Raw genomic sequence first — 72,089 nt, 5'->3', positions numbered from 1 at the left:
AGTGAGGCGTAAAGAAGAAAAAAAAAAAAAACTTTCATTCACTGATGCACAGGAGGCGTGGGGAAAGCTACAGTGCTTTCCCCACGCGTTTTAGAGTTCTATAATAGTTACATGACTCGCGCGATGTTAGTAGTTAATTCTTTTTTACATAAAAAATATTAAAAAAACAAAAAAAAATCTGAATTAACTGAGTTAACCCTTTAAACCAGGTTAACCTATTAAACCTTGGATTTGTGTCGTAAAAGTTTGATAACTAAATAGAAAAAAAAAATTAACAAGTTAACCCAGAATTAACTGGGCTAACCCGTCAAACTAGGTTACTCATCAAACCTAAAATCCGTGTCATAAGAGATTGATAGCTAAATAGAAAAAAAATGAACATTACAAGCTAAATTAAACAAAAACAATTAATTAAAAAGAAAAAAACAAAAAAAAGACATCAACCTTTTACTAATGAGGAAAAAGAAAAAAAAATATGAATCAACTAGGTTAACCCGTCAAATTTGAGATTTGTGTCATGGAAGTGTGATAACTAAATAGAAAAAAGATTTCATATTAATGAACTAAATTAAAAAAAAAAGATTAATTAAAAAGGAAAAAAAAAGAGAAAAAAACCTAGAGGAAGAAAAAAACTAATGAAGAAAAAGGAAAAAAAATCTGAATCAACTGGGTTAACTCGTCAAATCAGGTTAACCTGTCAAACTCGGAATCCATGTCATGAAAGTCTAATAATTAAACAAAAAAAAAATTAATATTAAGAAATTATAGAAAACAAAAACTAAAGGCATCAGCTTTTTTACTGTGAACTGCATGGTGCAGTCCATAATAAAAGGCTTAAAAAGGAAAAAAAAAAAAACAAAGGCATATGCCACAGGTTAATTTTTTTTTTCTTGCATAAAAATATAAAAAACAGCTAAGATCTAAGAGCATCCGGTTTTTTTTGTAAAGATATACTCAAGAGCTTTGGGTCTAGCTCCAACGCTTGATCCAAGAGTAATAGTTATAATATTAATAATAATATTAAATTTACATGACTCAAGTTTAAGTGAGTCTGGCTGCAACACCAAGCTCAAGAGCCTTGGATGTGGGTCTGGCAACAAAGTCGTGTCATAAAAATATGATAATTAAATAAATTAATTAAAAAAAACAAAGAAAAAAAACCAATAGGAAGAAAAAAACTAATGAAGACAAAAAAAAATATATGAATTAACTGGGTTAACCCGTCAATCTTGAGATATGTGTCATGAAAGTCTGATAATTAAATAAAAAAAAAATTTAACATTAATGAACTAAACTAAACAAAAAAAATTAATTAAAAAGAAAAAAAGAAAAAAAATCCGGATTAACTCGTCAAATCAGGTTAATCCGTCAAATCCGAGATCCGTATTATGAAAATCTGATAACTAAATAAAAAAAAAGTTCACATTAACAAATTAAATTAAACAAACAAAATCATTAAAATAAAAAAAACACAAAGAAAAAGGCAAAAAAATAATAATTCATAAAGGCATAAAAAAAATAAAGATATATATAAAAAAAAAGGATAGCTAAGAGTTTCACTATGCAGTGCACAATGAAACACTGATACATAAAAGGCATTGAAAAAGCTACAATATTTCTCCATACTTTTTAGAATATTGTTAATTAATAATGGTAGAGTTAACCTTGTTCAACTGGGATATTTAATAAAATAAAGTTTCTAAACGTTCTTGACCCAACAGTTCAGATCTCAATAAGAAACTAACATATTATTAAGGAAAAAAAAAAAAAAAACAGAGTTGATTTTATATAATAAACCTATAAACTTATTGTTCTGTATGCTTGTTGATTGTTGGATTTCTTTTGCGAGTCATTAACTCAAGTTACTCAACTATTAAGCATATTTTGAAATTAGGGTTTATTTGGGATGGTAAAGCTGTTGGAGTTTAAAATAATTTTTATTTAAAACTAAATTAAAATGATATATTTTTTTTATTTTTTTTAAATTATTTTTGAGATCAACATATCAAAACTATCTGAATATATATATATATATATATATATATATATATATATATATATATATTGAGTAAAAAAAATTGAATTTGGAGTGAAATCGTGTTCTCAAATACAGCTTTAATAAATAGAAAATTAAATGCCATGTTTCTAATTAATATATATTGTCAAAATTTTAATATTTGTATTTTTGAACCTCCTTAATTAATTAATATTTTTGATTATTTTTTGAGCACTCTAACTTTCTATTATTTTTTTAATTTTTTCCGGTTATATATTAATATATTTAATTTTATTATTTTTATGTATTTATTTATTTATTTTGTATGGGAGCCTAAAAATAGATTACAACAGCCCCTAAACGTTACTGTAAAACCCCTCCCCTGAAGGTTTTTTTATGATATTGTCTCTGATAATGTCTCTGTTCCTCGTTTTGTTCTTTCAACATTGTTTTTGGAAATTAAAATGGATTTAATAGGTGAATTAATATTTCTTATACTTTGTTAAATTATCCTTTTTTATGTGCCATAAAGTATAAACCAAAAAAAAAAAAACTAACATTCTCCACCTGCGCTCACCACACTGAAACTCCGCAAAAACCATCAAAACAAACCACCATCTCGAACAAATAACAACTTATTTTCAAATAATAATTAGTACTCATCCCAAACCACCATTTTAACACTCACATTAACACACAGAACAAATTACCTCTCCTAAATGAAATTCATCACTAGATCCACCCCCACCTGGTGCAAGAAGTTAACAAAGCAAAAAACAAAAGGAGGGAATTCTTCCGTACCAAAACTCTTACCCATCAGATCTACCAGAGAAATCAGATCTGTCAAGCAAGAGCAAGGATCGCATCACCCCTACAGGCGAAGGAGATGGAGAGGAGGGGAGGGAAGTCACCTCCCAGAAGGAAGAAGAGTGAGAAAATAAAAATAAAAAGAAAAAAAATAGCAGCTCTGGGTTTTTGTGGTTGTTTACCTCTAAGAATTTTGATCCGAGATTGAAGTGTTAGAAGCTAATGTTTTAGGTGTTTTAATATTTTGAAAAAAGTATGTTCTTTCTTCAATGATACGTCCTCTTCCATTTTTAACTCCTCATAGTTTTAAAACTAGCCAAGGTGGGCGAATCGATCTAAAACCTGGCTAGTCTGGAATTGAAACCAGGTTGAACTTATGAAAGAATAAGAGAAGTCAAAACTTAGACGAACTGGTAAATTGACTTGGTGACTCGGCAAGATCTAGTTAAAAATTTGATTATAATTTATTAATTATTTTTTAAAATTAAAACGATATTATTTTGATTTATATATAAAAAAAATTAGAATTGACATAGATAACATAGGTCGACCCATGACCTGGCCTACCCGGGCTTGAGGCCGGGCTGGGTCTAAGTAAAAAACAGCTAGGGATTTGGCCCGGTGAAACCCGACTAACCCGGCAAGTCAACCCAGAACCCGGCTGACCCGGGTAAACCCTTCTGAAACCCAGCCTTTTTTTTTTTTTTTTTTTACAACTGTCTTGCTCTTCATCTCTCCTTCAAGCAAGCAAGTGGCACTAAAAGCAGGATGAAAGCAAGCAAGGAGTATAAGCCACTTGCCCGATAGGGTAAGGAGAGGGAGCTGGGAATGAGCTTGATTAGTTGGGACCAAGAAGGGATGGAATTGAAAGAGAGGATTTGAAGCAGCTCGTCTGTAGTCCAGAGGTGGGTCTCGACTGACTTTCCTTTAAGAAGGTGCAAGAAATTACTATGAGCTAGAATGATTGTGTGGCTGTAAAAGAAAAAAAAAAGGGAAAAACAAGTGAAATTTAAGGGCTAATGTCAGCAATAACAGCTTTTTTTTTTTCTTTTTTTAATCAAATTTTGTTTCTTTTGCTGATAGCCCTTTTAGTTTCTCTCCTTTCTCTTCTTCAAACCCTTCTCCTTCCCCTCAATCTTCTTTGCCTTCTTCTTCTGTACAATCTCAGTCATCCACTTTGCCTCAATCAACGCCGTTGAGTAATCTAGAGCTCCTAGGAATGGCATTTATTGGGTTTGATCCTGCGGCTTTAGAGAGAGGTGCTAAGGTTTTAAGAGAGTAATCCTCTTCCTCTCATGCTAAAAAGGTTGAAACTTTTCAAGGTGTCCACATGTTTTGTGTTTTTGGTGGTGGGATTCATGGAAAAATTATGGAAATGGGTCTTCGTTGTTTTTACTGGGTTTTTGAAATTGGAATTGGATTTTCTTCATTTAGTTTTTTTGTTGGGTTTTTAATTGAGGCATTTTTGAGGAGTTGGTGAAATGTTTTTATTTTTTTCTGTGACTCAATCATTAGACCGTGTCAACTACCGGGTCGGGTTTAAAAACTATGCCTCCTTGTTGAGGTATGTATTCTTTTGCTTTCTTCTTTTTTCTTCTCATTTTTTTTAATTAATATACTTTATGAAATTTTTTTTTTTTTTTTATCTTCTTAGCTTCACTTGCAACCACTTTAAGGTAAGATTTTTTTTTTCTTCTTCTTTTTTTATGTGTTTTTTTTTCACTATATTTGTTTTTTTTTAATTTTTTTTGTTCTTAATAATTGTATGAATATTGTTGTAGGATTATTTTTTTTCATATGATATTCTTCTTTTTTTTTTTTTTTGCAAATGTTTTGAGTATAATAAAGTGTTGATTTATATTAATTTAATAGTTTTATAGTTTTGTAAAATGAATTACATACAATATTTTTCCGAGAAAAATACTGATGGAATGAAGTTGATATTTTTTTTTGCGTACCTTTTCTGTCAGTAAATCCATCAGTAATAATATTTTTTTTATTATCAATGAAAGAAAATTACCGATGAAAGATTCACCAATAAAACATTTATATCATTGATTTCATTGGTAAAATAATTACTAATGAAATGATAGTATAAATACCGACAAAAAATTCCGTCAATAAATCTAAAGATTATGACAGTGATAAACTATCGCCACAATAACATATTGATGGCACCCTAGAAATGTTCATGTATATCAGTTGGACTAGAAATTTTGATGGTTTACTTGCAAAATTAATGAAAGAAGAGGATAAAGTGCTTTCATACATTTCAATTTTTCCGCTGTATAATATCTGTCATTTCCTATCATGTTTTCCGGTGGGTATGCTACCTTGAGTTTTCGAGGAAAATCCCAGTTCCTACTGGAAGTTGTTTCCAATGCTGCCTGCTGATCAGCCGTATCAGAGGCCTGAACCATATGCGGGAGGGGATAGCATTACTAGTCCGTGAAGTGAAATGAACACTATCAAGTTTGAAATTTTGTTCATTTGGGAATTGATTTGGAGATTAAAACCTACTCTTCGGACTTATTTATGCAATCTTGGTGCGTGAATCAATAATTTATCTATTAATATGAGCCTAAATACTTGAATTAAACCATTCTTGGTAGTTGAATGGCTGCAAAAATTCAACATTGCAGCTGACACAGAGCAGGAAGTTTCCTGGAAATAATGGCTGAATTTTAGCTCCTCCAGCTTTCCAATTTTCAACTTTGATGTTACTCTTTTTTTTTTTCTTTTTTTTTTTTTTTCCATATATTACAGTCTCTTTCGTCTTTCCACAAATAGCTAGGGAGTTCACTGCCATTAAATAGCATGGAAACCAGAACCGGTCTTCCTTTTCTCTTATAAGAGGACGGCCACAAATCTAAACGTGGAGCACAAGTATTATACATCTGAATACAAAGCTCATTGCTCTGCGAGGATAACTTTTGACCTAGCTATTTCTTCTAGTGGTCGCATTTTGAATCATCACCTGTATCCCGATATTCTGGCTGCAAAGCTTATAGCAATATTATAATATATATTTCTTCCCCGAAATATATATTTTGTTATTGACAATATTATAATTATTTGTCCCGATTTCAATACTAGAAACAAAAATATATATACCAATTCATGTTTGATCCCTTCTGGATTTATATTTTTTTATTTATTTTTAGTATCAAAAATAATTTTTAAAAAATAAAAAAATAAATTTAATATATTTTCAAATAAAAAATAACTTATATCACCGTTTTTAAATTCCCAATATTCAAGTCTAGGCAAACGTTTCTACCAACTTTTGTCTTGTGTAGCCAAAACAAAGTTGAAGCTACTAAATTAACCTTTTACAAACATCAACCCTAAAATGGACAGAGATTATTGCGTATCGTCTTCTCTTGATGAGATTTCTTTGTTTTAGCATGGTTATTTTCTCTAAGGATTAACATTTGAATTTTGTAACATAATCTGTTTGATAATAACCCTCTGTACAGTTGGCCTGGTGGTGCAAACGAATCACTTGTGTAAGTTCGATCTAGATTTTAATCAGTGAATGTGTATCTGTTTCTTCGGTACTCACTCTTGTAAAACATAAATAGTTTTTTTTTCTTGTTTGAGTATCGCTATTACTACCTTAAAAAGAACAAGAAATTGAAACGTGTAATAAAAGGAAAGAGGCATTTGCTTATGATAAATTATTCAAGATATATAGGATAGCAAGGAAATTAAACAGCTGAGAATTAATACAGAAACGAAACATTAGGAGATCAACCCTAGATGAGAACTAGAAATCACAAGAACACCTCTAAGAAAATAGAGGAAAGACGATTTAGATCGATCTTATTATATGGCTCCAGGTGGTTGTCCACGTCTTGATGGTGGTACGAGTTGACCGATCCGTCTGTTGGGACGAGGAGGAGGTACCCAAAACGCGGGAGTTGTCCTCTTCTCAAACGCACGCAATCCCATTCTTGAATGCTCCATTTTATTGACATGTCGGACGGCATAGCAAGTTCTTGCACCGGGTCCAAAAGCTCCGAAAAGCAGCATAATTGCTAACAACATGCAAGAAAGAACCTGCATTGTTATGTGGCGATAGATGGGTAGAGAGTGTAGGCTGTGAAGAAACCCAGTTGTGTTTGTCTGCTATTTATACAAGGCAGATAGAAGACTTTGAAGGTGTAACATATCCGGTTCCTTTAGTCGACCAACGGCATGCAGATGATGGAAGAAGACTTTGAAAAAAAAGAGAAGAAAAACTACTGTGCCCCGTCCAGTGAAGGGTTAGCTTGATTAAATTCGTTGTAGAAGAATTACTTAGACGAAAAGCATATAACGACCAACGGCATTCCTTTTAATTTGTTGGTGAGAAGTTAATTTCCACATTCAGATTGATACATCACATGTGGTACAACAAACACAAATAATACATACACAATTCTATTTACTTTACAGTTTTATTATCAAATATTTAAAAAACAAAACTAAAAAATCCGAAAATAAAGAAAAAACTATAAAAAACCTAGAAAAGAAGGAAAATAGCAAAACTAACTTCAACAAAATTCTTCTAAACTTAATATGGAGATCTTTCATATCATATCATAGTTAGTTACAACAAGCTAATAATCTGTTTACAGAACCGTTCTGATAAAATATTCTTATAAAATTTAATCATAATTTTGTAAAAGAATTATTTAAATCCAAAAGCTTAAGTTATTAGGTGAGGTCTCATGATATGATTTATATTATTTTCTAACATACATTCTCAAGTGAAAGTCCATCGGACTTGAAACTTGCATATATTTATTTTACATTATGCTTAATTTTTATCAAATAAATGAGAATGATGAAATTCAAACTCGTGACTATTTGATCATCAAGGTTCTGACACCATGTCAAAGAACCATCTCAACCCAAAAAATTAAGCTATTAGGTAAAGTTATATGATATGTTTATATTATTCTCTAACAAATTTAATATTCAAATAAAAAATTATAAGAGGATTAGCTTATTGTAACTAACTATGATTCAAAAAATCTCTAAATTAAGTTTACACGAGTATGTTATTTGAAAATTTAATTAACTTTTCTTTTTTAAGAGGACAAAGCTCCATATTGTGAGTTATATGCGTTAAACACAAGATATTAAATCTTTTACATAAGCTAAAATTTAGTCTATATCTATAATCGACATGTCAGTTGGAATTAAGGTTTTGAAAAACACACACACATAGAAACTGACTTCTTTTGGTCTTTCAAAGACGTGTTATTTAGTTAGGCAAATTTTCAATGGATTCCAAAAGCGTTTGCTGGAATTAATGCTGAAATATTATCTCAAGTTTTTCCAAGATACCATTTTTATTTTGGATTCAAATTAGATTAAGATGGTAATCAAGGGAAGTGAATTCGTTTACAAGTCGATCCTCTACCTTTAAAGTTACAGATAGATTGCATCTTAGTATTAGAATTCATTTTAATGCGTTAATCTCAAAAATAATTTTTAAATAATAAAAAAATATTATTTTAATATATTTTGACATAAAAATTACTTTGAAAATTAAGCAACTATAACTATACTTAAACAGATATTAGAATTCTAAATTATGGGTTTGAAAGCATTTTTTTGAATTTGAATATTAAGACTTTGAATTGATTTTATCCCAATTTTCGAGACTTTGAATTGATTTTATCACAGTTTTTATAAATTAAATATTAAGGTTTACACGAGAAGCAAAAAGAGTAAGCTGAACGCGTTATTTCCTCAGGTGAGGTCCGTGGAGGGCAAGAAATTATTATTGTAAGAAAAAAACGTTGGCTGGAATTAATGCTGAAATATCCTTTTAAGTCATCCCTTCAACGGCAAGTACAAACTATTGGATTGCCTAGCAAACTGCTCTTTGTACTGGTTTGCCAATTTCTTTGTTGATATGTTTGTAGAAATGAATTTAATTACCTAAAAATTAAGTAAATGTAACTGAACACTACAAGAAAATCAATAAATTTCAAATAAAAATATCGAGAGAATATTTTAAATTATCAATGGATTTTACCGAAAGACATATTCCATCGGTATTTACCGAGAAAATTACAGTAAGAAAAAAATAATTAAAACAAAGAAAAAAAACGACTATGTGCCATTTTTAAATTAAATATTACAGACGGAATCACTGACAGATTGAAAAGTCGTCGGTGATATTTGACGCTTTCTGAATATTTTTTATTAAATTAAAAATTTAAATTAAATATTATAGATGAAATCACTGATAAAATTATTAAAAATATTAATATTTAATTATTTGTCTGTAATACACCCTAACAAAAAGCCTACAACCCCTAATTTCACAAGAGACTGGGCTCCTTTCTTCTTCTTCTACCTTATATGTAAAAAACATCAATATCCATTTTTTTTTTCTTCTCTCCTCAACTCCTTCTCTTCTCCTCCATGCTCGGGTATGTATTCTTCTCCTTTCTTCTTTCTTCTTCTCGGTATTTTTAATTAATATACTTTACGAATGTATTTTTTGTCTTCTTAGTTTCACTTGCAACCACATTAATGTAAGATTTTTTTTTTCATTTTTTTCATGTTTTTTTCACTATATTTTTTTTTAATTGTTTGTGTTCTTAATAATTGTATGAATATTGTTGTAGGATTTTTTTTCATATGATTTTCTTCTTCTTTTTTTCAAGAGTTTTGAGTTTTATAGAGTGTTGATTTATGTTGATTTAATTAATTTATAGTTTTGTAAAATGGATTTTTTTAAAATATTTTTAAATAATTATTGATAGAATTACATACGGTATTTTTCCGATAGAAATACCGACAGAATGAAGCGGATAATTTTTTTGCGTGCCTTTTCTGTCAGTAAATTCATCTGTAATAATATTTTTTAATTACCAACGAACAAAAAATTACCTACAAAAAATTCATCGACAAAAATGCCCCATCGGTGATTTTGTTGGTAAAGTAATTACCAATGGAATGATAATACAAATATTGACAGAAAATACAGTTGGTAAATCTAAATATTGTGGTAATGGAATAAATATTTAATTTTATTAAAATACATGATTGAATATAATTTTTCGGCTCACCCCTTACTGAAGGAGACAGACATTTCTCGATTGTCTCGTGATCCATTATATTGTACCGGAACATGCTGTAAGAACTGCCCCTCCCCTTGAGGTTTTATCCGGAGAAGTTCCTACTGAAGTTGTTTCCAATGCTGCCCGCTGATCAGCCGTATCAGAGGCCTGAACCATGTGCATGGCACTAGTGGGAGGGGATAGCATTACTAGTCCGTGAAGTGACATGAACACTATCAAGTTTGAAATTTTGTTCATTTGGGAATTGATTTGGAGATTAAAACCTACTCTTTGGACTTATTTATGCAATCTTGGTGCGTGAATCAATAATTTATCTATTAATATGAGCCTAAATACTTGAATTAAACCATTCTTGGTAGTTGAATGGCTGCAAAAATTCAACATTGCAGCCGACACAGAGCAGGAAGTTTCCTGGAAATGATGGTTGAATTTTCGCTCCTCCAGCTTTCCAATTTTCAACTTTAATGTTACTCTGTTTTTCCAAATATTACAGTTTCTTTTGTCCTTCCACAAGTAGCTAGGGAGTTCACTGCCATTACATATATAGCTTGGAAACCAGAATCGTTCTTCCTTTTCCTGTAGTAGACAAAACAAAATTGAAGCTACTAAATTAACCTTTTACAAACATCACCTAAATAATACATAAGAACCCCTCTAAGAAACGAAACATTAGGAGATCAAACCTAGCTGAGAACTAGAAATCACAAGAACCCCTCTAAGAAAACGGAGAAAAGACGATTTAGATCGATCTTAATATACGGTTCCAGGTGGTGGTGGACGTGGTGGTACGAATTGACGGCGCGGTCTGTTGCGAGCAGGAGGAAATACCCGATATGGAATTGTCCTCTTCTTGAACGCACGTAATCCGATTCTTGAATGCTCCATTTTATTGAGATATCGGACGGCATAGCAAGTTCTTGCACCGGGTCCAAAAGCTCCGAAAAACAGCATAATTGCTAACAATATGCAAGAAAGAACCTGCATTGTTATGTGGCGATGGATGGATAGAGAGTGTGTATGCTGTGAAGAAACCCAGTTGTGTTTGTCTGCTATTTATACAAGACATGCAGATGATGGAACAAGACTTCGAAGGTGCAACAAGTCCGGTTCCTTTAGTCGACCACCGCCATTCCTTTTAATTTGTTGGTGAGAAGTTTCCACGTTCGGAATTGATACAGCACATGTGATGCAACAAATATAAATAATACATACATAATTCTATTTACTATATAATTTTATTATCAAATATTAAAAAAAAACTGGAAAACCTGAAAATAAAGAGAAAACTATAAAAATCCTAAAAAACTAAAAAATCAAAAATTAAAAAGGAAAAATAACAGAACTAACTTGGAAAATATTTTCGAAGTCTAATTTAAATAATTTTTTTGATCATATTTAGTTATATCGAGCTAATCCTTTTATAAAACTGGGCTGATAGAATGTCCTTGTAAAATTTGAATATATATATATATATATATATATATATATATATATATATATATATATATATATATATATTTCCTCAGGTCTTTCAAAGACGCGTTATTTCCTCAGGTCAGGTCCGTGGATGGCAAAGAAATTATTATTGTCAAGAATTAAGGCTGAAATAGCCTTTTGAAGTCATCCCTTCAACGGCAAGTACAAACTAATGGATTGAGTAGCAAATTGCTCTTTGTATTGGTTTTGCAATTTCTTTGTTGATATTTTTGTAGAAATTAATTTAATTACCTAAAAATTAAACAAATATAACTGGATAAATATTTAATTTTATTAAAATAAATAACTGAATATAATTTTAATTTAAAATACTCATATAAAATAATAAAATAGTATTTTTCACAGTTCCTAGTCTTGATAATCAAGGTTTATGTCAATATTTTAGTTTTTTTTTCAACAAAAGAATTTTATGCCCTATATAATTTTAATTTTTTCATAGTATCTTTGCTTTTTATTTGTCTAGTATTACCCCATGTCGTTGGTCATTCGATAACATGAGCTCTAAATCTAATCATGTTAGAATTGGCTTGATATTTACTATTTCACCAAAGGATCCAATCACGAATTGGTCACCACATTCAAAACTTGATCTAGTTTATAAAAATAATCAAGACCTTGTCGTTTCAAACCTTTGTCTAACTCAATCAGGCTCAAGTGTTAAATAACAAAATATAAAAGGAAATTTTTATATATATAAAAAAAAAAAACAGTTTTTAAAGCAAAAAGAAAAGAAAACACCATATTAGATCAACTCCTGCCAATCTAATCTAGCATGTTAAATGCGTGGCCAGGATCATTATATGACTATAATGAGTTAACCTAATTTAGCTAGTTATCTCTTCCATTTTCTTTAGCTTCCTTTCTTTTTGGTTGGATTTTCATTTAGTTTAGGTGGGATGAAGATTAGTCATAATAGAATCGTGGATCAAAATTAAAAAAAATAAAACATTATTAAAAAACAATGACGAAATAAAAAACACCTTTATCATTTCCTTTTATCGGTGAGACTTTATTGGGCTTATGTGTGATGAAGTTTGTAATCAAATTAAAAAGTTATGAAAAATTAAAGATTAAATAAAAAATTTAATAGTTATCAAACAACCAATACTAAATAAGAAAAATTGTTGAGGAACCGAATTAAGAAAAATAAATAGCGCATGTGAGAAAACCATCATATTTGAGCGACACGTGGAGCTCTCTCCAGACCCGATAGTGTCCTTATTTAATGTTGCCATAATTGTCTTGTCATCCCTCCTTCCCCTGGCAGCTTGTCTGTTGGTGGAAAAACAACTTGGCTCAGACATCCTTTTTTCTTCTTTTTTTTTCTTTTCCCTCTATCGTTTTTCTTCCTTGATTTTTGTGCAATACCTGGAAGAAGGAAAAAACACTACTGTGGCCGTCCCCACGGTCCCATGTATTAACCATGGTCTTAATTGATTTCTTTGATATATTTTTATTTTTATTTTTTATTGATCACATATTCAGATATGATTGATTAAGAATTGGTCAATTGACTTTGTCAAATTAATAAACTTTCATCACGGGGTAGATGAAAGATTAAAACCTGTTTTGAAAACACAGTTAAAATCATATTTTCTTAAAATTTTTAGATTATTTTGATATTTTGACCTTAAAAATAATTTTTAAAAAATAAAAAAATATTATTTTAATATATTTTTAAGTAAAAAACACTTTAAACCGCAACCGCTACCGTAATTCCAAACATGCTTTCAAGAGCATGTTTAGGAATATGTAGTTCCCTCAAAATTATTTTTTTTGTATAAAATGATTTTTTTTATGTTTTTATATCGTTTTGATATGCTGATGTCAAAAATATTTTTTAAAAAAAATATATTATTTTGATGCATTTCTAAGCAAAAAACACTTTGAACCGTCACTGCTACCACAATTTTAAACAGGCACTCAGAGACTGGAAACGTGGTTGAAACCATGTTCCCTCAAATTTAAAAAAAAATGTTAAAAATTATTATTATTTATGTTTTCAAATCATTTTGATGTGTTAATCTCAAAAATAATTTTTTAAAAATAAAAAAAAAACATCATTTTAATACATTTCTAAATAAAAATACTTTAAACCGCAACTGCTATTATAATCTCAAACAGCCCTTAAAAGTGTCAAAAGTTTAAATAGAAATACTGGCAAGGTATCACATAGCCAGGATCAGCCAAGAGGAGGCAGGAATGATCATTAACTCCGGTGCTCCCTTTGAATCAATTGACTGTATAATCCATGTAAAATGAAAAGGATGCACATTTTTGCGAACGTGGGATATCAATTGATAGAGTGATCTCCTCCAACTAGTGCAGTATAATCCTTTTGGTACGGGATCAAACTAATTAAAAATATATTGGAAATTAGAAATGATTGTCATTAATGCAATGGCAATTATATTCAAAGTCATCCCATTACATTCAAAACTAGATAGAAAAGAAAATTATTACTAAACTTTCAACAACAACAACAACAATTAGAAATTACGCAGGCATCGGGCAACGCAAGTTCTCGGTCATAGTGTTGGAGAGTTCATGTATCTAATTTCTTGGGTCCACCAGACAATCTTGCCTTCATCTACAAATTCAAATCGAAATCCAGGTGGGTAAAAGGATTATCCCCGTGTTTCTCCCTCAATTGGTTGGTATACGTTTCATGGAAATAAAAACTAAAGTCATCAAATTCAATTCAAGAAAATAATAACTCACAAAAAAAAATAGTTGAACAAACATATTATAAAGTGTTGAGCGCGGTTATCAATGAACTGTTGCACCTTTTTTTAGCGGTCTTCACTCCGCACGTGCATCTTCACAAAAAGCTTCATTGGGGCCGGTTCACGTCCAAGAGTTGTAGCCGATAATAAAAAAATGTTACAAGTTAAATATATTTATAAATAACAACAAATTAATTAAAGATAGATGTGATTAAAATTAATTATACCATCCACTTCGCATGCGAGACAAAATGAACATAGACATCGTTATGAGTGTTAACCAAGCCATGAATTTGCCGGCTCCGATTTCCCGCACTGGACTGCGAGTGTCATGTGAAACACTCAGATGTCATGTGTTGAATATATTCTGCCCATGTACCCTTCGGAATGTATGGCGGCCTGAAATCCGTTTAAACTGTCACGTCATTCCAGCTTGGTAAAGCGTTTTCTCTAGCATATTTTTTATCTTTTCTTTATGTCTCATAACAAAAATCACACAACCTACATAATACAAATGCATTCTATATGAGTTGCCGGCAACTGAAATTTCAATATTTAAAATAAAAAATAATTATCATATTGTTTTCGTTGTTATCTAATTGCAGCGTGATTCTTTCAAACCCTCTCGCAACATTATCATTTTCTCTATCCCACTCAAATTTACCATTGCATTAACAATTTATAAAAAAATAAATCAATAATCTAAATAAAGTAAATGAATTTACAAAAAAAAAAATAGTTAAAATTTTAAGTTAACACTAACCTTAAATCTTGTAAACCATGCATCGACATGAGATTTCCAATCTGAATGTTTGAAAATCTGACTGCATTGAAATAATAGAATCTCCATCAACGATTAAACGCTGATTTATTACCCGGGTAGCCTTAATATTTATGAATTTGAAAATCGATAAAATTAATGAAATATTAGTTGTTTATAAATTATTTAACATAAACCAACTCAAAGCAAAATAAATTTACATTAAAAGGTCGTCCTTCCAATGAGTCTCGTACTTACAGGTGAATTGATCCCGTTATAAAGGGAAACCGTCTCTACGTTATGGAACCACACTCGAAGAGGGAGCGTTGAGAGTCGAGGCCGGTGCCTTTTCTTGGGTGACAATAACATATAGTTGTCATCATAACTACTAGAAAAACTAGCTACGATCATGTTCTCAAATCACTTGATCACATATTTTCTGATAATGAATATTGTTTTAAGATACTGAAGTTTTTTTTTCCTGACCCAACAATTAAGATCTCATTAACCCAATAAGCTAGGCAGAAGCATGCATGAAACCAACATTTTATTAAGACAAAAAACAGTTTATATAATGAACCTATAAACTTATTGTTCTGTATGCTTGTTGATTGTTGGATTTCTTTTACGAGTCATTAACTCAACTATTTAGCATATTTTGAATTTAATAAATAGAAAAATAAATGTGAAGTTTCTAATTAATATGCTTTTTTTTTTTACCGTTCCTCTCCATTTGTCTTCCTCTTTAGCTGGCTCTTTGTTTTTTAGTAGCTTTTTTTCCTTTAGTTTCTTGGCCACCATTCAAATTTTAAAGAATGATATAAAGCCCATGAGTCCAGATATTTATATTGGCCTGAAGAAATTCTAAATAAATTACTTTGGTTTTTTAGCATATTGATGTTAATGCTTGTGTTGTTTTTACTTAAATAAAAAAAAAACAGATATAAACCTATAATACAGATAATTATATTTTATAGTGATATACAAGGTATGATGAACTTTTTATATTATATTCAGTTTATAAAGAAAAGAAAGAACAAAATACAGAAAAGTCTGTTTTATTTTTTTTTTATATTGCTATCAAACCTATAATAAATTATTTGTTATTTTTATTTTGAATGTGAATTTTAAAAAATTTATCTATCCAATAAATTGTAATTTTTGAATGCCTCGTTTTATAGAAATGGATGGCAGTATCCCTGCCTCGACAAGTTCTTGCGGTTTCAAGAAACATTGCGAAGAGCAACACAATTGCAAGCATATAAAAACAAGCCTCCATTGCTACCTATTTTGTGATTAAAAGGATTATATTATTTGTGCACGTACCAATCCTATTTATAGATAAAACATGGAATATATATATATATATATATATATATATGAATTTCAATTTCTTAAATGCAACTAGGGAACGAGCAAAATTTCTTGATATTTGAGTACAATCTCCTTTGATTACTCAACACTCTAACGAAGTCAAGTAGTTGTACCTATCAAACTCGTCGATTTTATTTTGTTTCTTAAAGTTTTGTCAACGACGCATGGGCCCATGGACCAGATACAATTACATTTGGGCCACATCTCTGTTAATATGAAGGCATAGTAGGGTTCGCACTATATGGGCCTCTAGCCCTTCTTTCGGCCTCATTTATGGGCTTATTTGAGTATGTTTATGCTCTAAGATCTTTTTTTATATATATATATATATATATATATATATATATAATGATGGTATTTTGCGGGGAAAAGAAAAATGAACTCAGACAGAAGGCATTTTTTTAATGCTTTTGCCAAGATATTGCAAATAGAACTTGATTATTTAAAAACGTTACGATGTGGTTTGGGTAAAAAGATATTTATGAACATAAAAAAAATATTTAAATATTATTAATATTTTTTTTGAGAAAATAATTAAATCATGTGAGGGTTAATTTTGAGAGTTTAAAAACAATTTATTTACTTGTAAAAACATAATTTGACTAAAAAAAAAGTTTCAAGATAATTTTTTTTAATATTAAAATAATAATATATTGGATTGAATTGAGTCAACCTGAGTTAACAAATCAAATTCACTATCCTAGTTTGGATATTATGATAACTTTATAAAATATAAATATAAAAATATAAAATTTAATTTTCAATCAATCTAGTATTAAAAATATATATATATATATATATATATATATATATAATTAAAAAAAAATCCTAATTACCTTGTCAAACGATGCAAACTGTGTTATGAGCCCAGACAATCCAATAAAAACTAAATTCTTATTAATTATCAAAACGAAACAACGTGTAAAACCCTTATTGAAGGAGACTGACATTTCTCGATTGTCTCGTGATCCATTATATTGTACCGGAACATGCTGTAAGAACTGCCCCTCCCCTCGAGGTTTTATCTGGAGAAGTGCCTCGATCTAATAGTGGAGTCCATAGCCAGGATCAGCCGCCAAGAGGAGGCAGGAGTGATTATTAGCTCCGGTGCTCCCTTTGAATCAATTGGCTGTATAATCCAAGTAAAATGAAAAAGGTTCACATTTTTGCGACGGTGGGATATCAACTGATAGAGTGATTTCCTCCAACTAGTGCAGTATAATCCTTTGGGTATATATGGAATCAAACTAAAAATAAATTGGAAATTAGAAATGAGTGTCAATGCAATGACAATTATTACTCAACTTTCAACAACAAACAACAATAACAAGATACACAGGCAATGGGGCAATGCATATGAAAATTTTAACGGCACGACTGACAATACAATGACATCGGCGGTGGTGGTGAAAATTTATGGCCCTCATTCCTGGGAGGAGTGCCATAATGATGGAGTGGGCTGGGAATCGGAGAAGATGGTTTCGGTGTCCCGAGTCTTCTTTCTGGCTCCGCGTTTACTTCTGCAGAGAAATGCTCAGTGGAAGCAATTTTAACAGTGCCCGACTGACGATCACTATCGAGAGAGAGCATGATTTTGATGCCTGTGCTTAGTTTATATATTTGGAACACCACAGCAAGAATTATTATAAGAAAAAACCAGAAAGAAAAACTTCCATTCTGATAATAAACTATCACAACTATAACATATTGATGGCACCCTAGAAATGTTCATGTATATCAGTTGGACTAGAAATTTTGATGGTTTACTTGCAAAATTAATGAAAGAAGAGGATAAAGTGCTTTCATACCTTTCAATCTTTCCGCTGTATAATATTTGTCATTTCCTCTCATGTTTTCCGGTGGGTATGCTACCTTGAGTTTTCGAGGAAGATTCCAGTTCCTACTGAAGTTTGTTTCCAATGCTGCCTGCTGATCAGCCGTATCAGAGGCCTGAACCCTGTGCATGGCATGGTGGGAGGGGATAGCATTACTAGTCCGTGAAGTAACATGAACACTATCAAGTTTGAAATTTTGTTCATTTGGGAATTGATTTGGAGATTAAAACCTACTCTTCGGACTTATTATGCAATCTTGGTGCGTGAATCAATAATTTATCTATTAATATGAGCCTAAATACTTGAATTAAACCATTCTTGGTAGTTGAATGGCTGCAAAAAACCAACATTGCAGCCGACACAGAGCAGGAAGTTTCCTGGAAATGATGGTTGAATTTAATTTAGCTCCTCCAGCTTTCCAATTTTCAACTTTGATGTTACTCTTTTTTTCCCCATATATTACAGTCTCTTTCGTCCTTCCACAAATAGCTAGGGAGTTCACTGCCATTAAATAGCTTGGCAACCAGAACCGGTCTTCCTTTTCTTTTACAAGAGGACGGCCACAAATCTAAACGTGGAGCACAAGGATTATATATCTGAATACAAAGCTCATTGCTCTGCGAGGATAACTTTTGACCTAGCTATTTCTTCTCAGTGGTCCCATTTTGAATCATCACCTGTATCCCGATATTCTGGCTGCGAAGCTTATAGCGTCTCTTCCCCGAAATATATATTTTGTTATTGACAATATTATAATTATTTTTCCTGATTTCAATACTACACACACACACACACACACACACACACACACACCAATTCATGTTTGATCCCTTCTGGATTTATAATATTTTTTATTTATTTTTAGTATCTTCTTCTCTTGATGAGATTTCTTTGTTTTAGCATGGCTATTTTCTCTAAGGATTAACATTTGAATTTTGTAACATAATCTGTTTGATAATAACCCTCTGTACAGATGGCCCGGTGGTGCAAACGAATCACGTGTAAGTTCTAGATTTTAATCAGTGAATGTATATCTGTTTCCTCGGTACTCAGTACTCTTGTAAAACATAAATAGTTTTTTTTTCTTGTTTGAGTATCGCTATTACTACCTTAAAAAGAACAAGAAATTGAAACGTGTAATAAAAGGAAAGAGGCATTTGCTTATGATATATTATTCAAGATATATAGGATAGCAAGGAAATTAAACAGCTGAGAAATAATACAGAAACGAAACATTAGGAGATCAAGCCTAGTTGAGAACTAGAAATCACAAGAACCCCTCTAAGAAAATGGAGGAAAGACGATTTAGATCCATCTTAATATTTGGCTCCAGGTGGTGGTGGACGTTGTGGTGGTGGTAGATGTGATGGTGGTACTAATTGACCGTGCAGTGTGTTGCGAGCAGGAGGAGGTACCCAAGGTGGAATTCTCCTCTTCTCAAACACACGCAATCCGATTCTTGAATGCTCCATTTTATTGAGATATCGGACGGCATAGCAAGTTCTTGCACCGGGTCCAAAAGCTCCGAAAAGCAGCAAAATTGCTAACAAAATGCAAGAAAGAACCTGCATTGTTATATGTGGCGATGGATGGGTAGAGAGAGAGTGTGCTGTGAGGAAACCCAGTTGTGTTTGTCTGTTATTTATACAAGACAGGTAGAAGACTTCGAAGGTTTAACAACAAGTCCTCGACCAACGGCATTCCATTTAATTTGTTGGTGAGAAGTTTCCACATTCATAGTGGTACATCACATGTGATACAACAATACAAATAATACATAATTCTATTTACTTTAGAATTTTATTATCAAATATTTAAAAAACAAAACTAAAAAACCTGAAAATAAAGAAAAAACTATAAAAAACCTAGAAAAGAAGGAAAATAGCAAAACTAACTTCAACAAAATTATTCTAAACTTAATATGGAGACCTTTCATAATATCATAGTTAATTACAACAAGTTGGTTAAAATACATGATTTAGTATAACTTTATTTTAAAATAGTACTCATATAAATTTAAAATACTCATGCTTTAGCTTTTCGTTTAACAAGAGAATTTTTGTCCACACAATCACTTCACCGTAAACCATGCATTTTTAACTCAGATAGAAGGCATTTTTATGCTTTTGACAAGATATTGCAAATAGAACTAGATTATGTAACCATGTAAATGGGTTGGATTAAATTTTTCTTGAACATTAAAAAAATGTTTAGATGTTTTAATATTTTTTTATTGGAAAACAAATTGAAACCATGTGGGAGTTTGTTTTATAGGTTAAAAAAAAAACTCGATGACCTGTAATAATATAATTTGATTGTAATTTTTTTTAAGGTAATATCTTTTTTTAATATTAAGATAATAATATATTAGATTGATTTGAGTCAATCCGGGTTAAGTTAAATTCGAGACCCGAAATTATAAAACTATGATAACCCCATAAAAAAATAATCAAAATAAATTATAAAGTCTATTTTCCAATCAATTCAATATTGAAAAATGAAATTAAAAAAAAAAAACTTAAAAAAACTTGACTTAAAAAAAAGTGATGGAAGAAGACTTTGAAGGTGTAACAAGTCCTCCACCAACGGCATTCCTTTTAATTTGTTGGTGAGAAGTTAATTTCCACATTCAGATTGATGCATCACATGTGATACAACAAATACAAATAATACATACACAATTCTATTTACTTTAGAATTTTTTTATCAAATACTTTTTTAAAAAAACTAAAAAACCTGAAAATAAATAAAAAAAACTATAAAATCCTAAAAAAACCTAGAAAAGAATGAAATAACAAAACTAACTTGGAAAATATTTTCCAAGTCTAATTTAAAGATCTTTTGGTTCATATAGTTAGCCCTCTTATAAAATATTTTCTAAGTCTAATTTAAATAATTTTTTGATCATATTTAGTTTTAACGAGCTAATCCTTTTATAAAACTGGGCTGATAGAATGCCCTTGTAAAATCTGAATACATTATATATATATTCTTTTGGTCTTTCAAAGACGCATTATGCAAGAAATTATTATTGTCAAAAAGAGCGTTGGCTGGATTTAACGCTGAAATAGCCTTTTGAAGTCATCCCTCCAATGGCAAGTACAAACTATTGTTGCCATAATTGTCTTGGCGTCCATTTAATGTTGCCGTAATTGTCTTGGCGTCCATCCTTCCCATGGCGGCTTGAGCCTTGTGTGTTGGTGGAAAAACGACTTAGCTCAAACATCCTTTTTTCTTCCTTTTCTTCTCTTCCCTCTATCCTTTTCCTTCCTTGATTTTTTTGCAATACCTGGGAGAAAGAAAGAACAAAATACAGAAAAGTCTGTTTTATTTTTTATATGTATTGCTATCAAATCTATAATAAATTATTTGTTATTTTTACTTTTAATGTGAATTTTAAAAAAGTTATTTATCAAATAAATTGTAATTTTTGAATGCCTCGTTTTATAGAAATGGATGGCAGTATCCCTGCCTCGACAAGTTCTTGCGGTTTCAAGAAACATTGCGAAGAGCAACACAATTGCAAGCATATAAAAACGAGCCTCCATTGCTACCTATTTTGTGATTAAAAGGATTATATTATTTGTGCACGTACCAATCCTATTTATATATAAAACATGGAAGACTTTGTCACAAACAATTAGATGGTTGAATTTAATTTAGCTCCTCCAGCTTTCCAATTTTCAACTTTGATGGTACTCTTTTTTTCCCCATATATTACAGTCTCTTTCGTCCTTCCACAAATAGCTAGGGAGTTCACTGCCATTAAATATATAGCTTGGAAACCAGAATCGTTCTTCCTTTTCTCGTACAAGAGGATGGACACAAATATTCTAAACGTTGACCGCAAGGATTATATATCTGAACACAAGCTATTTCTTCTCAGTGGTCCCATTTTGAATCATGATTGAGCTCACCTGTATCCCAATATTCTTGCTGCAAGGCTTCCAGGATAGGTTTTGTAATAAATAGTTCGTTTACCTCCCCGAAATATATAATTTGTTATTGACAATATTTTAATTATTTTTCTTGATTTCAATACTAGATATATATAAAAATATAATGCCGATTCATGTTTTATCCGTTTGGAGTTATAATATTTTTGTTTTAGCATGGCTATTTTCTCTAAGGATTAACATTTGAATTTTGTAACATAATCTGTTTGATAATAACCCTATGAACAGTTGGCCTGGTGGTTGAAACTGTTGGGCGCGGAATCCGGTGACCGGTGATGAACTGATAATTGCTCAACGGAGGGATAAGCACACTGAGACACAATATTTTACGTGGTTCGGCAAAACCGCCTACATCCACGGGAGAGAGTCCATTTATTAGAGATAGAGAAAGAATACAATAAATACATGAAGGAGGATCTAATCACTCAACTCTCATCTCTCTTGCTGCCTTGCAGCTGCAGGGCTACTGCCCATGGCAGCAGCTCTTTCTCTCTTCTTTCTCTTGACTTCATTCTCACGTTCTCTCTTCTCTCACATAGCTCTCTTTGTATGGTGCCTATTTATAGGCAGGATGATGGCTTCTCTTCTTCTTTCTAGCAGCTGCACATGGGAGTGGGTGGCTGCCATCTTCTTCAACAAAGGCTGCTGCCACTTGCTTGGTGGTGGTGGCCACTTTGTCATGGTGGTGGGGTAGTCCCACTAATGGCAATACCTAACAATCACCCCCTTTGCCATTTATGTGGGCAATTGTCCTCTTGCTTCATCAGCACAAGCTTGCATTCTGCAGCTCTTCCAAGCTTACCATTCCGAGAGCGCCTGTGGCCAAGTTTACAGGTACTCGCCAAACCTTTGAATCACCAGAGTCACCAAAGCACACCTTTTCTCACACAAAAGGATCACTACAACCAGATGGTCTGCCACTTCACATCTGAAGAGTGTTAACGCTTGTCTCTGGGACACAACATTCCCCTTCGAGCGTATCATCCATGCTCGGTCCGGAATGATTCATCAAGCCTTACACCAAGGCTTACAACACCCCCTCAAACGGATATTCCAAGTGCGACAGTCATTATCTGAGTATCTCAATATGATCACAAGCCCACCACTCTTCCAAGAGTCTACTCATCCAGGAGTTGCGCCTGCCCTCTGTTCCACCCTAGGAACCACGCCTTACTTCTCCATGAGTCTCTCGCTCTTAGTCGTAAGAGTCCAGGTAGCTCTCCACCTTTAACCATGGGGACAGCCCATTAAAGGTTGATCCATATCTATCTCCATACTCTGAGTATTACAATGCCATCACCGAGCTCACCACCTTGACAAGAGTCAACTCGTTTCCGGAACCTGCGCATGCCCTCTGCTCTTTCATAGCAGTCGCGTCTTAATGCTCCACAAGTTATCCACTTATTGTCTAAGGCAAATGTCTTCTAGCTCATTGATCTTTATCATGGGGGCAATATCCATGAAAGTCAATCCTGCATTTGTCTTCATACTCATCATAGCCACTTCATTGGCTATCCACCTGTCCACTCATATCTAGCCATCACATTGGCTGATTTGGCTTTGGGGCGTTCTGAACTGGGCTCATATCGTGGCCCACACACCTTCTTCTTAGGTGTCTCCGCTCGTCGTCATACAGCGGTCTGAAATCTGGGCTCATATCATGGCCCTCACACCTTCTCATGAGGTGTCTCCGCTCATCGTCATGTGGCGGTTTGAACTAGGCTCACATCGTGGCCCACACCTTCCATCTGAGGTGTCTACGCCCGTTGTCTTGGGCGACCTGATCTTGGGCTCATTTCATAGCCCTCACACCTTCTCTCTAAGGTGTCTCCGCCCGCTGTCATGGGGCGGTCTCATCCTCCTTTATTGGGGATGACTCTAGTGGCTCCAAGATTCTCTACCACCATGTGGACTTGGGAGAGATTACTGCCACTGACTACATAGAAAGAGAAAGTTGCGGTATACTCCTCGCAATCCTCCACCTCGATTTCTATGTTTGGAGCTTCTATGCCTTTCTGCTTGACAGCTCCTCCTACACCACTCTCTTTGGTGGCTTCGCCTTTCATCATAGGCGGTCGCCTTTTATCACAGGCATTTGCACCCCCTCAATTAGGTGCCTCTGCAACAGCTCATCTTTCCATCCTTGCATGCATTGGAAAGGTCCTCGCCTGTTGTCTTCATTAAGAGCATAAGAGACTTCATGTTGTACACAGTCTCTGCTCTGAGCTTCATCTGGGAACTCTTCTTCTCCTTGCACCTGTTGTCTCATTTCAGTACCTCGTTGGATCCCTCGGGTACTCTTGCACAGTCTCCGTGTGCCCTCGTGCAATTTCTGTTCTCCAGATTTCTCCCTATTCCTTGCTTATGTTTGACAGCAGCTCATCCTGTCACAACACCTGTCCAAGTCAAAATAGGGTGCCAATCTTCATTCCCTTGTTGTATTTCTCTTCCATTATCAGGGTCTTCATCAATTCTCCCCTCGAGAAATCACAGTCACCGAATCTAACATCTTTGGAGAAATCGCCACTCCATCAGATCCTTGATCATACGGAACCCAACTGTTCCTCTTGTGCCGTCATCTTGCTAGTCTTCAACAGTTTCATAACAAACTGTCACATATACGAAAATAGTACCGTATGGATAATCCTTCCACTAAGCAAGTTCCCAGGAAAGATTGGAGGGGTCACAACGGTCCCGCTTAAAACCCAATCTCCTAGACAGAACTTCTTAGGCCATATCTATCCATCGTACTGTCTCTTCGTATATACAACCATTTGCTAGCTTTGTTGCGGCTTTCCTTTACAAGTGATCTGGGATATACAGGTTTAATACATGATTTCTCAACATCTAGCGAGACTACTAGTGTTTAGATTCGTCAAGATTGGTCTTCATCAGTTTTCACTCTACACCTCTAATTGTCCACATAACCGGGTGTCCAGAGTGTCCCAATTTTGCCTTCCATCAAGGCAATTAAATTTGCCACTTAACAGTTCAGCACATGAAATTGGGTAAACATGTGCACATTCTTCTTCTTCATCTCCATCGACCTCAGTCCAGACCCTCAGATGCCTCCTGATCGGGCAATCTCTCTTTCATAATTCACCACTGCCATTTTCGATCTCGAATCTCAACGATCGGACCGTACCATTGCATCCGGAATGATCAACTTAGCTGGAAACATGTCTTGAATCGTCCAAATCGCACATCAGACGGCTAAGATTTGATCAAAACAATTCTGGCCTGATCAACGGCTCAGATTCACTATCAGATCCGGTTGCACGTAGACTCTGCTGCACAGAATCCTTTCCCTCGGCTCGCGGCCCGGCTCGGCTCTCCTTTAGCTTGGCTCGGCTCCAATGGCTCGGCTCCGCGGCGCTGACGTGGTAGTGGGCCCCACTTAGCTGACGTCACCATTATGTCATGCTGATGTCATCATGGGCCATGCTTACTGTGCATGCTGACGTCACAAATTACGTCATGATGACGTCATCCTTATTCGGGTCAGCCACGTGGGTCGGGTCGTCTGGTATTCGAGTCGGGTCAGCCCATCCGGGCGAAGAAGACGCGTGTGACGCGTGGCGCGCGTCTGCGCGCGTGGCCATTCTCTTCGTCGGCGCGTGACGGCGCGTGTGTCCATGTCCGGCGTCCGATTTCGACGCGGTTTTCACCAGCGGCTTCGTCTCGTCCTCCTCTACACAGTGGTATGGTCAAAACACAATTTTGACAACTTTTATTTTTGAGCAAAAATCAAACACCACTTTAACCATATGCTCTGATACCAATTGTTGGGCGCGGAATCCGGTGACCGGTGATGAACTGATAATTGCTCAACGGAGGGATAAGCACACTGAGACACAATATTTTACGTGGTTCGGCAAAACCGCCTACATCCACGGGAGAGAGTCCATTTATTAGAGATAGAGAAAGAATACAATAAATACATGGAGGAGGATCTAATCACTCAACTCTCATCTCTCTTGCTGCCTTGCAGCTGCAGGGCTACTGCCCATGGCAGCAGCTCTTTCTCTCTTCTTTCTCTTGACTTCATTCTCACGTTCTCTCTTCTCTCACATAGCTCTCTTTGTATGGTGCCTATTTATAGGCAGGATGATGGCTTCTCTTCTTCTTTCTAGCAGCTGCACATGGGAGTGGGTGGCTGCCATCTTCTTCAACAAAGGCTGCTGCCACTTGCTTGGTGGTGGTGGCCACTTTGTCATGGTGGTGGGGTAGTCCCACTAATGGCAATACCTAACAGAAACGAATCACGTGTAAGTTCTAGATTTTAATCAGTGAATGTATATTTGTTTCTTCGGTACTCACTCTTGTAAAACATAAATAGTTTTTTTTCTTGTTTGAGTATCGCTATTACTACCTTAAAAAGAACAAGAAATTGAAACGTGTAATAAAAGGAAAGAGGCATTTGCTTATGATAAATTATTCAAGACAGGATAGCAAGGAAATTAAACAGCTGAGAATTAATACAGAAACGAACGCTTAGGAGATCAAGCCTAGTTGAGAACTAGAGATCACAAGAACTCCTCTAAGGAAATGGAGCAAAGACGATTTAGATCCATCTTAAGATATGTCTCCAGACGGTGGCCCTTGACGGTACATTGTGTTGGGATCAGGAGCTGGATTTCCCCCACTTCCGGGAATATCCCTCTTCTCAAACGCACGCAATCCGATTCTTGAATGCTCCATTTTATTGAGATATCGGACGGCATAGCAAGTTCTTGCACCGGGTCCAAAAGCTCCGAAAAGCAGCAAAATTGCTAACAAAATGCAAGAAAGAACCTGCATTGTTATATGTGGCGATGGATGGGTAGAGAGAGTGTAGGCTGTGAAGAAACCCAGTTGTGTTTGTCTGCTATTTATACAAGACATGCAGATGATGGAACAAGACTTAGAAAAAAAAAGAAGAAGAAGAAAAACTACTGTGCCCGTCCAGTGAAGGGTTAGCTTGATTAAATTCGTTGTAGAAGAATTACTTTGACTAAAAGCATATAACGACCAACGGCATTCCTTTTAATTTGTTGGTGAGAAGTACTTTCCACATTCAGATTGATACATCGCATGTGATACAACAAATACAAATAATACATACATAATTCTATTTTAAAAAAACTAGAAAACCTGAAATAAAGAAAAAACTATAAAAATCCTAAAAAACCTAGAAAAGAAGGAAAATAGCAAAACTAACTTGAAAAATATTTTTAAATCTAATTTAAAAATCTTTTGGTTCATAGTTAGCCCTCTTGTAAAATTGGACTGATATGTAAAATTTAAATATGATTTAATGATCAAATAAAAATACATGTTATACATGTATGCTTATACAGTGACGGAGTCAGAATTTTTTAAATGAAGGGACAAATTATTAACAAATACTTGATATTATGTATTATGTGTTATGTAGATATGTATTATATAAAGAAATTGATTTGAAATATATGTACTAACTCATATCAAATAAAATTAATTTAAGAATACATTCAAAATGAAAAAACTAACTTGAGTTAATTGGTTATTTTTGACGGTTTGGTTTTTTCGGTTATTTTTTTTTTGTTTAATTAATTTTTTGATTTTTTTCTTACTCCTAAAGTTCATAATAGCTAACTTCGTAACCAATAAAATAAAATAAATCTTCTAGATATTATTAATATTCTAATATAAAAGGAATTAAAGAAAAAAAAAAATTAAGGGGGCATTTGCCCTCTTATGACCATACGTGTGTGTATATTTATATGCATGTATGTATTCTTTTGGTCTTTCAAAGACGCGTTATTTCCTCAGGTGAGGTCCGTGGATGGCAAGAAATTATTATTGTTAAAAAAAGCAAGTTGTCAAATTGCTCTTTGTACTCGTTTTTGTTGATGTGTTTGTAGAAATGAATTTAATTACCTGAAAATTAAGTAAATATAACTGATTACACATCTAATTCTATTAAAATACATGATTCAGTATAACTTTAATTTAAAATACTCATATAAATTAATAAAACAATACGTTCCACAGTTACCTAAGTTTTGATGAACATGCATGCTTTAGCTTTTCTTTTTTGTCCACACAATCCCTCCACTGTAAACCATGCATTTTTGTAAATATTATATTATCATCTCACAAACTGATCTAGGGCTGGCTTGATCAGTCCCAAATGGCATACAGGCACAAGAAATGTTGCTACGTATAAAAACTGTATCCTCCTTTGAGTCAAAGTAGTTAAATTATGGGTTTGAAAGCACTTTTTTTAATTTGAATATTAAGACTTTGAATTGATTTTATCACAATTTTCATAAATTGAATATTAAGGTTTACACGGCAAGCAAAAAAAGTAAAATGAACGGCGGTAGAAAGCCAGCCTGCGTGTGGACTGTGAGCTGAACATGTCTATACTTGGGACAGTCTCTATTAATACAAAGGCAAAGTAGGGCTCCAATATATGGGCCTCTAGCCCTTCTTTCGGCTTCATTTATGGGCTTATTTGAATATGTTTAGGCTCTAAGATCTTTTAAACATATTTAGTGAAGGTATTTTGCAGGGAAAAGAAAAATGAACTCGAATAGAAGGCCTTTTTTCAAAAATTCAACATTGCAGCCGACACAGAGCAGGAAGTTTCCTGGAAATGATGGTTGAATTTTAGCTCCTCCAGCTTTCCAATTTTCAACTTTAATGTTACTCTGTTTTTTCCATATATTACAGTCTCTTTCGTCCTTCCACAAATAGCTAGGGAGTTCACCGCCATTAGATAGCTTGGAAACCAGAACCGGTCTTCCTTTTCTTTTACAAGAGGACGGCCACAAATATATATTTTGTTATTGACAATATTATAATTATTTTTCCTGATTTCAATACTAGAAATAAAAATATATATACCAATTCATGTTTGATCCCTTCTGGATTTATAATATTTTTTATTTATTTTTGTACCAAAAATAATTTTTTAAAAATAAAAAAAATAAATTTAATATATTTTCAAATAAAATACAACTTATATCACCGTTTTTAAATTCCCAATATTCAAGTCTAGGCAAACGTTTCTACCAACTTTTGTCTTGTGTAGCCAAAACAAAGTTGAAGCTACTAAATTAACCTTTTACAAACATCAAGGACAGAGATTATTGCGTATCTTCTTCTCTTGATGAGATTTCTTTGTTTTAGCATGGCTATTTTCTCTAAGGATTAACATTTGAATTTTGTAACATAATCTGTTTGATAATAACCCTATGAACAGTTGGCCTGGTTGTGCAAACGAATCACGTGTAAGTTCTAGATTTTAATCAGTGAATGTATATCTGTTTCTTCGATACTCACTCTTGTAAAACATAAATAGTTTTTTTTCTTGTTTGAGTATCGCTATTACTACCTTAAAAAGAACAAGAAATTGAAACGTGTAATAAAAGGAAAGAGGCATTTGCTTATGATAAATTATTCAAGATACATAGGATAGCAAGGAAATTAAACAGCTGAGAATTAATACAGAAACGAACGCTTAGGAGATCAACCCTAGTTGAGAAACCAGAAATCACAAGAACCCCTCTAAGAAAATGGAGGAAAGACGATTTAGATCGATCTTAAGATCCTTCTCCACGATCCATTTCGTTGCGAGCAGGAGCTGGATTTCCCCCACCTGCTGGAATATCCCTCTTCTCAAACGCACGCAATCCCATTCTTGAGTGCTTCATTTTATTGAGATGTCGGACGGCATAGCAGGTTCTTGCACCGGGTCCAAAAGCTCCGTAAAGCAGCAAAATTGCTAACAATATGCAAGAAAGGACCTTCATTGTTATATGTGGCGATGGATGGGTAGAGAGTGTGTCTGCTATTTATACAAGGCAGGCAGATGATGGAAGAAGACTTTGAAGGTGTAACAACAAGTCCTCGACCAACGGCATTCCTTTTAATTTGTTGGTGAGAATTTCCACATTCAGATTGATACATCACATGTGATGCAACAAATACAAATAATACATAATTCTATTTACTTTAGAATTTTATTATCAAATATTTTTTTAAAAAAACTAGAAAACCTGAAAATTAAAAAAGAACTATAAAAATCCTAAATTTTAAATTTTAAATTTTAAATTTTATCAAATATTAAATCTTTTACATAACCTAAAATTTAGTCTGTATCTATTATCGACATGTCAGTTGGAATTAAGGGGTGTGCGTGTGTAGAAACTGACTTCTTTTGGTCTTTCAAAGACGTGTTATTTAGTTTGGCCAATTTTTCATGGAGTACAAGTACAAACTCTTGGAGTTGACTAGCAAGTTGTCAAATTGCTCTTTGTTCTTGTTTGCCAATTTCTTTGTTGATATGTTTGTAGAAATGAATTTAATTACCTAAAAATTAAGCAAATATAACTGATTAAACATTTAATTCTATTAAAATATATGATTTAGTATAACTTTATTTTAAAATACTCATATAAAATAATAAAATAGTACTTTCCACACTTACCTAAGTTTTGATGAACATGCTTTAGCTTTTCTTTTAACAAGAGAATTTTGGTCCACACAGTCACTTCACCGTAAACCATGCATTTCTTGTAAATATTATATTATGATCTCACAAACATGAAACCATATTTAAGAAACTGATCTAGGGCTTGATCAGTCCCAAATTTCAGATATTATATTGGATGTCGCACCCCAAAAAAAATCAACGCGCGCGGCATCTGGCTATTATTCGTTCAGTTTTGCTGATTTGGTTCTTTGGAGTCGCCACCTAGTAATTCATTGAGGGCTACTAGGAAACCTGATGTACTGGTCTTGTCAGAGATCGCGGGTAAATGACTGGTTGTGGTTAGGGAAGGTATTAGCACCCCTAACACACCCTACCTGAAGTAAACTGCTTTGTGGACTTGATGTGTTAAAGAAGTTTTAAAAATTCTGTTCTTTCATCGAATTTTAGAAAATACAACTTACATGTAAGTTCATGATTCTTTATCCGTGATTAAATCAGAATATTAAATTCTTCTTTATTCCTACAATTTTATCATAAAAAAAACATTCATCAACAAAAATACACACCACATTCACTTTCAAGCTTCGTGGACGTCACACTTTCAAGCTTCGTGGACTTGACGTGATATTAAAAATAAAATTTTAGTCCAATTCTAAAACTTTGATAAATCAGTTATTACTTTTCCAGACTATATGTAGATACATGTTCTACATTTTCATGGAAAATTCAACATGATTTTTATCTGTCCTTTAGATATTTGTGACTATAAATTAAATTCCCTTTTTTTTTTTTTTATTCAATAACATACATAAAAAAAATTACAATCACACACACATCTCCTTTTTTATTATTTATCACTTTCTCTTTTCTTTTCTTTTTCTTTTTCTTTTACATCTACATTTACATAATACAAATAAAAATTCAATACTAAACAAAAAAATTACATCAACCAACTTAAAATTACAAAAACAGCCCCTAAAACATCCTAAGGCTTCTGGAGTCCGTGGGAACAGTACTCGGGAACAGTGGCGGCGCGTGGCCTCAGAAAACAAACCGAACAGGGGGGGTCTGCAACGACCTCCTTCCCCTTTCTTTCCTCGCCGGCGCCGACCTGCAGTAACAACAGAAAACCCAACAAAGCAGTCGATTTTAATTTTTGTTCTTTGTTTTCAATTTATTTCTCTTCCTCTTCGTTTCGGGTTTGCTTCCCTCCGCCGATCTGTTCTTGTTTCTTCTTCTTCTCCGGTGGCTGATCGTCGTGGAGGAGGAGACGATCTGGTGATGGGGAGGGCTGGATGTTGGAGGAGGATGGCGCTGCTGCCCGGGGAGCAGATCTGCCCTCCTTTGGTCTTGGTGAGCTGGCGGCTGGAGAAGGGAGCAGCTGAGAGGGGAAGATGCCCACGATCGGGCTGGCTGCTGGGTCTTCAGCGAGGACGGCTGGTTCGGGTGGAGACTGAGCTGGGTCTGTCCGTGGTCGTTGAAGCCGCGGTGGAGACGGGCGAAGGAGAAGAAACCCACGGGTCCAAACTGGGGGAACAACAGTCGTCTTCAACAAGAAAAGGGAAGCTTCGGCTGAGGGAAGATCGGTGCTGTGGGCGTTGTTGTTACTGACGGAGGCGAGCTTGTCCGGTGTTGGAGGAAAGGATGGCAGTGGGATCGCCGGAGGGGAAGGAAGAAGAAAAAAATCCGGTGGGGGGGGGGGCTGCTGTGGAGTGTTGTCGTGAGCAGCTGGGAGAGAAAAAAAAAAAAAAAAAGGGGGCGGCGTCCTTTTGGCTTCAAGAGAAGAAAAAATTCAAAGGGAGCCGGGGGGCTGGCCAGAAAAAAAATAAAAATCAGAAGGAAAATATGGGGGCCGGCCGGTTTGGGTCCCAAAAAAAAAATAAAAACGGGGAGGGGGCGTTTGGCAGGTTTAAGGGAGAACAAAAAAATCAAAAGGTGGGGGCTGTTTGGCCGGGTAAGGAAGAAGTGGGGGGTGGCCGGAAAAAAAAATCAAAACCCAGTAGGGGCTGGCGGCTGATCCTTCATGTGAGAGAGGAAGCTGTTTAGGTTTTTTTAGGGTTTTCCCCCTTGTGTTGCCTCCCAAAATTACATAATGACCCCCCCTCTTATTTGAGTTTTTCAACCCATATTTATAGGTAAAAGTTTGTTCAAACCTCCAAATTGGTCCCTCAATTTTTTTTTTTTTGTAAATTTTGATTTTTTTTTGTTTGTTTTTTTAATTTTAAAATGACGCGTGAAAAGTCGAACGCGTTCGAAAAAAACAATTGAAAATTAAAATTCTTTTTAAAAGACGTTGAAAATGCTAAAAACATTGCAAATATAATAAAAACATATTTGTTTTTGGATTTTTGTTGTTTTTCACTATTTTTGGATTTTTTGAAAAATTTATAAAAAAGGTGGGTCAAAAATTGGGTAACAACAGATACCCCCTCTTTACAATGCTTACGAAGCAAAACTCCTCAATGTTTTGCATAGTAAGCTTTGTAAAAAAAATAAAAAGAAAATGATCTTATTATCTTGGGCGACATGCCCCTTTTGAAGAAAAGTGGTCTATTTTCAGGGGCGACCGGCCCACACAATCACACTGGTCTACTTCCACGGGCGACCTGCCCACACATACTCAAAGTGGTCTATTTTCAGGGGCGACCGGCCCACACACTCACACTGGTCTACTTTCACGGGCGACCGACCCACACTCTCACACTGGTCTGTTTTCAGGGGCGACCTGCCCACACATACTCACTCTGGTCTATTTTTAGGGGCGACCGACCCACACTCTCACACTGGTCTGTTTTCAGGGGCGACCTGCCCACACACTCACACTGGTCTACTTCCACGGGCGACCTGCCCACACATACTCAAAGTGGTCTATTTTCAGGGGCGACCGGCCCACACACTCACACTGGTCTATTTTCACGGGCGACCTTCCCTTTTGATTGGGTTTACCTGAGATCCCATCTGGCGATCTAACAAGAACAAAAATCGGTGTATAGCTTGATCAACCTGAAATCCCATCTAGTGATTCTGCGTGATTAGGCTAAACTGAAATCCCTTCGCCGATCCCCTTTAACCATAACCAAGGTCTGTGTGGTTAGACTGAACTGAGATCCCTTCGTCGATCCCCTTCAACCAGAACCAAAATCCTTTCCAATTAGGTTAAACTGAGATCCCTTTGCCGATCCCCTTTAACCATAACCAAGGAATGTGTAGGGTTGGGCTAGACTGAGATTTCTTTCGGCAATCCCCTCTAACCAGAACCAAAATCCTTTCCAATTAGGTTAAAATGAGATCCCTTCGTCGATCCCCTTTAACCATAACCAAGGAATGTGTAGGGTTGGGCTAGACTGAGATTCCTTTCGGCAATCCCCTCTAACCAGAACCAAAATCCTTTCCAATTAGGTTAAACTGAGATCCCTTCGTCGATCCCCTTTAACCATAACCAAGGAATGTGTAGGGTTGGGCTAGACTGAGATTCTTTTCGGCAATCCCCTCTAACCAGAACCAAAATCCTTTCCAATTAGGTTAAACTGAGATCCCTTCGTCGATCCCCTTTAACCATAACCAAGGAATGTGTATAGCTCGGTTAAACTAAATCCCATCTGGCGATTCCCTTTAACCAAAGCTATATGAGATCCCATCTGGCGACCTCATTCAATTGGAACAAAAGAATGTGTAAAAAGTGGTCTCATTATAATGGGTGACCTACCCAAGTGGAAAGGAGGAAGAGTGGTCTCATTCTTATGGGTGACCTACCCAGGGGGAAAAATATGAAGTGTGGTCTCATTGTAATGGGTGACCTACCCAGATGGACAAAATATGATGAAGTGGTCTCGTTGTGATGGGCGACCTACCCAAATAGAAAGAATGTGAAGTGCGGTCTCATTGTAATGGGTGACCTACCCAAAAAAATGGAAAAAATATGAAGTGTGGTCTCATTGTAATGGGTGACCTACCCAGATGGAAAAAATATGATGAAGTGCGGTCTCATTGTCATGGGTGACCTACCCGGATGGAAAAAATGTGAAAAGCGCGGTCTCATTGTCATGGGTGACCTACCCGGATGGAAACAATATGAAGTGTGGTCTCATTGTAATGGGTGACCTACCCAGATGGAAGATGTGATATGACAAGTGTGAAAAATAGGACTTACCTGGCGAAGTCCTGAGGGGATGATAAGAGAAGGGCTGGAAAACTTGGTGCTTCCTGCTAATTCCAAATCATAGGTTTTGAAAACTCAGTGTTTCCTGACTGCAATGGTTGAAAATTCGAGGCTTCCCGATTGCAAAGTTGATCTTTTCATTTCTTTGGGATTTCCCTAATGGTAGGGTTCATCCCATCTTCCCTTTTATTCCATGATCAAAACTGATTTTTTTATTATCATCACCACAATGCTTTTTTCTTTTTCCACCATCTTACTGGACCTCATTAAGGATTTTCCTGTAACAATTCAAAAATATGTGCAAATGTTTTTTTTTTTTTAGGTTAGATGACATGCATGCATCCTTACCTGATTTGAAATATAGGTCCCCCCCTCTTTGATGCTCCATCTTCATAGGGTGCCTTTGTTTGCATTCCAAAGCTTTTCTTGTTCTTTCGATGTATTGGCTCATTCATGTGCTAGCCATCCACTCAGCTGTAAATGCAGTGCCCATCCCGGGTTGTCTTCGACAATTACTGCTCGCATCATTCATCAAATTTGACCCTGCTTGCAAGTGTGGTGTTGCTCGATTCATCCTGAAGGAATTGAACAAATCATTCATCTCCCATATTCTCTCAAGAATTGTCCTTTGATTTGGTTGTGCGTGCCAACGCCCATTAAAATTGTCAATCAGTCATGATCTTGCCTCCAGTTGAAACAGTACTCTTCAAGTACATGTTATCCTTAACCTTCTTGGAAATCATCCAGTCATCCAGACATGCATCTCATAGCTTGCAGTACAAAGGCTCATGGTTGTATGCTCAGTGTTCTTCTTAATAGATTCACTTCAACTCTTTTAATCAGTTTGTGAAAAGAAATGTCTCGGCCTCATCAATGATGCTGCTTTTATCACCCATACTCATGCGGTGAAGTGCTCATCTGGCTTCAAAACAAATTGTCCCACATAGTCAGTCTTCGGGGCGGGTGCCTTTCTGACATTCATTCAATGCAGTTGTGTGATAACATCTGTCTATAACCATGTTTCAAAAATGACAATATGAGATTGTCCTTTAAGAGCAGCATTGTTCCACAATCAGTCTTGGTGGTATGCATCTTTTCGCCATTCAATTGCGTTCATTCATGTATCCTCATCGATCACTAGCCATGTTTCAAAAGATGATGATAAGAAAGTGTCCTTCAAGTACATCCTTGTTTCTCCATTGCCGACAGGGTTCACTGGAGCATGGGCCATTTTGGAATGACATTGCCCCCAGTATGATCTGAATGTGCTCGCTCATTGATTATCTGTCTTTGAACATCATTATCTTCAGTTCACTGATTCATCATTTCATCATTGCCTCATAGCTGATCTAAGCACTGCTTGTTTTTCCTTTTCAAGGTCTACTCTGTATTGCCCCCAGCTGCTCAACTTTTCAAGGAGTGTCGAGGACTTCAATGTCATTTCTATCAACGATTTTGCATACTCAATCAATGTTCTTTTGTGTTTGATAATCTTCCTTGTTCTGGAATCAAACTCTCATATTTCAAAGATCATGTCTATTCAAAGTCTAGTTTGTTGAAATGAAATCAGAGATGTCCTTTTTGAAAATCTTTTGAAAATCAAGCTTTTTGATCAAAGACCCAACATACGTTATTCGAAATACACAGTCCTTTGATTGTCTTGTATTTTGAAAACAGAAATCGACCCGTTGTAAGATTAAAATGGTTTTTCCCATGGTTCTTTCTATCCACTTTAAACTCTGATTTTGGGTATATCTTTTGATGGTCTGTGGTGAGGTGAGATTTATATGAATTTCAAAAACAAGATGCTTAGGCTTTATCAAGAAAGGTTGTTTCTCTTCTTATAGCTTATTTTATCAGCATGCATAATAACCAATAGCTTAATTCATGAAGTCACGACCCTTATGGAAAAACTCTTTAAATTTTGAGAGCGTCATTTATCGGTTCAAATTGCTTGCTTGATTAAAAAGAGCTTTTAAAAGTATGTAATGCAGGCTATGGTTCATGGCTATGAAAGAAAGGAATTTCAAAGGCTCAAAAGGTGTTTGAGGGTTTCAAAGATCTAGGATCAACATCAACTATTCATCAACTCTTTTCTATTGTTGTCTTTGTAGAGGAAACGACATATAACCTTGTTAACCTCCAAGTTCAGACTTTTCTTAACATAAGTCATGATGCAAATCCACTTTTCCTTGATGAATAACCAACCTTAATCATCTGATAACATCGTAGGCTTTATAATGGATTCCAAAAGTCAACGTTTATAGCTTAGTCTTTTTCTGGTATTGACTTTTATTGTGCCTTTCCTTGATTGAAATTTCTTCTGCTCTTCATAGACTTGATAGGCGTTCTCCTTCCTTTATCTTTGACTTGTCTTTAAATGAAGGCAATTTCAACTTCTTCTTTTTTTTCATTGTTTTTTTTTTTATCATAGCCTTCCTTAAAAATTTCCCATATGCCCCCAGTCTATGTGTCTTCTTTTAGCTCTCTCTCAATCATTGGACCTTTGTTTTAAGCCTTCCCCTTTATCCATTAATTATATCAATGTCTCCAACATATCTCTCATCTGCCCCTAGTGTGGGGTGTGATCCTAGTCAGGGTTTCTTTTTTAAAGAAAAAAAATATTTCACCAGGCTCAAAATGGGACTGCAAGGGATATAATTTTTAGAAAGTGAAGGGATATCAAAGATGGCCTTTTCTCATTTCAAGCAAGGTCGGTTAGAACCGATAAATTTTGACCTCATCCAATGAATGATTGAGACTTGTAAGAATCATGATTCACGAGTCCATAACTACCGAATCCACTACATGTCATTATGCATACTGTTAAAACTTAGCTATATGATGTGTGGTTCAGTTTCAGGAGGTATGAGTTCAAAATTGTTTAGTCACCTCATGTCATTTTCAAACATCGAGTCATTTCTGTAATCAAAACACTTTTAATCTTCCGGATTGATTAACCTTTATCGCATGTTGGAGTTTGGAAAAAAAAATATTTTGTCAGGATAAAATGCTAAACATCTGTTGATTTCAAAACAACAAAGAGACAAAAGCAAGACATGTTTCGTTGAAGGATGAGATGTGATCCTAAACAAAATGCAGAATTCCATAACAATATGATTGACTGTTCATCACCATTCTTGAATCAGCTTTTCTGGCAATATCTGAGTTTTTGCTAAGCACTTTCGATCACATGTCATTTTGATGATGTTCGGGGGACAATATAGCCAATGACACCCTCCTTTGCAAGCTCCACTTGTCCCTTGCTCACCAACTTTGAGACTCGCTTCTTGAAATTCTTGCAACTGTTGAATTGAAATGGTTGAGGACCCCACTATGACATCACATCTCTTGTCTGGATTGAAGCACATGACAACTGTTCAATTGAAATTCTTGCAAACTATTCCATTGAAATGGTCGAGGACCCCACCATCACATCACATCTCTTGTCTGGATTGAACCACATGGCAACTGTTCAATTGAAATTCTTGCAAACTATTCCATTGAAATGGTCGAGGATCCCACCATCACATCACATCTCTTGTCTGGATTGAACCACCTGGAAAATAGTGGTTACATGGGATTTGTCGAAGTCAAGCAAAATTTTGGAATCTGGCAGATGCTGGTCGACAAACTAAAGCGGCAGAGGAATGTCAAACTTGGCAAAGACATTTGAGCAATTGATGCTACTGTGAGACTTGGCTAGTCCATATAATTAAGTTTTCACACTGTCAAAGTCATCTCTTGATTCACCTCTCATCATTGTTCTGGAATCCATGGCAGATCCTTCAATCTTTCCTCTCTTCATAGCTTGTTCAATCCTTTGGCAAATCCTCACAACATCATTTCAATCTTCCAATGTTGTTGTGGTTTTAGGATTGTTGGAAACCCGTCAATATCTAGGTAATCCATGCAGTGCACAAAAACAAAAATGTATGGAATCATATATTGTCAAAATTGGAAGAGAAACTGATGAATCCACAACTCCTCTATTTCCTCTTTGATTCCTCACTAACGGTGCAGCTAACAGCCACTTTTGCGTTTTAATGCCAATACTGGTAGGAGAAAATTATGGACAATCTGAAACCACTGCATCCTCTCTTGGATTTCCCATTTATAGATCCACAAATAGATTCCTGCCGAGAGATCTCTGCAACGTTGAAGTTTGATGTCTGCTCAATGTTTTTCAAACCAAATCTGGCTCTTTAACATGCGACAGTTTCTTCGTGCTGAAACTGATGAGAGAAATATTTGTAGCATATGCGATTAGTAAATCCTCTCTTGCACTCTTAACTTGCAACATCACAAACAGATTTTCATAGAGAGAGCTTTGCCACGTTGGAGTTTGACGACTACTCACATTTTCAGACCAGGCTTGACTCCTTTGCCTAGTACAATGTTTTGCTCGTGCCACTGGTGGGAAAACGTTTCAAAGCATATGTAATTAATACATCCCCTTTTGCATTTCTCATTGGCAGATCCACAAATAAATTTCTACAGAGAGAGCTTTACCACGTAGAAGTTCAGTGTCTGATCATGGTTTTTCAGACCAACACCCTGTGCTGCTGAACTGGAATTGAGCTCATAATTGAGGTAACTTCAAAGCAGACTAATGCACCATGAACAAGAGGCTAGTTGTCATTTGGTTCCATTAGATGATGTGGAGGCGATGAACACTTAACAGTGCAACTGGACAAGAACCAGAGTTGTCATTAGTTGATGACTGAAGGCATTGTTGCTGTTGTTCATGACTGAAAAGGAGAGGCAGCTTCAATTGGACGTGGACAAGCAGTGTTCCCACAGAAGACTGTGTAGACATTCTCTTTCCATTTGATGCTCAACACTTGTTCGAGCAGATCTGAGTCTAGCTACTTCACCTTTGATGCTTCCAACCTCAATTTGATAATGAGCCTTTATCTGACATCTTTCTTTGCTCCCATCATCTTTCTTAAATCACGTGCAACACAGCTTGTGCAGGGGACCTACCTTTCAACCCGGTACATGCATGATAAATGTATGAATATGTAATCTATATGACGAACTCGCCCTTCGAGGGGTGACATATGGTCACAATTCTTGTGTTGTAACCCATTTTTGGGTCCCTCTGAAAAAATAAAATAAATAGCCAAAAGAGGTTAGAAAAATAACCGGAGGCAGAAGCGCCCGGAAAAAAGTCAGAAAATTGGTCAAGGAATTTAAAAATACAAGGATTGACTTTTTGACAGTATATTCTTGAAGGATGAAAGCCCTATTGAGAAGAAAATTTGAATTTTGAGGAGAAAAGCCCAAATTTGAATGTTTATGGACTTAATTGGATTTTTGATTGAATTTATAGAAGATTTGATGGCAAGAAAAATTGATTTTTAAGTCAATTTGGGCTTTAATTAGAAGAAATTTAAGTTCTGGGGCCAAAATATATTTTTTAGGAATTTATTAAGTCAAATCAGGGGCTTAATTGCATAAATATTGAAGTTTAATGGCCAATTAGGGACTTAATTGTAAAAATCCGAAACCAGGGACCAATTTGGGGAAGGCGCAAAGATGGAGGGGGCTGTTTGAATTTGATCCAAGGGCTTAATTGAAGAAATTAGAAGTTTATTGATCAATTGAGGGCTAAATTGCATAAATCAGAGGCCAAGGATCAAATTGGAAAACGCGGCCAACTATGGGGACGGACCGAAATTGGAAGGGACGAAATTGAATTGAACACAGATGATTAAGGACTGATTCAAGAAATGTTCTGGCGCCTTTATGTTAAAATGGAACGGCGCGTTTTATCCAAAACGACGCCGTTTCATGCAATTTGAAAAAAAAAAAAAAGGAGACCGAACGGTGCCGTTTTGAACGGCACTGTTCACTTTCTTCTTCCCCCGAACATTACAGCGGGGAAGAAGGAAAAGTTTGCATTATTTATTTTTCTGCAGGTCCCTCTTGTCACCGACCGAGGCCCCACGCCGGTGGGCCACCGACAGAAGACACTGGCCGACCACCCGCCGCGCTGCCGAAGCCGAGGGAGGCCCGCCTGGACAGCCGCTCCCCGACAGCCGCTCCTCGACCCGCTCCTTGGCTCCACGGTGAAGCCACGCCCGCTGGTTCTATAAATGGAGAACCGAAAGAGAGAAGAAGGAGGAGGAAGACAGAAAAGAAAAAAAAAGAACCCAAAAGAAAAAACAAAGAAAACCGAAGAGAGAGAGGAGGAGAGAACCCGAAGAGAGAGAGAGAAGAAACCGGAGAAGGAACGGACAGAGAAGAGAGGGAGGAGGAAACAAAACAAAAAAAAGCAATGAGACAGTGAGGGGACGACCGAGAGGGGAGACCATTGTACACAGAGAAGGATGAACAGCTGACAAAAGGAAACACCCGGGATCAAGAGGAGAAGAACCAGACATAAGCAAAAAGGAGGAAGACAGAGGTACGTGCGTCTACATAAAGAAGAAGAAATACTGCAGAAAACAGTTGCGCTTCCCAACCACTGCCACCATCAGAACCATCGTGAGCCCCCATTGGCTTCCTGTCCACCGCCACCAGCATCACTGGGAGTGTTCGCCATCTTCTTCAACGTCATTTCTGCCACCAGGTTTGCACCCCCTTCGTCGCTGTGCATGCACCATTTCCTTGCATTTCACTGTTGAAGTGAAATATAATTCACTTGAACAGTGAAATGTTAATTCACTGTTCACATCACATATAATTCACGTGAACAGTGAAATGCTATTTCACTGTTCACATCATATTTATTTCACTGTTCACATGAGGCCTGCTGGGTTCAGCCCAGCCATGTGGGCCCCGATGGGTCAGCCCTAAAAAAAAAATAAAAAAATAAAAAAAATCTTCAAAAAAATTATTTCAAAGAATTTGTGATTTTTCTGTAATTTTATTATTGTATTTTGGGTCAATACTGGTTTGTATTTTTATATTGTCAAGATACAAATTCGGTATTAAAATACCCGGTTTTCGTCAAAAAAAATGTTTACTAAAAAAAAAATGTTTTGTTTTCATGCATACGGCCAATACACTAACATGTTTTGAATGTTTTTTTTATATATAAAAAAAAATATTAGAAGTTTTGAAAATGTGTTTTCACATGGATTTCTTAAACACAAATCATTTTCTTGCATTTGTGGATTTTACAACCTGTTTGTAAAACTCCAAAGGGTATTGGCCAATATTCCAAAAACTATAAAAATCTTATTTTGGGAGGAGAAGTTGTGGTTATTGTTCACTGCTAATGTTTGGATGAAGAAATCCTTAAAAGGACGAACATCCAAAATATTATCGGGAGTAATAAATCAACGCGCATGTTTGAAAGAAGCTTTGGTTGCGATCGAGAACATTTCAAAATTTTAATTTTTTTTCTCCACGGTTTACGAGTCGTGAAAAGTAATTGTTTTTTTTTTAAGAATTGTGAAATTTTCTTCATTCTTTTATTCTCTTATCCTTGCGATTTACGAGTTGACGGGATTAGAAAACACCAACACCATAGACTATAAAGCAAACCAAACACCAAGCAGCTTACCTTAGGTAGGGCGTACTAGGGGTGCTAGTACCTTCCCTTTACGCAACCAGTCCCTTGCCTTAGAATCTCTGAAAGACCAGTTAGGGTTCCTAGTGACCAAATACTAGGTGGCGACTCCAAAGAACCAAATCATCAGAACACAACGAAGATCGCCAGCCGATGTCATGCCTTTATAAATTTTTTGAGGGGGTGTGACAGAATGGCGACTCCACTGGGGACCCTTGGACTAAGCTTGATTTTTTTGTTTGTTTATGCTATGTGTTATTGGTTTTTGTTTTCTTACGATGCTTTGTTTAAAAGCTTTTGCATACATCTTTACATTCTATCGTACATGGCATGGTCATGCATCACTTTATTATTGTTATTATATTATGAGGGCACACACCTGTAACTTTAAGGTTAAGTGGGGGACTAGCAGCTTGCCTTATGACTTGAGTCAAGGTTTAAGTTTGTGTAAACCCCAACTCTTTGCTGAGTGTTTAGACTGATTGTGATTGGTACACGTGCCATCCCACTATCTACTGGACCTCCATATCGCCTTTACGAGGGTGATCACTGGAACAGCAAGAGACCCTTTTTAGAGACCCAGTAGTAAACCTACCCAATGTCTCACATAAAGGAACTAGAGCCTATCCTTAGGATGTATGCTCCATAATATCTTTTTGCATCCATAAAGGGAGAGATGTTCTAGAATTGGGAGACCCAAGAAGCTTCATTTGGTGATTTAATCAATAATGCTTGTTTGATCATGATATTGTGTTGTTTTCCTTTTTCAACTTTTTAAATCGAGGTTCCAAATGCCTTTTCAAAAGTTCATCTTGGTGTTTTTACACATCATTTTTCTTTTCAAAACGAATCTTCCATAACTACACCTGCACTTTACACTGAGAATGAATGGCCAGACTTAGGGGTAGAAGAGGAAGAATGGTAGGAAAATAACATTAGGGGATTCACAAAAATGAACAACATGAACAAACTTGGAAACCCGCTACAAGGTCATGCCGTTTGGGTTAAAGAAAGTTGGGGGCACCTACCAAAGTGCCAGGGTAACTTTATTTCACAACATGATGCAAAAGAGATTAAAGTATACGTGGATGACATGACCTAGAGAGGGAGAGAATCATGACCAAATATTGAAGGAATTAGTTGAAAGACTAAGAAAGTACAAGTTGAGGCTTAACCATGCAAGGTGTTCATTCGGGGTGAAATCTAGGAAGTTGTTGGAATTTATGATGAGTGACAAAGGGATAGAAGTGAACCCTGATTAAGTAAAGGCTATTCAACCTATGCCAACTCCCAAGACTAAGAAGGATGTAAGGAGGTTCTTGGGAAGTTTGAATTACATTGCTCAATTTATATCCCAATTAACCACGACTTATGACCTCATCTTCAAATTGTTAAGGAGGAAGAATCTTGGAATTTGGAATAAGAATGTGAAGAAGCTTTCATGAAAATCAAGCAATACCTACTGAATCCACCCCTATCTATCGAGTTGAATTGAAAAATGGCAAGTTCTACTAGCTGAGTACAACATAGTATATATGACAAGGAAAGCCATGAATGTCATCGCCAATCACCTAGCTGACCATGTTGTGAAAGTTTATGGGTTGTTAAAATTTAATTTTTCGGATAAAAATAGGCTTTCAGTCGAGGAAGGGAAATCAGATTGTTGGATTATGTACTTTGAGGGTGTTGTGGTAATAGAGTGGGGGCAGTGCTAATCTTTCCTAATAAGAAACAGTATCCGGTTTTAGTTAAGTCACAATTTGGGTACACTAACAACACAACTGAGTTTGAAGCTTGCATTCTCGATTTTAGAGGTTGCATTAGAGCTAAACATCAGAAAGATAGATGTGTATTGGAGACTCGATTTTGATTATTTATCAAGTGAAAGGAAAAGGGCAAACCAAGGACGAGAAGTTGAGACCTTGCCAAGAATACTTGTCTAGATGGGCTAGAGAATTTGAGGAAATAAAGTTCACCCATCTAGGAAGGGAATGAAACCATTTTGATGTTTTGGTCACGCCAGCTTCTATGGCTAGAATAGACTTTGGGCACAAGGTACAACCAATACACATTGATATAAGAAATAACTTAGCTCACTGTTGCTCAGTTTGAAAGAGAAATAGATGGAAACCCTTGGTACTATGATATCAAGAATTTCATCCAAAACCAGACATATCCTGTGGGGGCATCCAAAAATCAATAAGAAGACGTTGAGGAGGTTGGCAATGGATTTCTATCTTGATGGGGAAACTTTGTATAAGAAATCATTTAACAAAACTTTGTTGAGATGTTTCGATGACGTGAAAAAAGTGGTGAAGAAATTTATGGAAAGATATTTGATCCATCGATATGGTCCACTAGAAAAATTAATAATGCCCAGAACTTCAATAGCAAGATGATAATAGAACTCTGCGCTAAATGAAAAAATCAAGTATGCCAATTCCTCGCCATACAAGCCAAAGATGAATAGTGCGGTAGAAGCTTATAACAAAAATATCAAGAAGATTATTTAGAAAGTGGTATTCACTTACAAGGATTGGTATGAGATGTTGTCATTTGCCCTTCACGCGTACCCCACTGCAATCCGAACCTCAATAAGAGTCACCCTGTATACGTTGGTATATGAAATGGAGGCGGTAATACCTTTAGAAGTTGAAATCCCCTCATTAAGAGTATTGATAGACTTTGAGCTAGAAGAGTTAGAATGGGACAAGGTTAAATGTGAACAGTTGAATCCGATAAGTGAAAAGAGGATAGCCGCAATCTGTCATCATCAACTTTATCAAAGAAGGATGGCCAAATCATACAACAAGAGGATTCGACCTTGAGGGTTCCACGAAGGAGATCTTATATTGAAGAAAATGTTGTCTTTTACCAGGAGAAGGTCAGAGTAAATGGACGCCAAACAATGAGGGCCCTTTAGTGGTAAAGAAAGCGTTTTTGGGAGAAGCTTTAATTGTTCTCTAGAATGGATGGAGAAGATCTATTTAGGCCCGCGAATTCTGACTCTGTAAGGAAATATTACGCTTGATGTATTTCGTAATTTCCCAATCAACAAAATTAAAGTCTGACCATGATTTCTCTTTGTAAAGAGCCTTTTTTATATATATATATATAAAACATATGATCTCATAGCATTTGAAATCTTTTACTTAAAAGAACTTTTTACACATGACTAAAGAGATGACTCCATCAATTGGAGAGCACCAAATCAGATCTTCTTGACATATAGTTGCACTCCACACTAGGGGGCAATCAAAGATTATTTCCTGAAAGGTTTTACATGTTTTCAAAACGGGATGAGGGCCCGTAGATTTGAAAAAGATAAAGCATTTAACAAAAGCATGACAAAGAGGCAAGGACAAGTCGTAAATTTGGAGAAAAAAAGGGCTACTTGTAAAAAAGTCGAAGACTTCTTCCCCAAGATATGATAGGAGGCAACACGAGAGATGAATCCAGCATACGACTTCAAAAGCAAGCTCCTGCTGAGAGGGAGTCTCATGAACAAGAAGAAGAGGATGGGGCCTATGTTTCGAAACCAGGTACGAATGCATGCATTGCATCTAATCATAAATCATTGCATGTATGTTTTTTGGATCGTTACAGGAGGAGATCTTAGTGCATTCCAACAAGATTATAGATGAAGAAAGAATAATTGAGTTGATTCTAGAACAACAAGAAGAGAAGATAAGGATTCTCAAACCCTGCCAGCAAGAAGAACGACATCGATAGCATTCGGTAAAAAGGAATCGCCAAATGGGATTCCAAGTTGTTTGAGATCGCCAGAAGGGATCTTATATTTTGATATTCATCAATGGAGGTCGCCAGAAGGGACCTCATATTTCATGTTTGAATAAAAGGAATTGCCAGATGGGATTCCAAGTTGATGGAGATCGCCAGAAGGGATCTCACATTTCACTATTTGGAGGTCGCCAATGGGACCTCATATTTCATGTTTGATAAAAAGGAATCGCCAGATGGGATTCCAAGTTGTTTGAGATCGCCAGAAGGGATCTCGTATTTCGATGAAGGTCGCCAGAAGGGACCTCATATTTCATGTTTTAATAAAAGGAATTGCCAGATGGGATTCCAAGTTGATGGAGATCGCCAGAAGGGATCTCGTATTTCACTATTTTGGGGGTCGCCAGATGGGACCTCATATTCCATGTTTGTTAAAAGGAATCGCCAGATGGGATTCCAAGATGATTAAAGGAGATCGCCAGAAGGGATCTCGTGTTTCACTATTTGGAGGTCGCTAGATGGGACCTCGTATTTCATGTTGGTTAAAAAAGGAATCGCTAGATGGGATTCCAAGTTGGTTAAAGGAGATCGCCAGAAGGGATCTCATATTTCGATATTCATCCAAGGAGGTCGCCAGAAGGGACCTCATATTTCAGCTTTGAATAAAAGGAATCGCCAGATGGGATTCCAAGTTAAAGGAGATCGCCAGATGGGATCTCATACTTCGACATTCATCAAGGAAGGTCGCCAGAAGGGACCTCATATTGAAACCATTTCTTAGAAAAGCATTGGAGTTTACTAAGAATTCTTCCCCCTGGGTAGGTCACCCATACAATGAGACCATTATTTTTCTGGGTAGGTCACCCATACAATGAGACCATTATTTTTCTTGGGTCGGTCACCCATACAATGAGACCATCATTTTTCTAGGGTTCGTCACCCGTACAATGAGATCAGCACTAGGGTTCGTCACCCGTACAATGAGACCAGCATTTTTCTTGGGTCGGTCACCCATACAATGAGACCAGCATTTTTCTTGGGTTTGTCACCCATACAATGAGACCAACATTTTTTTTGGGTAGGTCACCCATACAATGAGACCATTATTTTTCTTGGGTAGGTCACCCATACAATGAGACCATTACGTATTTTTGTATTTGGTTGTGAGTAAAGGAATCACCAGATGAGATTCCAAGTTGGTTGAGATCGCCAGAAGGGATCTCGCATTTCGATATTGGTCAAAGGAGGTCGCCAGAAGGGACTTTATATTTTAGCCTTGGTTAAGAAGAATCGCCAGATGGGATTCTAAGTTTTTGGGGTTAAAGGAGATCGCCAGAAGGGATCTCGAGATGACTAAATTTTGATCATAGTTTTTGGGTTGAGGAGGATTGCTATAAAGACAAAGTTTCAGAGCGATCAAGCTCCAACCAAATCAGTTTCGGGAGTTCAGTTTTGGTTTATCTTTATAAATCTTACTGCGCAAAACCCATGCTCCGTAAGTATTATAAAGAGGGGGCATCTGTTGTAACCCATTTTTGGGTCCCTCTGAAAAAATAAAATAAATAGCCAAAAGAGGTTAGAAAAATAACCGGAGGCAGAAGCGCCCGGAAAAAAGTCAGAAAATTGGTCAAGGAATTTAAAAATACAAGGATTGACTTTTTGACAGTATATTCTTGAAGGATGAAAGCCCTATTGAGAAGGAAAATTTGAATTTTGAGGAGAAAAGCCCAAATTTGAATGTTTATGGACTTAATTGGATTTTTGATTGAATTTATAGAAGATTTGATGGCAAGAAAATTTGATTTTTAAGTCAATTTGGGCTTTAATTAGAAGAAATTTAAGTTCTGGGGCCAAAATATATTTTTTAGGAATTTATTAAGTCAAATCAGGGGCTTAATTGCATAAATATTGAAGTTTAATGGCCAATTAGGGACTTAATTGTAAAAATCCGAAACCAGGGACCAATTTGGGGAAGGCGCAAAGATGGAGGGGGCTGTTTGAATTTGATCCAAGGGCTTAATTGAAGAAATTAGAAGTTTATTGATCAATTGAGGGCTAAATTGCATAAATCAGAGGCCAAGGATCAAATTGGAAAACGCGGCCAACTATGGGGACGGACCGAAATTGGAAGGGACGAAATTGAATTGAACACAGATGATTAAGGACTGATTCAAGAAATGTTCTGGCGCCTTTATGTTAAAATGGAACGGCGCGTTTTATCCAAAACGACGCCGTTTCATGCAATTTGAAAAAAAAAAAAAAAGGAGACCGAACGGTGCCGTTTTGAACGGCACTGTTCACTTTCTTCTTCCCCCGAACATTACAGCGGGGAAGAAGGAAAAGTTTGCATTATTTATTTTTCTACAGGTCCCTCTTGTCACCGACCGAGGCCCCACGCTGGTGGGCCACCGACAGAAGACACTGGCCGACCACCCGCCGCGCTGCCGAAGCCGAGGGAGGCCCGCCTGGACAGCCGCTCCCCGACAGCCGCTCCTCGACCCGCTCCTTGGCTCCACGGTGAAGCCACGCCCGCTGGTTCTATAAATGGAGAACCGAAAGAGAGAAGAAGGAGGAGGAAGACAGAAAAGAAAAAAAAAGAACCCAAAAGAAAAAACAAAGAAAACCGAAGAGAGAGAGGAGGAGAGAACCCGAAGAGAGAGAGAGAAGAAACCGGAGAAGGAACGGACAGAGAAGAGAGGGAGGAGGAAACAAAACAAAAAAAAGCAATGAGACAGTGAGGGGACGACCGAGAGGGGAGACCATTGTACACAGAGAAGGATGAACAGCTGACAAAAGGAAACACCCGGGATCAAGAGGAGAAGAACCAGACATAAGCAAAAAGGAGGAAGACAGAGGTACGTGCGTCTACATAAAGAAGAAGAAATACTGCAGAAAACAGTTGCGCTTCCCAACCACTGCCACCGTCAGAACCATCGTGAGCCCCCATTGGCTTCCTGTCCACCGCCACCAGCATCACTGGGAGTGTTCGCCATCGTCTTCAACGTCATTTCTGCCACCAGGTTTGCACCCCCTTCGTCGCTGTGCATGCACCATTTCCTTGCATTTCACTGTTGAAGTGAAATATAATTCACTTGAACAGTGAAATGTTAATTCACTGTTCACATCACATATAATTCACGTGAACAGTGAAATGCTATTTCACTGTTCACACGTGGCGTACTAGGGGTGCTAGTACCTTCCCTTTACGCAACCAGTCCCTTGCCTTAGAATCTCTGAAAGACCAGTTAGGGTTCCTAGTGACCAAATACTCGGTGGCGACTCCAAAGAACCAAATCATCAGAACACAACGAAGATCGCCAGCCGATGTTGTGCCTTTATAAATTTTTTGAGGGGGTGTGACATCTTGTATGATGAAACAAGAATCTTGATTCTTGCACAAACTCTACAATGAAAATTTTCTGAGCGACGATCATTGTGTCACCCATAAGTCTGGAGTTCAAGATGCTTCAAGAAGGGCTTGCTCGGATGCAAAACAATGTATATGGAGCATACATCATAAAGGCAGGTTCTAATCTTTTTAAGTGAGACAAAAGGTAGGTTTACTATTTGGTCTCTAAAAAGGGGCTCTCGTTGTCCCAGGGATCGCCCTCGTGGAGGCAATATAGGGGCTTGTAGGCAATGAGATGGCACGTGTCCAACTATTACCAGTCTAAGCACTCAACGAAGAGTTGGGGTTTACACAAACTTAAACCTTGACTAAAAGTCGTAAGGTAAGCTGTTAGTCCCCCTCCTAACCTGAAGCTTGTGTGTGCTTTAAAAAATTACACTATGTGATGCATGAGACAATTCTACAAAACGCATGGGTAAAACAAAAATAAAATAAGACAAAAATGCAAAAATATAAACACATCAAATATGCAAAGCTTAGTCCAATAATGTTGAAAACAAATACCTTCCCCAGTGGAGTCGTCATTCTGTCGCACCCAAAAAAAAAATCAACGCGCGCGGCATCGGCTGGCCATTATTCGTTCAGTTTTGCTGATTTGGTTCTTTGGAGTCGCCACCTAGTAATTCATTGAGGGCTACTAGGAAACCTGATGTACTGGTCTTGTCAGAGATCGCGGGTAAGGGACTGGTTGTGGTTAGGAAAGATATTAGCACCCCTAACGCACCCTACCTGAAGTAAGCTGCTTTGTGGACTTGATGTGTTAAAAAGAAGTTTTAAAATTTCTGTTCTTTCATCGAATTTTAGAAAATACAACTTATATGTAAGTTCATGATTCTTTATCCGTGATTAAATCGGAATATTAAATTCTTCTTTATTCCTGCAATTTTATCATAAAAAAAACATTCATCAACAAAAATACACACCACATTCACTTTCAAGCTTCGTGGACTTGACGTGATATTAAAAATAAAATTTTAGCCCAATTCTAAGGCTTTGATAAATCAGATATTACTTTTCTATGTAGATACATGTTCTACATTTTCATGGAAAATTCAACATGATTTTTATCTGTCCTTTAGATATTTGTGACTATAAATTAAATTCCCCTTTTTTTTTTTATTCAATAACATACATAAAAAAAATTACAATCACACACACATCTCCTTTTTTATTATTTATCACTTTCTCTTTTCTTTTCTTTTTCTTTTTCTTTTACATCTACATTTACATAATACAAATAAAAATTCAATACTAAACAAAAAAATTACATCAACCAACTTAAAATTACAAAAACAGCCCCTAAAACATCCTAAGGCTTCTGGAGTCCGTGGGAACAGTACTCGGGAACAGTGGCGGCGCGTGGCCTCAGAAAACAAACCGAACAGGGGGGGTCTGCAACGACCTCCTTCCCCTTTCTTTCCTCGCCGGCGCCGACCTGCAGTAACAACAGAAAACCCAACAAAGCAGTCGATTTTAATTTTTGTTCTTTGTTTTCAATTTATTTCTCTTCCTCTTCGTTTCGGGTCTGCTTCCCTCCGCCGATCTATTCTTGTTTCTTCTTCTTCTCCGGTGGCTGATCGTCGTGGAGGAGGAGACGATCTGGTGATGGGGAGGGCTGGATGTTGGAGGAGGATGGCGCTGCTGCCCGGGGAGCAGATCTGCCCTCCTTTGGTCTTGGTGAGCTGGCGGCTGGAGAAGGGAGCAGCTGAGAGGGGAAGATGCCCACGATCGGGCTGGCTGCTGGGTCTTCGGCGAGGACGGCTGGTTCGGGTGGAGACTGAGCTGGGTCTGTCCGTGGTCGTTGAAGCCGCGGTGGAGACGGGCGAAGGAGAAGAAACCCACGGGTCCAAACTGGGGGAACAACAGTCGTCTTCAACAAGAAAAGGGAAGCTTCGACTGAGGGAAGATCGGTGCTGTGGGCGTTGTTGCTGCTGACGGAGGCGAGCTTGTCCGGTGTTGGAGGAAAGGATGGCAGTGGGATCGCCGGAGGGGAAGGAAGAAGAAAAAAATCCGGTGGGGGGGGGCTGCTGTGGAGTGTTGTCGTGAGCAGCTGGGAGAGAAAAAAAAAGAAAAGGGGGCGGCGTCCTTTTGGCTTCAAGAGAAAAAAAAATTCAAAGGGAGCCGGGGGGCTGGCCAGAAAAAAAATAAAAATCAGAAGGAAAATATGGGGGCCGGCCGGTTTGGGTCCCAAAAAAAAAAAAAAAAAACGGGGAGGGGGCGTCTGGCAGGTTTAAGGGAGAACAAAAAAATCAAAAGGTGGGGGCTGTTTGGCCGGGTAAGGAAGAAGAAGTGGGGGGTGGCCGGAAAAAAAATCAAAACCCAGTAGGGGCTGGCGGCTGATCCTTCATGTGAGAGAGGAAGCTGTTTAGTTTTTTTTAGGGTTTTCCCCCTTGTGTTGCCTCCCAAAATTACATAATGACCCCCCCCTCTTATTTGAGTTTTTCAACCCATATTTATAGGTAAAAGTTTGTTCAAACCTCCAAATTGGTCCCTCAATTTTCTTTTTTTATAAATTTTGATTTTTTCTTGTTTGTTTTTTTAATTTTAAAATGACGCGTGAAAAGTCGAACACGTTCGAAAAAAACAATTGAAAATTAAAATTCTTTTTAAAAGACGTTGAAAATGCTAAAAACATTGCAAATATAATAAAAACATATATTTTTTTGGATTTTTGTTGTTTTTCACTATTTTTAGATTTTTGTTGTTTTTTACTATTTTTGGATTTTTTGAAAAATTTATAAAAAAGGTGGGTCAAAAATTGGGTAACAACATTGGAAATGTTAACCTTAATTAACTCAAATATTTAATAAAAAAATCTTCTAAACAATATTATCTGAAGTTTTTTCAAGAAACCATTTTCATTTTGGATTCAAATTAGTTTAAGATGGTGATCATGGGAAGTGAATTCGTTTACAAGTCGATCCTCTACCGTTAAAGTTACAGATAGATTGCATCTTAGTATTGGAATTCCCATGTATGGAGAAAGTGACTTCATGAGTTAAACAACTTGTATCCATTGATGAACGCTGCTTTCAGAAAGTCATTGACACATTGATGAACTCGAAATTAAATTTGTAACACAGGCAGTGGCGAAGCTAAAAAATTTTAAATGAAAAAGCAAATTACTAATAAATACCTGATATTATGTATCATATAAACATGCATTATATAAAAAAATCAGTTTGAAACATATATACTAACTCATATCAAATAAAATAAATTTAAAAATACTTTTAAAATAAAAAAATTCACATTATAATTGTTTTCTTCAAGTTTTTATATTTTGAAACCACTTTATAATAATTTTATTATCAATCTCATCAAAGATATTTTTCTTAAAATAGCCCAAACCATATATAAAAAAAATGTTGCTGGAATTGAAAAAATATTTGTAGTGATTTTAATAGAATGAATATAAGAAAATCCAAAAATGGATGATTTTCCACAAAACATGCATTTGCTTTATTTGGACGTGATGACAGAGTATTTTTTTTCTTTTTTTTTTCTCATCTTTTTCTGTAACTCCCCTTCCATTCATGAGATTTTTCAACTTTTAATTTATGTTTATGCACATAAGCATGCTTATAAAAAGTTAAGGGGGCAGTTGCTCCCTTATGTCCCATTGTAGCTCCGCCCCTAAACACAGGCAACAACTAGAGTCCCAATACTAAGTCATGGGTTAACATCCCAGAATACTAGTTACGCTGCTGATGCCTCCAGCTAAATTCTGGACAAATTAGAAGCAGTACCTTTATGAGCTGAAATTTTCCCAATTGAAGACAGTTACATCCCCGAAGGCCCATGATATGATGCCGGGATAATCCCATAAAAAAGTGAAAAGAATCACAAAGCTCAAGGCTTAATATTTTAATGTCAAAGAATGAACTTTAATAAAAATTAATTTTAAAAAATAAACTAAAAAAGATCGAGGTTAAATAAGCTAATATTTTTCAAAACTCGTGACCTGATAATGAAACCGAGATTATCATATAGAAGAAAAATACAAAATAATCATGAAGCAAAATTCCTAATCATCCAAAAAATTTTAAAAAATAAAAATCAAAACAATAAGGACCGATTCTGGTATAAAAACTAAATGAAAGAAAATAATGAGGGACTAAATTGAAAAAAATAGCAATAAAAAAAATAAGGACTATATTTGATGAAAACATTAGATGAAATAAATTGCTACAGGATGAAATTAAAAACAAAATCAAGAAAATGATAAAAATTTAAAAAACAACAATTAAAAGAATAAAGACTAAATTTGATACAAAAATTCAATACCACTAGAAGACCTGCACACGCCGCCTAAAGATTGCAGGCATATTGCACCAACCACATTTATTTTTTTAATTATATTTATATTTGTTAAAATACTGAATTGCCCTTTATTTAAATTGATTATAAATAAAAAAAACCCATGACGAAAAGATGAAAAAACCTTAAACCATAATTTTTTGGCTTTTAAGGGCAATGCAGTCATTCTATTTTGCAATCAAAGCATAAAGAGCTATTGAACAACAATTTTATTTTTTTGTTTTAAAGAGTATTCAAGTTATTTTACTATGCATCTAAAATATGAAATGACATATCCATCCTCAATTATTATGATAATAACAAATGAATGATATATATCACACGTCACTCGCGCGATGTCTATTTGGTGATTTTTCATTTCGATTTGATTGATTCGTTTGCTTTGGTTTGTTGCGAGTCACCACCTAGTATTTAATTAAAGGTTACTATGAAACCTGAATGTATTAGTCTTGTCAGAGATTCACGAGTAAGGGACTGTTTGTGGTTAGGGAAGGTATTAGCACCCCTAACATACCCTACCTGAAGTAAGTTGTTTCATGACTTCGATGTGTTAAAAAAGTTTTAAAATTTTTATCTTTTCATCGGATATTAAAAATACGACTTACGTGTAAGTTCATAATTCTGGACCATGAACAAATCAAAATATTAAATTCTTCTTTATTTTTTGCAATTTTATAAACAAAAAAAATAAAATAAAATAAAAAATAAAAACATTCATAAAACAAATACAAACACACACATTCACTTTTACTATATTTTTTTCTTTTTTTTTTTACATACACACTATTAACCTGTTACAAATCACCAAAATTCAAAATAAATCAAAACAATACATTAAACAATTCAAAAATATTAAACAATTCAAAAATTAAAATACATGATTTTTAATTTAAAATACTCGTATAAAATAATAAAATAGTACTTCCCACAGTTTCCTGCGTTTTGATGAAGAGTTTATACCATTTGCTTTATTTTTTTAATATGAGAATTTTTGTTCACACAACCACTTCACTGTAAACCATACATTTCTTGTAAAATATTATATTATCGTCATACAAACATGAAACCACACATTTTTTATAGTACTAGTTACATGACCCGCGTATCTCGCGGGTTAATTTTTTTTACATAAAAAATATTTTTAAAAAATTAAAATTTAAAAGTGTTAGGTCGTTCTGCAAAGCTATACCCAAGAGTCTTGGATTTGGTTGCAACGTCTGATCCAAGAGTAATATTTATAATATTAATAATAACATTAAACTTGCATGACCCAAGTTTAAGTGGGTCTGGTTGCATTACCAGACCCAATAGCCTTGGATGCGGGTCTGGCTGTAAGGTCGTGTCATAAAAGTGTGATAATTTAATAAATTAATTAAAAATAAAAAAACCAATAGAAAGAAAAAAGCTAATGAAGGAAAAGAAAAAAAAATTAAATTAACTGGGTTAACCATTTAAATCAGGTTAACTCATCAAACCTTGGATTCGTGTCGTGAAAGTTTGATAACTAAATAGAAAAAAAAAATTGACAAGTTAATCCGGAATTAACTGAGCTAACTCGTCAAACCAGGTTACCCATCAAACCCAACATCCGTGTCATGAAAGTTTGATAAATAAATAGAAAAAAATTGAACATTAACAATCTAAATTAAACGAAAACAATTAATTAAAAAGGAAAAAAAAAGGACATCAGCCTTTTACTAATGAGGAAAAAGAAAAAAAATCTGAATCAACTAGGTTAACCCGTCAAACCTAAGATTCGTGTCATGGAAGTGTGATAACTAAATAGAAAAAAGATTTCATATTAATGAACTAAATTAAAAAAAAAAGATTAATTAAAAAGGAAAAACAAAGAGAAAAAAACCTCCAAGAAGAAAAAACCTAATGAAGAAAAAGAAAAAGAATCTGAATCAACTAGGTTAACCTGTCAAATCAGGTTAACCCGTCAAACCCGGGATCCGTGTCATGAAAGTCTAATAATTAAACAGAAAAAAAAATTAATATTAAGAAACTATAGAAAAAAAAACTGAAGGCATCAACTTTTTCACTGTGGACTGCACGGTGCAGTCCACAATAAAAGACTTAAAAAGGAAAAAAAAAAAAAAAAGGCACACGCCACAGGTTAATTTTTTTTTCTTGCATAAAAATATCAAAAATGGCTAAGATCTAAGAGTGTTCGGTTTTTCTACAAAGATATACCCAAGAGTAATAGTTGTAATATTAATAATAATATTAAATTTATATGACTCAAGTTTTAGTGAGTCTAACTGGAACACCAGACCCAAGAGCTTTGGATGTGGTTCTGGCTACAAGGTCGTGTCATAAAAGTGTGATAATTAAATAAATTAATTAAAAAGAAAAAAAACAAAGAAAACAAAACTAACAGGAAGAAAAAAACTAATGAAGAAAAAAAAAACATGTGGACAACCTGACAACAAATCATTGGAAGAAGATAAAATACCACAGAGCTACTCATGTGGATGTTCTGATGAGGAATCCTTGTTGGGTGAAATCCCGACCGGTGATGTATTGATATTTGCTCATAGGAGGTGTCGCACCCCAAAAAAAATCAGCGCGCGGCATCGACTGGCGATTTAAGTCTCATTGTTGTTGTTTGCTTGAACTTGATTCGGTTCGTTGGGAGTCGCCACCTAGTAATTTATTGAAGGCTACTAGGAAACCAGATGGACTGGTCTTGTCAGAGATTCGCGGGTAAGGGACTGGTTGTGGTTAGGGAAGGTATTAGCACCCCTAACACACCCTACCTGAGGTAAGCTGCTTCGCGAATTTGATGTGTTAAAGAAGTTTTAATAATTGTCTTTTCATCGGAAATTAGAAATATCACTTACGTATAAGTTAATAATTCTTAACCGTGATCCTATCAAAATATTAAATTCTTCTTTAATATATTTGCAATTTTATCATTTTTTTTTAAAAATATACTAATAAATAAAACAAAATACAAACACATACATACACTTTCACTATTTTGTTTCTTTTCTTTTTTCTTTTCTTTTACATCCATAATACAAATACAAATACAAATTCAAAACAAATAAATAAAAATTACATTAATTAATTTAAAAATTACAAAATAATCCCTAAAAAGTAGAGTCAAGAACAGTGCAGCCACGGGAACAGTGTTCGCAGGATTCTGGGGCTGATAACAGTGGCGGCGCGTCTCCTCCACGCGCCCCCGCCACTGGCGGCACGTGGGTTGACACGCCATCGTAAAAATCCAGCAGCAAGAGGGGGTCTGAAAACGTGTTCCTCCCTTCTTTCTCGCCGACGGTCACCTGCACAAACACCAAAAGAAACGCAACAAAGCAGTCGATTTTATTTTTGTTTTATTTCTTTTGTTTTCCCGATCTGCTCCTCTTTCTCTTCTGCTCCGTTGCAGATCTGTTTTTGTCCGCCGATCGGTCTGTGTGGAATGAGCGCTGGAGGATGACGAAGGGGACGCCGTCTGTGGATGCTGTTGTTGTCGGCCGCCGATGGGTTCTTCGGTGAGTCGGTTTCAAGAGCTGCGGAGAGTAGTGGGAGGATCTGTGGAGGGGGGAGCTCCGCTGGTTTCTGTGATGGAGGTCGCCTGCTGCTGGGTGGCTTGGTGGAGGCCGGTTCTGTGGAGCTGCTTCTCCGTTACTGTCGGTGGACGGTGCTGAGGGAAGGGAAGACAAATCGGTGGCAGAGGCTGAGAGAGGGTTGTGTGGCCGGTGAGAATGAGAAGGAAAAAATGGCAGGCTGAGTGGGAAGAGAGGAGGGTGATGAACGGTGTGAATGAAGGGCTGTGTGGTCGGCGGCTTGGAAGAAAGAAAAAAAAAATCGAGGGAAGGGTGGCGGTGCTGATGGAGAAGAATTTGGGAAACAGCGGGGAAAAAAAATGTGGGATCTCAAATGGTGGGGGTCCTTGGCTCTCTGGTTCTGGGAGCTGGAAAATCCAAGGACCCCGGGGAATAAAAATTCAAAACCAGTAGGGGGAGGCGCCGCCGGCTGGGTTCTTTTGAGTGGAGAGAAAAAGTGGGTTTTTAGGGTTTTTGTGTTTTTTTTTTTAATCTGTCAAAATTGCCCCCCTCCCTCTTTTGCAAGTGTTGGAACCCAGTATTTATAGGCAAAAAATGTTGCCAAGTTTTTCAACTTGGTCCCTCAACTTCTTTCTTTTTGTAAATTTTGATTTTTTTTATTTTTTTTTTATTTTTTGAAAACGAGCAATATCAACGTCGACTCAACAAGGAAAATCAATTATTTTAAAAATGACGCGTGAAAAGTTGAACGCGTTTGAAAATCTTTTAAATTCTTTTTAAACGACGTTGAAAATGCTAAAATGACGAAAATATATTAAAAAAACATATTTTTTGGATTTTCTTTGTTTTTCTCTATTTTTGAATTTTTTTGAAAATATATCAAAACATGGGTCAAAAAATGGGTAGCAACAGGAGGGTGAAGCACACTGGGACACAATATTTAACGTGGTTCGGCAAATCGCCTACATTCACGGGAGAGGTTAATATTATTTGAGATAGAGAAAGGATTACAAAACAAATATATGGAGGAGGAGGATCACTCTACTCTACTCTACTCCCAGCTCACTTTGCTGCAATGGCAGCATGGCAGCTTCCTCTTTATTGCACTCACAATGCTCTCTCATAACTCTCTCATTTTGCTCTCTAAAATCATGCCTCTTTTATAGGCATCAATGGTAGCTCCTCTTGCTCCTTTGTCAGCAATGGTGGCAAACTCATCTCTTCTTCAACAATGGTGGCTGTCAAAGTCAAGGTTGGTGGCTGCCACCATTGTAGCCTTTTTCTTTGATAATGGTGGCTGCCAAGGATGCTATGGTTGGTGCCGTCCATTTGCTGCACATGCAATGGCAACCAACCCAACAATCACCCCCTTTACCATTCATGTGGGGCAACTGTCCGCTTGCTTCTTCAGCACAAGCTTGCATCTTGCAGCTCTTCCAAGCCTACCATTCTGAGAGCGTCTGTGGCCAAGTTTACATGTACTCGCCAAACCTTTCAATCACTAGAGTCATAAAAGCACACCTTTTCTCACACAAAAGGATCACTACAACCAGATGGTCTGCCACATCACATCTGAAGAGTGTTAACGCTTGTCTCTAGGACACAACATTCCCCTTCGAGCGTATTAACCATGCTCGGTATGGAATGATTCATCAAGCCTTATACCAAGGCTAACAACACCCCCTTAAACTAAAATTTCCATTTCCAAGTGCGACAGTCATTATCCGAGTATCTCAATATGATCACGAGCTCACCATTCTTCCAAGAGTCTACTCATCCAGGAGTTGCGTCTGCCCTCTGTTCCAACCTAGGAACCACGCCTTACTTCTCCGTGAGTCTCTCTCTCTTAGTCTCATGAGTCCAGGTAGCTCTCCACCTTTACCTATGGGGGCAGCCCATTAAAGGTTGATCCATATATGTCTTGATACTGTGAGTATTACAATGCCTTCACCGAGCTCACCACCTTGACAAGAGTCAACTTGTTCCCGGAACCTGCGCATGCCCTCTGCTCTTTCATAGCAGTCGCGTCTTATTTCTCCACAAGTCATCGACTTATTGTCCAAGGCAAATGTCTTATAGCTCATTGATCTTTAGCATGGGGGTAATATCCATGAAAGTCAATCCTGCATTTGTCTTCTACTCATCATAGCCACTTTATTGGCTATACAGCTGTCCACTCATATCTAGCCATCATATTGGCTTTAGGGCTTTCTTAACTGGGCTCATATCGTGGCCCACACACCTTCTCCACGGGTGTCTCCGCTCGTCGTCATGTGGCGGTCTGAAATCGGGCTCCTATCACGGCCCTCACACCTTCTCTAAGGTGTCTTCGCCTGTTGTCATGGGACGGTCTGAATTGGGGCTCCTATCATGGCCCACACACCTTCCATCTGAGGTGTCTTCGCCCGTTGTCATGGGCGGTCTGAACTGGGGCTTCTCTCATGGCCCTCACACCTTCTCTAAGGTGTCTCCGCTCGTCGTGGAGCGGTCTCATCCTCCTTCATCTGGGATGACTCCAGTGGCTCCAAGATTCTCTACCACCATGTGGACTTGGGAGAGATTACTGCCACTGATAACATAGAAAGAGAAAGTTGCGGTACACTACTCGCAATCCTCCACCTCGATTTCTATGTTTGGAGCTTCTACGCCTTTCTGCATAATAGCTCCACCTACACCGATTCTCTTTGGTGTCTTCGCCTTTCATAGGCAGTCGCACCTCCTCAATTAGATGCCTTTGCAACAACTCATCTTTCCATCCTTGTATGCATTGGAAAGGTCTTCGCTTGTTGTCTTTATTAAAAGCACAAGAGATTTCCTGTTGTACAACCTTTACATAGTCTCTGCATTGAGCTTCATCTGGGAACTCTTCTTCTCCTTGCAACTGTTGTCTCATTACAGTACCTCGTTGGATCCTACGGGTACTCTTGCACAATCTCTGTGTGCCCTCGTGCAATTTTTGTTCTCCAGATTTCTTCCTATTCCTTGCTTATGTTTGACAGCAGTTCATCTTGTCACAACACCTGTCCAAGTCAAAATAGAGTGCCAATCTTCATCCCCTTGTTGTATTTCTCTTCCATTATCAGGGTCTTCATAAATTCTCCCTTCGAGAAATCACAATCACCGAATCTAGTTTCTTTGGAGAAATCACCACTCCTTCAGATCCTTCATCATACGGAACCCAATTGTTCCCCTTGTGCTGTCATCTTGCTAGTCTTCATTAGTTTCATTACAAACTGTTACATATATGAAAAATAGTACCGTATGGATAATCCTTCCACTAAGCAAGTTCTCAGGAAAGATTGGAGGGGTCACAACGGTCCCGCTTAAAACCCAATCTCCTAGACAAAACTTCTTAGGCCATATCTATCCATTGTACTGGCTTTCCGTATATACAACCATTTGCTAGCTTTGTTGCGGCTTTCCTTTACAACTGATCTGGGTATCCTGGTTTTATACCTGATTTCTCAACATCTGGCGAGACTACAAGTGCTTAGATTCGTCAAGATTGATCTTCATTAGTTTTCACTCTACACCTCTAATTGTCCACATAACCGGGTGTCCAGAGTGTCCTAATTTTGCCTTCCATCAAGGCAATTAAATTTTCCACTTAATAGTTCAGCACATGTAATTGGGTAAACATGTGCACCTTCTTCTTCTTCATCTCCATCGACCTCGATCATGACCCTCAGATGCCTCCTGATCGGGCAATCTCTCTTTAATAATTCACCTACACCATTTTTGGTCTCGAATATCAACGATCGGACCGTACCATTGCATCCGGAACAATCAAATTAGCTGGGAACAAGTCTGAAATCGTCCAAATCACATTTCAGATGGCTAAGATTTGATCAAAACAATTCTAGCCTAATCAACGGCTCAGATTCCATCTCAGATCCGGTTGCACGTAGGATCAGCTACACTGGATCCTTTCCCTCGGATCGCGGCTCGGCTCACGGCAGATGACGTGGCCGACGGGTCCCAGTATACTGACATGTATGTGTGACTAGTCAATGACCTGTTGACTGTGCAGGCTGACGTCATCCTTGCATCATGATGACGTCATCCTTTGCATGCTATTGTTCAACTGGTATTCGGGTCGGGTCAACCGATCCGGGTGAAGAAGACGCGCGGGGCACGTCTGCGCGCGTGGGCAGACGCCTTGCCGGAGAGTGATGGAGAGTGCGGCTATGTCCGACGTTTGATTTTGACACCGTTTTCACCAGTGGTTTTGTCTCGTCCTCCTCTGCACGATGGTATGGTCAAAATACCATTTTGACAACTTTCATTTTTGAGCAAAAAATCAAACACCACTTAAACCATCAGCTCTGATACCAATTATTGGGTGAAATCCCGACCGGTGATGTACTGATATTTGCTCATAGGAGGGTGAAGCACACTGGGACACAACATTTAACGTGGTTTGGCAAATCGCCTACATCCACGAGAGAGGTTAATATTATTTGAGATAGAGAAAGGATTAGAAAATAAATACATGGAGGAGGAGGATCACTCTACTCTACTCTACTCGCAGCTCTCTTTGCTGCAATGGCAGCAGGGCTGATGTCCATGGCAGCAGCTCCTCTTTCTCTCTTCCTCTCTATTGCACTCACAATGCTCTCTCACAACTCTCTCATTTTGCTCTCTAAAATCATGTCTCTTTTATAGGCTTCAATGACAGCTCCTCTTGCTCCTTTGTCAGCAATGGTGGCTGTCAAACTCATCTCTTCTTCAACAATGGTGGCTGCCAAAGTCAAGGTTGGTGGTTGCCACCATTGTAGCCTCCTTCTTTGACAATGGTGGCTGCCAAGGATGCTATAGTTGGTGCCGTCCATTTGCTGCACATGCAATGGCAACCAACCCAACAATCCTCAGTTCCGAGCCACACAGAGCAACACAATCCCATTCAGTACCACGAAAGCAGTAGTCGCAGTCAAATCGGTGAAGATTTGAAATAGATTCCTGGAGCTTCAACTAATGGTTTTTGTCGACTTATCAGTGGTGATCTTTTTTTAATTCTGTTCTGTTGTTGCCTGCTTTAGTAATTTTCCAGATTCAACCATGTATGAGAGGGATATGCCTGGACAAGCTCATGCTCTTATTGCAATTTAATATACTAAGAAAATCTTGGCAGTTTCAAGTCTGATTTCAGTATCTGATGTCTTTGATCCAAATACAAGTTCAATTCTGGCTGAGATCCCATGCCTGGTTGTGCTTTACTGCCATAAATAAGCACCGGATGCACGTCTTCATCTCCCAGTTCATATCAGCATGACAGGATATTCTAATTTGTTTGAAAGGATTCTCCATTTTAGATATGTTCTACGACATAGCGCTTACTGTAAATAGGCTAGACTGTTGATCACTAGAAGTGGGATAAAATTGCTGTTTTGTGACGAGTCTGATCTTGCCTTCCTAGATTTTTGCAGCAGCTGTAAGAGGGCCGGAACAATCGTGATTTCTGCTCGGAATGAGGTCTGTATGTCCAACCTCCTATACAAGTGGCAGACAGAAAAAGTTGTGCTATATTGTGGGATTTCATATGCAGTTGGAAGTCTCCGGCTCGGTGGCTAGTGGCTGCTTTGCGTTCTCTTATGGCTGCATGCTAATTTAGTTCGCGAGCTCTCCTTATTTTCTTCTGTTCTTCTGTGTCTCCACACTGTTTTCGGGCCTACTTTTAGAGGTGGTGTTTACTTCATGGTTCACTGCAATCGTATATCTTACCTTCATTACTCAGATGTCAATAATGTCATTGTATTTGCAAACTCATAGGATGCAGATACTTGTACAGATTTGAAATTGCCAGAATTATCTCTTTCTCTCACCCATGGATCGGGCCTGTTTGGGAATGTGTGAGAAAACCACAATATTTAAGCGATTTAGATCGATCTTAATTTCCGTTTCCACGTCGCATTTTGTTGGGACCAGGAGCTGGAAATCTCCCACCTGCGGGAACTGTCCTCTTCTCAAACGCACGTAATCTTAATCTTTCATCTACCTCGTGATGAAAGTCTATTAATTTGACAAAGTCAATTGACCAATTCTTAATCAATCATATCTGAATATATATCAATTTTTGAAAAAAAAAAATTATCAAAGAAATCAATTAAAACCATGGTTAGAAATCATCAGATGTCCCTTCGTTATATGCTTTAGTCTAAGTAATTCTTCTACAACGAATTTAATCAAGCTAACCCTTCATTGGACGGGCACAGTAGTTTTTCTTCTTTTTTTTTCAAAGTATTCTTCCATCATCTGCCTGCCTTGTATAAATAGCAGACAAACACAACTGGGTTTCTTCACAGCATACACACTCTCTACCCATCCATCGCCACATATAACAATGCAGGTTCTTTCTTCCATATTGTTAGCAATTTTGCTGCTTTTCGGAGCTTTTGGACCCGGTGCAAGAACCTGCTATGCCGTCCGATATCTCAATAAAATGGAGCATTCAAGAATCGGATTGCGATTCTTCTTTGAAAAAAAAAGAAGAAAAACTACTGTGCCCGTCCAATGAAGGGTTAGCTTGATTAAATTCGTTGTAGAAGAATTACTTAGACTAAAGCATATAACGAAGGGACATCTGATGATTTCTAGCATTAAACCTTCAAAGTATTCTTCCATCATCTGCCTGCCTTGTATAAATAGCAGACAAACACAACTGGGTTTCTTCACAGCATACACACTCTCTACCCATCCATCGCCACATATAACAATGCAGGTTCTTTCTTCCATACTGTTAGCAATTTTGCTGCTTTTTGGAGCTTTTGGACCGGTGCAAGAACTTGCTATGCCGTCCGATATCTCAATATAATAGAGCACATTTAAGAATTGGACTGTTATTGTTTTTTAAAATATTTTTTATTTAAAAAATATATTAAAATAATATTTTTTTATTTTTTAAAATTAATACATCAAAACAATAAAAAAAAATATAAAAAATTTAATTTTTTATAAAAAAAATTAAAAACACGATTGAACCGTGTTTTTAAATGATCAAAGTCTCAAAAGGTTAGGTAGAAATGCTGGCAAGGTATCGCAATTTCGCAGCTTGCAGGTGTTTTCCTGCCAAGTGTTATATGGAAGGCCTTTGAGCGGTCGTACTCCCACAATGGCTATCTGTGTTATCTCTTTAGTTTAATTCACCAGTTGCTCTACGCTGAGGATCACTGCCCAAAGGCTATATATATCTGCTTTCCATATAACACTTTCCAGGAAACCACCTGCAAGCTGCGAAGTTGTGATTCCCATGTCTAGCTGTCTTTGACTTGCAGCAAAATCTCTACCAAACCCCTTGAAATTAAATTAGTGTTAATTGGAGGGTTTCATGCACCAGCAGCCACACATATAAAATGGCATGTCGAGTAGTATTCCATGGATAACAAGCAACAATGGGCGGCATCGCTTATTTGCTTTCTTTCATTTTGATCCATGAGCTGCTTCTATCATCTCATATCAGTAACACCGGCAAAGCCTCTGCATGGGAAGCTCCTCCGTCTTGGTCTTCCCCTGATGTGATCTCTTCAAATGAAATCTCTTATTACAAGTTGAAGGGGGTGTCTAGAAGGACAATTCCATCACCTCCACCTCCAATGGTTCATGCTCCTACTCATTACAAAAGTCCTCCACCACGACCGCCGCCGCCGCCGCCTCCTCCTCCACGACGACGACGACCAAGCAGACCACCACCACCACCACCACCACCACCATGTTGATGCTAGATATCATTCTTCAAAAGATTGTGTAGCATCCATCGATCATTCACATGGATTTAGTAAGTTTCAAGCTTCAAGGGATTTTTGCTTTCCTTTAGTGTCTATGATGGTATCCGGCAATATATATTGTCATCTGTATAATACATGTAAGCCGTGGACATCGGATGTAAAAGTACTGAAAGTGCCTTAACAACTAAGGCCAACAGTTTTTTGCTTTCCAAGGATATCGTTTATTTGATTATCTCTATATCTATTGATTTATTTATTAAGACTTATTATCTAGAATTATTAGGATTGGATTTCTAATTATTTAGTTTACTTACCAAGGGGCTGAAATTCATTTTTTTTTAAATTTTAAAAAAATATTTAGATTATAAAAAACTATTTAAGATATGCAACATGTAAACTTTAAAATCTTTATCTAATTTATATTTAAAATTTAAAATTAAACTGTATAAAAATCATTCAATCAATTTAATAATTATGAAAATAATATAAATATTGGATAAAAAAAAGTGTTTTGGTTTTAAAAAATAAAAATATATTTTTTAATATTAAGAGTTCTGCATGTACACGACATTTATGATTAGCCTGCCAAATCAAGTATGAATTTACCTTTTTCATTTTCTAAATGACAAGACAGGCTTCTGGTTATATATATATGTTGGACCGAAATAAAGCACAAAGCAAGATTATTATTATTAATTCAGGGTAACAAATGTTAAAAACTGGGTGAGACCTGAGCTGAGTTTCACTTTTGAAATCCTAGATATTAAACCCCGTCTGGTTTAATAGTTCGATTCAAGATTTGATCAATCTCATAATTAGACTAGTTTAGGTTTAATAAAAGATCGGTTAAAACAATAATTAAAACAATCTCGGTTGGCTAGGTAGGTCAACCCATAACTCGGGTGATCCAGGTGAATCCAGATTAGGCCTGATTTTTTTTTTTTTTTAAATGTAGGATTTGAAACCCAATAATATATATATTTTATGTTCTCAAGAAAAAAATTATGTTTTTTCAATGCGGGATTTGAAGCCCTTTTATATATGTACTCTATGTTCCTAAGAAAAAAAAAGTTATGTTTTTTTTATGTGAAATTTGAAATCTATAAGTATATATACTCTATGTTTCCAAGAAAAAAATTAAGTTTTTTCAATGTAGAATAATTTATTTTTTTGGTTTAAATACTTTAACTTAAAAGGATAACATAATATCTTTTTAATGTGAGATTTAAAGCCTTTTTATATATATATTCTATGTTTCCAAGAAAAAAATTATATTTTTTTAATATAGAATTTAAACCCATTAATATATATATTTTATGTTTTCAAGAAAAACATAATATTTTTTCAATGTGGGATTTGAAACCCATTAGTATATATATTATATGTTCTAAGCAAAAAATTATTTTTTCAATGTGAGATAAAAATATTTTTGGTTTAAATATTTCAACTTAAAAGCTTAACATAATATATTTTTAATTTGAAATAATTTTTTTAAAAAATATTCTTTTAAATTTTATTATTTATAATATATATAGCCTAAATTTATTGGATTTTATTTTTATTTTTCTATATAAAATATTAAATATTTATTTTTAATTTTTTTAAATTAACTTGAGTTTACTTATAAAACCAAAAAACCTGATCTCTTAACCAAGTCAATTCCCGAAACAGATAATTTCATCATTTTGTTCATCATCAGTTTGCCACCCTTCTCAACTTCTTGTTCAGCGTTTTTTCTGCCCTGCTGCGTTCCTTTAGCACAGCAATCTACAACATTAACTGGAAACGTGAGCTATTCATGTATTTTTTTAAAAAAATAAAAAAATATATTTTTTTATTAAAAATTAAGTTTTTTATATATTTCAGATTATTTTAATATGCCGATCATAAAATAATTTTTTTAAAATAAAAATTTTATTTTAATATATTTTAATATAAAAAATACTTAAAAAAACAATTATTCATTTACTAAATAAAATAAAATATTATCAAATTTCCGAACCTTATATCTCCCGGAATAAACAGCACCAACTGATCACTATACGGCCACTTTCTGGATTTATTTCCATAACTTGACAGAGCTGTCATGGCTTGCAGAAGCAACCGCCATCCCAGTGACAGGTGACTGCGCCATAGCTGAGATTATGTTCTCATGCCCCGGGATTGTCATGCTCTTTCTTCTCATCCATGTTCCGTAAATATTGTAATTTGGTTATTGTAAATAAAAATATAGTATAATAATATTCAATATAAAACAAATTATAGATTTATTAATGGAAAACGCTAGATACTGGTAAATGTAAATTTTTTTAATAGATATAATTTCCCAATTTAATTTTTTTTGACGAAAGTTTTTGATTTTATGTATTCAAGCTTTTATGATTTTTAAATATATATTTTTTTTCTCTTTTAATTTTCCAATTTAATTTAATCTCTAGCCTATTGACCAAAAAGAAAGGAAACTCATTTTTCCATTAAGATCTTCATGAACATATATAAACATTGAAAGTTCATCATCAAATTACGAAGTTACATTTCCTCGAAGACCCCATTGAATATGCGAATCCCAAACAACAACCAATCAAGAGAAATTCAAGAGGCTCAACTAAAAACTGGCACAGTAGTTGATGAGATTTTCTCTTTTCAATGAGACTCATCAAAATATGCATGAAAGTTACGAGAGCATAAGGTCTTCCAATTTGGTAAAGTCCCCCATGTTTGCAAAACCTAGTTCATGTGGATATAAAACTTATTTGTTTTTATATTTTAAAAATATTTTAAAAAAAATTTGATTTTTTTATTTTTATATTAATTTTAAATTAATATGTTTTTAGTATTTTTAAATAATTGATATCAAAAATAATTTTTCTAAAAATAAAAAATATTATTAATATATATTTTAATATAAAAAAATAATTATAACCATATTAATAAACTTCTGCTATTTCAAGAGTTTGCTGAGTTGACAGGTTCCAACCTCGCATCAATCGTAGTCATCAGTCTTGAAGCCGCCTGTTTCAGCGCTCCATCATCAACGAGACCAACCCCATCGCATTTTGATTAGAAAAAACCAACAAAGACCAACGCCTAATTTTTTATTTTTTATTTTGTGTGTGTGTATAGTCTTTTATAGCATGTATGGGGTCATAGATCCCGTGTCCTGAATTCGTTTCTCTTCTTCTTTTGAATTAACTTGTCAACTAGCCTCTCTCTCTCTCTCTCTCTATATATATATATATATATATATATATATATCAGCCAAGTTGCAGAGAGGGACAAAGACCAGCGTGCTGCTACAGCAGCGCACACACAAAACGGCCCTTTGGAGACCTATGAGATCCCATCTTAGTATTTCACCAACGTTGTTTGAGAACCACTACACTGCCCACAGATTTGCTTGAATTCAAAATCCATATATAAATAGGAAAAAATTCAAAAAACAACAAGAAGAATAATGAAAATTATGAAACAATAGCTTTCAGATCTAATTTGGCCTAAAAATAAAATTAATCAGCTAGCAAATGAGCTGCCCTTAGACAATTATATACTTCAAATATTTTGATAAAATTTTAGTTTAATCAAATGATCAGATAAAAATTTATATCTATTATAATTGAACAAGAAAAAATAAATAAATAAATTTCCAAAATAGTAGGTTCCTAGCCTAATTTAGTTTAATCCATCGGTTAAATCCAAATTTATAATTGAACTACACATTGGGCTTGTCTAGAACTCCTCACAACCTATAAAGTTTTAACGATTAAAAAAGTGATACAACAAAAATAATGATGCCAAGAATGATGAAAAAATTACCGACGTAAGACTAAACTCTTGTATCTTGAATAACGACCAGCTCTTTCAATGTTGTTGGGCATGAGAAACAAATGTTTTTCCTGGAATATGTTGAAGTCATTGATGTCGATAGCAAAATTAGTATAATCTGACATTATCTTCTTCTTGTTGTTGTTTTATTTTATTAATGAGTTATAAAGTCTTGAGTCTTGACTGCTCTATAATTTCTTCTTTATCTTAATTCAACCACTAGAACGACAATGACACTGAGTGGTCAGGTTTCACTGTATAGTGATTCAACCGAGTTATGAAGAAATGATTATTGATCAGTACGTTGGTCTCTGAAACAAGAAGGTTGCTTCATATATATCCGATGGGTGCAATTTCTTGTTTACTAATGTTTATCTTCATCTACGCTTTGGTTTACTCGCATGTTTTAGGGATGGCTCTCGGTGCTATTCCTTCTAACAATGTCGCTGGTTACAAGCTGAAGAGATTGCAAATAAATATGGCATTACGACGACCATCAGCTCCTCCACCACCTCAGCCTGCTCCAAGGCGTGCACCGGTGCACTGAAATTTAAACGGGTGACTCAAGGCGGTCGACACGCCTATATATATATATATATATGCTCATCCTCTTCTTGTTTCTTTCTTTATTCTTTTCTTTTAAGTCTAGAAAATCTATCAATACACCATTGCATATTACACGTTGTATCAATCATATTTCAATTAATTGCAACTTTTAATTTGTTATTACCCTTTTATTAACTATTTTTATAACAATTAATAATTAATCACGCATCTAACATATATAATTAATAGCTTCAGAGTAAATTCAAATAAAATATACATACATAAAGTACTCTTTTTAAGGGGAATTGGAGATTTTCCCACATCAAGCGCCTCTTTAATATTTTTAAAATCATTCTTCTTAACATTGAGGACATTTTATATTATGTTTTTTTTTTTTTTAATTTTTAGATAATCACCATAATTTTATGATATATTAAGAGAGTTATTTTAATTTACCTTATCTAATAATCCCTCTGCTAATTAATTTCATTCAAACGGTCATTAATTTTCACAACAAATGAGTAATATTTTTCATATAAATTGATGGCAATATCCCTTTAGATCAATAGTGGATACCCCTTTCAATATATATATATAAATGATGCAATATATAAGTATATATAGACAAATTTCTCCATGATATTATAAAGCCATTATTATACCAAACACTGAATTACTATCACTCTTTGTTTTTAAATTGTGTCCGCTGGACAAGGTAACTTATAAGTCAACTTCCAAACCATTTCACAGCTGACAAGTTGACTTCAAAGGCTTTGAAACAATAAATAGAGGCAAGTAGTAAGTATTTCATGAATGTTATGAAGCAATGAAAGTTCATTTCATGAATATCCATGAACCTGTTCATCTTAGCAGTTTCTGCACCCACGGCAAAAACTTGTTATGGCAGGGATATCGGCGTCCATTTCTACAAAATGGAGCTTTCATGAACGGTGTTGCATCGTATCCCAGAGTGGTTAATGGTTATAATGAACTTAGGAGGAGAGGAACTGCTCCCGTAACTCAGATCGATCTCTGCTCCGGTGGCCAACAAGCGACATGGTATATGGGAACACCACCAAAGTCACCTCCTGGAGTCATGCATTAAAACCAGCTTATGTCATGCATTCTGTAGTGTTTTTAATGTAAGTTGTAAATAATTTGCTCTTGAATATGTAAGTAATAAGATAAGCTGATTCCTTTCTACTAGCAGCAATTGATGTTCTTTAGGAATTTCACTGTATAGGTGGTAGGAGTTTCACCTGAGTGGGTCAAATTTTTTCTAATATAAAAAAAATATGTAAGATATGATAATTTTTTTTTAAGGAGTTAGAAAATTTTGAAACACAGTATATTAATTCATATAGGTTCAATAATCATGGTTAATTTAATAATACGATTTAAAAAAAAGCTAATGATAGTAAAAAAAAGAAGCCATTGACTTATTTAAAAAAAAGGCTTATGATAAATTATTCAAGATAGGATATACAGCAAGGAAATTAAACAGCTGAGAAATAATACAGAAACGAACGCTTAGGAGATCAAGCCTAGTTGAGAACTAGAAATCACAAGAACCCCTCTAAGAAAATGGAGGAAAGACGATTTAGATCCATCTTAAGATATGGCTCCAGGTGGTGGTGTGGCTTGACTGTTCATTGTGTGGGGAACAGGAGCTGGATTTCCCACACGTGCGGGAATTCTCCTCTTCTCAAACGCACGCAATCCGATTCTTGAATGCTCCATTTTATTGAGATATCGGACGGCATAGCAAGTTCTTGCACCGGTTCCAAAAGCTCCGAAAAGCAGCAAAATTGCTAACAATATGGAAGAAAGAACCCGCATTGTTATATGTGGCGATGGATGGGTAGAGAGTGTGTATGCTGTGAAGAAACCCAGTTGTGGTTGTCTGCTATTTATACAAGACAGGTAGAAGACTTTGAAGGTGTAACAACAAGTCCTCCACCAACGACGTTCCTTTTAATTTGTTGGTGAGAAGTTAATTTCCACATTCAGATTGATACGTGACATGTGATACAACAAATACAAATAATACATACACAATTCTATTTACTTTAGAATTTTATTATCAAATACTTTTTTAAATAAACTATAAAAATCCTCAAAAAACTAGAAAAGAAGGAAAACAAAAAACTAACTTCAAAAATATTTTTTAAATCTATAGTTAGCCCTCTTAGAAGATATTTTCTAATTCTAATTTAAATAATTTTTTGACCATATTTAGTTATAACGAGTTAATCCTTTCATAAAACTGGGCTGATAGAATGTCCTTGTAAAATTTGAATACATTTAATATATATATATATATATATATATATATATATATATATATATATATATATATATATATATATATATATATATATATATTCTTTTGGTCTTTGAAAGAACGCGGTATTTCCTCAGGTCAGGTCCGTGGATGGCTGGAAATTATTAGTCAAAAAGAGTTGGCTGGAATTAATGCTGGAATAGCCTTTTGAAGTCATCCCTCCAATGGCAACTAAAAACTATTGGATTGAGTAGCAAATTGCTTTTTGTACTGGTTTGCCAATTTCTTTGCTGATATGATTGTAGAAATGATTTAATTACCTGAAAATTAAGCAAATATAACTGATTAAACATTTAATTCTATTAAAATACATGATTTAGTATAACTTTAATTTAAAATACTCATATAAATTAATAAAATAATACTTTCCACAGTTACCTAAGTTTTGATGAACATGCATGCTTTTCTTTTCTTTTAACTAGATGCATTTCTTGTAAATATTATATTATCATCTCACGAACATGAAACCATATTTAAGAAACTG

This window comes from Populus alba, chromosome 13, assembly GCF_005239225.2.
Source record: "Populus alba chromosome 13, ASM523922v2, whole genome shotgun sequence".
NCBI lineage: Eukaryota > Viridiplantae > Streptophyta > Magnoliopsida > Malpighiales > Salicaceae > Populus > Populus alba.
Note: the sequence above shows the minus strand (reverse complement) of the source record.